Source organism: Ylistrum balloti, unplaced genomic scaffold (genome assembly GCF_031769215.1).
Source record: "Ylistrum balloti isolate Yb309-2 unplaced genomic scaffold, AGI_CSIRO_Ybal_v1 Utg369772, whole genome shotgun sequence".
Classification (NCBI taxonomy): Eukaryota; Metazoa; Mollusca; class Bivalvia; order Pectinida; family Pectinidae; genus Ylistrum; species Ylistrum balloti.
In genome coordinates, this window is record NW_026781965.1 from 1,881,977 (window position 1) to 1,954,065 (window position 72,089).

At 35.5% G+C, this 72,089-nt stretch overlaps 3 protein-coding genes across 5 annotated transcripts; all 3 read right to left on the bottom strand.

Moving 5' to 3' along the window:
• Positions 1 to 1,046: 1,046 nt before the first annotated feature.
• On the bottom strand, positions 1,047 to 5,558 carry LOC132543919 (transmembrane protein 220-like). 3 transcript variants are annotated; one of them, XM_060207470.1, is made up of 7 exons: positions 5,520 to 5,558; positions 4,483 to 4,614; positions 4,101 to 4,130; positions 3,778 to 3,838; positions 2,532 to 2,664; positions 1,918 to 1,983; positions 1,047 to 1,447 (listed from the first exon to the last, which is right to left on the bottom strand). In XM_060207470.1, the coding sequence occupies exons 2-7, from the start codon at positions 4,606 to 4,608 to the stop codon at positions 1,294 to 1,296; spliced, it is 570 nt and encodes a 189-aa protein (XP_060063453.1). In that variant the 5' UTR covers positions 4,609 to 4,614; positions 5,520 to 5,558; the 3' UTR covers positions 1,047 to 1,293. The 3 variants fall into 3 exon arrangements, with proteins under 3 accessions (XP_060063453.1, XP_060063454.1, XP_060063455.1); XM_060207471.1 differs by having other exon boundaries at positions 5,541 to 5,556; XM_060207472.1 differs by lacking the exon at positions 5,520 to 5,558 and adding an exon at positions 5,267 to 5,291.
• Positions 5,559 to 10,564: 5,006 nt separating this feature from the next.
• LOC132543977 (uncharacterized) lies at positions 10,565 to 19,356 on the bottom strand. Its single transcript, XM_060207534.1, has 11 exons — positions 19,318 to 19,356; positions 16,874 to 16,937; positions 15,998 to 16,204; positions 15,193 to 15,320; positions 14,647 to 14,779; positions 13,422 to 13,526; positions 12,680 to 12,841; positions 12,363 to 12,479; positions 11,941 to 12,111; positions 11,560 to 11,638; positions 10,565 to 11,351 (listed from the first exon to the last, which is right to left on the bottom strand). Exons 1-11 carry the CDS (start codon positions 19,354 to 19,356, stop codon positions 10,820 to 10,822), a joined length of 1,737 nt encoding a protein of 578 aa, XP_060063517.1. The 3' UTR covers positions 10,565 to 10,819.
• A 1,275-nt stretch (positions 19,357 to 20,631) lies between these two features.
• Positions 20,632 to 50,564, bottom strand: LOC132543937 (uncharacterized). The gene is made up of 12 exons (XM_060207491.1): positions 50,358 to 50,564; positions 29,054 to 29,281; positions 28,776 to 28,894; positions 27,880 to 27,971; positions 27,333 to 27,641; positions 26,571 to 26,801; positions 25,685 to 25,845; positions 25,393 to 25,555; positions 24,201 to 24,277; positions 23,721 to 23,825; positions 22,491 to 22,610; positions 20,632 to 20,736 (listed from the first exon to the last, which is right to left on the bottom strand). Exons 1-12 carry the CDS (start codon positions 50,535 to 50,537, stop codon positions 20,653 to 20,655), a joined length of 1,869 nt encoding a protein of 622 aa, XP_060063474.1. The 5' UTR covers positions 50,538 to 50,564; the 3' UTR covers positions 20,632 to 20,652.
• Positions 50,565 to 72,089: the final 21,525 nt, after the last annotated feature.

Here is a 72,089-nt window from a genome sequence, read left to right on the forward strand (position 1 = left end):
TGTTGTGTTTTTAATCAAGTAATTCTAAAGACAGCATTTTGGAAACTAAAAGAAATTGCTATGAAAGGCCAGTTGCCAGTATACTGTAAAATTATTGATTTTCATAGGGGTTCTCTCCTTCCATGAATCCATTTTATTAGTTGACCTGGCCCAAAGGGCTATTGTCAACTTTTTTCTTCAAACAACTTCTTCTCATGAACAGAAAGGGCTAGAGGCATGATATTTGGTTGGGGGGGAGGGGGATGTTCCTAGGATGAAGTCTGACAAAGTATGAGGAAAGAAATAACATTGACCTTTGTTAAAGGTCTCAGGAGCCAAATTTGTTAACACATTTAAACAATTTATATCTCGTGAACTTAAAGGCCTAGTAGGAGGCAGGATATTTGGCTGGTATGTTCCTAGGATGAATCCTGACAAAGTTTTAAAAAAGAAATTACCTTAAACATGCATCAAGGTCACGGGTCATTAAAACATTCAAACAACTTCTTCTGACTAACCAAGAGGTGCAGAAGCATGGTGTTTGTGTGATAGGTTTCTAGGATGAAGTTCAACCATAGTCCATATTGAAGATCACAGGAGTCAAATTATTTTTAAATCTTTAAAAGATTTCTTCTGTTACACCAATAGTCTGAGAAGCATGATGTTTGGTGGAAAGGTGATTCCAGGTCATAGCCCAACAACTTTTGAGAAAAAAATATCTCGCATTTACTTAAAATCCAGGTCATAACTGTCACTGTTTAGAAGTAAGTATTTGAAGTTCTTTTTGATGCAGACCCATTGGGCCTCTTGTTTTTGTGGGCATACTCGCAATCCACTAATCCATTCAATTTTGTAGGAGTACTCTCAATCAGTGCAATCATATGTCCATGAACTGTTAAAATTGGTTTAAATAGCTTTATTGACAAAAATTCAGGTGTCCATGAAATAATTTTGTGAAAAACCACAAAAAATGCACCCCACAAAAATATATAATTCTATAGTACTATACAGAAGGCAACAAATATCCATGTACTAATGAAGGCACAGAATAATATGAACTAAATACATGTATAATAATATTTATTACTAAAGAACACATAACATGAGAACAACACAGTAAAAACATAAATAATCACACAAAGTATATTGCACATTTATGCAATGCAAGAAATTAAGTCAATGAACTGATGCTGGTGGTATTAGGGATGAAAAGTTAATGTCAGAAACATTATATTGGGACTTTGTGATGTTCAAAACTGCCATAGGAATGTCGTGTAACCAGTTAGTTACCCAGCCTCACTGCTGGAGAAAATTTCACTGTTTGAACATGTTGTTGCAGTGTGCAAGCTTGGTGTGCCAGTCACTGACAAAACAAAGAGACCAAGTAAACAGCGGCAGGAGGGTCAGGGTGACTGTCATCAGCAGTAGGGCGTTCATCAGGCTCTTGTTTGTGACGCTAGCCCCAGGCCTAGAGCAAATAAAACCGATTTCAAGTCACAAATATGTTATCGTCCAAACAGTTCTTCCGAGAAACTTTGGGACTGATGGGAAAAACAAAAAGGCTGACTGGAGTGGTCATCTTCAATTTTGACAAAGCAAATTTGTTAATGTGAAATTCTTAAGGATGATAAGATGGATCTTTCTCCAATTTTTAATATAGTTTCCCCTTGTTTTCTAGTTGTGCAAGTTTGATTTTGGGACTGGTCAGAAAAACAAAAGGGCTGACAAACGACCATCTTGGATTTGCAGTTAAATATCACTATTGCTATTTCTCATAATTATGAGCAAAATAGAGGAATGAGTAGAAAAGAAGGGAAAGAGATCTAAATTTCAGAGTACATATAAAGACCAAACAATGGTGGGCATACTAGGGAATATGGAACCTTAATGAAAATTACTGAAATCATTTAAGTATACAAAAGTATCTGCAAAGCTCACCTGCCAATATTGGTGAATCGGGCTATGCCAAGCCAGGCAATGATTATAAACACCCCGCCCATCTCTCTGTGATGGAAACAGAAAGCATGCGGTAAATCAAAGACATTAACATTTCAACAAAGAGAGACCTTAGCGATCATCTGACAATCAAACCATTCTATAAGTAATCATTACATTTCCCTTGACATGATTCAATCAAATTTGTTGATATTAATTCAAGTTATATCACTGATTATCTCCCTTCTTTGTAATGTAGTGGGTGGACTACCTAGTTTCAGACCAGTTATATCACTAATTATCTGCCCTCTTCATGTTGTAGTGGGTTGACTACCTTGTTTCAGACCAGTTATATCACTAATTACCTGCCCTCTTCATGTTGTAGTGGGTTGACTACCTTGTTTCAGACCAGTTATATCACTAATTACCTGCCCTCTTCATGTTGTAGTGTGTTGACTACCTTGTTTCAGACCAGTTATATCACTAATTACCTGCCCTCTTCATGTTGTAGTGTGTTTGTTACCTTGTTTCAGACCAGTTATATCACTAATTACTTGCCCTCTTCATGTTGTAGTGTGTTTGTTATCTTGTTTCAGACCAGTTATATCACTAATTACCTGCCCTCTTCATGTTGTAGTGGGTTGGCTACCTTGTGACCAACTGCCTCTAAAGTGATGACCACAGCATATACTGCATAAGCACAGGACAGTGTGAAGTCCACTACTGCTAGACTACCCCACACTGTAGTATCTACAACAGGCATACAGAATACAGACCTACAAAGACAACAGCAATGTTTCATGATAATATTTTATGCTAGTTCATGTTTTCAAAATGACTTCACCATTTTTTCACATTTACTACATTAAGTGTAATACTGTAAGTGTTTGACATTAATTCTTTATGTGGCAGGTGTCTGACATTTATTGTTCTAGGTCGCTTTAATTTGCTCAAAGGTCCAAATAAGTAATGCAATTGGTAATCCGATCAGTGTCTGCTATTCCAATGTCATTCAAGCCTTTAGAGACTTCATAAAAATTTGGTAGCAAGTGTTTGATGGGAAACAAGATTGTTAAATAAGGCTGTTATCATTATTATTATAACATTCATAACAGTCCATCAACACATAAAAACCTTTGGACAGCTAATAAATGGAAAGGCTAAAGGATTCTTTTTAACACACTGCAGTGTTTGAATTGAATAAGAAACCTACTTGAGTAACAACTTTAAACAAATTTCAGGTCTAGTGTAATGATATTTTGTCTAAAGCTTCCTTACTTTGCATAACAGCTATTGACATTATATCAACAAAGCTTTGGGCAATGACATGCTAGTAATATCAAATGATAACAAGAGATCCCAGTGGGATCTTGGCGCCCACCATTGTTTGATCTTTATCTGCTTTTTGAAAGTTGGATATTTCCCCTTCTTTTCTCTTCTCTGTTTTTGCTCCTAATGATAAGAAATTTGAACATTTCTTTGCAGAAATAGGGATGATAATCTTAACCTGCCAAATTCAAAATTTATCTTTGTGATCAGTCTCAAAATTGAATGGGCACAACTAGAGACCAAGGGAAACCTACGAGTGAAATTTGAGAGAGATCTGTTGAGTACTTTTGAAGAAATTGCGATAACAAACTTCATTGAAAAATTCCGAAGTGGCTGCCTGTCAGTCAAAAATCAAACAGGCACAACTAGGGACCAAGGGGAACTTATATATGAAATTTGAGAAATATCCATCAGTACTTCTAAAGAAATAACGACAATGAAAATTGTTTACAGATGGACAAGGGATCACTGATGTAGGGAAATTAGATGGTGGGCTAAAAGTTGTGATTTTGAATTGTAAATAAGTTTGCTTACTTGCAATACTTGGTTTGAATGCAGCAGTCAAACTGAGAAGTGCTGGTACAGTATAACCTGGCTGAAATTTTAATATCATTAAATTCATCATAAACAGAATGTATCAATGCAAGGAATGATAAGTAAAAAGATATTCAAAGGTCATTTTGAACATGCACAAACAGTTTTTGAACAGTTCTGAATTCCACCTCTTCATAAAACTTTATTAGTTTTTAAAATTGACAATTGCACATAATTTCATTTTACTTTTCAATAAAAAAGTGTACAAAATCAATCTTAATTACTTTGGTAGAAAATATCTACTTTTATTACAACATACTCACCACCCAAACATACCAATCATCATCATTCAACTGCAATGAAAGAAAGTTCTTTTCATATTTGAAAATACATTTATTTTAATCATTTAGTGAAAGTTACATTAAGTGGAGAGAACAAATGGCACCACTTCCTGCTGAACCATCATGGAATCATCAGACATTAACATTTAGGTAAGCTGATCACTAGTGAATCAGCCATAGAAGCAAACATATGTTACTCTTTTGAAGGAATGCCTTACAGAGAAAAACTTATTTGTTATTTTGCCCACAAAGTAACTCAAAAAGTGCAAAAAAGGATAGATTTACAATAAAATTTCATCATCAGTTTATTGGTGTCCATACAATGCATAATCAATCACAATATATGAGTAAATATAGCACATACGTTGACATAGGCTGCTAAACAGAAGAACACTGTCATGATGATGTTAATCAGTTGCCACACCAGGGTAGACGGAGGGTTGGGATTATCCTGCATTTTGTTGTACTGGATACGGAACTCGGACTGCATAACTACCTAAAATATGCAATAAGGTTATATTTTGTAAATCATTCTAAACACCATGAATCACCATTTTGAAAAAGATTGCATATAACTGATGCACATTGTTTGATGAATTCAATGTAGGTACATGAGCTTCACACTGTGACAGTCTGGAGATACCATCTGTAAAATATATACCTGTTCACTCATAATTTTTTAGTTCCAGAGACAGTGAAAGCAGAATCAAAGATATACATATCCCTCAACCATCTTGTTCTTGTTCCATAAGAGACAAACAAGCCTAGATATTGAGTCTGATAATGTTTCACCATGCCTTTTTTTTTCAAGAAATAGCGATCTTAAATGAATTTCAGTTACATTTTATGTTTGCCATTTTCTTTTTCCTGATCAGTCTTCAAGACAAGCATGCATGTGAGATTTTTAAAAGGTTCATCCAGTCCTACTCAAGTTTGAAAACAGTTGACACTTTCTAATGATGGTAGATTTAAAAAGGAATGTCATGACTTTGTTTATAACGCCACTTGCTACTGTGTCCCTAGTCATTAATTACAGCTAATATAAATAATTGGTGAACTAATTGTATACACCATACATATCTCGGAATAAGTATTGACAGCTGACTAATTCTATTCAGCCACGGCATCGTCATCATATGAATACATACACGTCTTGTCTGTGAATTGAAACATGTTTTGTCCCTGTATGGAAAGAGATTTCTTCGAGTAATCCCTGATGTGATACAGCACCCTCCCCTTTTCTGTTAAACTGAGACAGAGAGAACCTTGCCAAACAGCACGGGTTTGATCTATCATAATTATTCCAATACTAGTGACATTATGTCGACGGGACGCCACATATACTGATGGATGCGTTTTCATTCAATGATACTTGTATACTGGAAATGTGTCCATAAATACCTGAATTAATTGAGAACTCACAGCTGTTATGTCCGACAAAAACGTGGTATGTTTACAAGTAAGTGCGCATGCGCAAATATATGATAAAATACTGACCAGAAAACGGACTGTATATCAGGAATTATCGGTCGCTTGTCAACGGTTAAGCCCGTACGTAATTACTGAATTACGAACTGTTGGTAAAAAAGAAAGGAGGAAAATGCGTTTTTATGTATCGTGTGTGATGGATCCGAAGAAAATTATGAAAATGGCATGCCACCGGACAGGTGTAGATTTTTTGGATTAGAACCATCTCAGCAAGTGATTTAAGTTATTTAAGGATATACATGTACAACAAGTCTTGATTTCTATTTCATAATTGATTTCAGTTGATCAAAGACTTTATGTATTAATATAGTGGAAGGTGATCAACTTTATAACAATAAACTTATAAGTGTTTTCAGTCTGAAATTAATTTAGTATATGATAATTTTTAAGACATCTAATTTACCAACATGCTATTTAGTGTAGTAAATAGTGTCTAATAAAGAGAAAAATAGACAATTATAAAGCACGAGATTTTCATGAGACAGTCAAAATATCGGATCCTCTCGAATGTCCACCTGCTTGTTAAAGAAGGGTAAAGGAGTGAAATAAGATATCTAAATTTTGTAAATAAGATATCTTACCTAATAACTCAGATATACAATTTAATTTTCAATAAAAAGAAATCTGATTCATCAAATCACTTATCATATTTGGGAAGATCATCGGGAATGTAAAGTTAATTATTGATTTCATTCTGGATGTAACACCACATAGAATTAATTGGTAGGGTACATAGGTATATCACGATACATTTGTATGAAAATAAGTCATAACCTATATGTTATACTGTTGAAAAATAAGAAAATAGCTTGAATCTTTTAATAGGAACTGATATTGCAGATTTTGCACGTGGTCAGGTAATGGTATGCGCGGTGAAAATTTCCGGGACTAGTCCAAAGCATTGTGGTTATATGTCCGCGATTTTGTTTTTTGTTCCGTGGTCACGACAAAATATAAAAATTGCAGATTGAAGCCACTTCTCTTTGGATCAGACAGTGATGCACGCTTTTCTCCTTTCAAAGCTAAGCTACGCTAAGTAAGGTGTTGTCCAAATTGCTAAGGAAGTCGATTTTATGCACACGGTTTGTATGTTTTGGCACTAAGGCGAGTAAGACAATGGTTAAATGATGGTGAAATGAAAAGAGACATCAGAATGCTTCAAGGCAGTTTGCCGCTAAGTCAGGTTTCATCAGACTTCGCGGTGTAGTGTGGTGTCAAGAATGTGGAATCACTTTTCAAACTAATTGAAACCTTTCCAGTAAGTAGCTCAAAGGCCACAACGCAACGCCGAGAGCGATTTTTGCTCAGACTGCAGCTTAAGTCTTGGTGGAAATACCATGTCTTCCAAAATGGTGCCGTCACGGCCTGAATTTACAACGATGAAAATTTTAATACACATACCATAGTCTACGCTGGAGTTTTCGGTCCTAACTTCAATTCTTATAGATCACCATATTAGCAAGATACTATTCGACGAACGAATTGTCCAGCCCTCGCAGAGTCGAATCTTAGCGAACAGATGAAGAACATACTGCAGACAACACCCTCTGCAAGAAATGCTCAGCCGTTGAGACTCCGTTAGCTAAAACACCTTTGGTAACTGAGTGAAACGTTATTCCTTCAAACCTAATATGTAATCTCATTCGAGCCATGCGCATATGTTATTGATGCCCTTGGGCATTGCACCCGTTCAAAAAAGTAAATGGCTATTTTGGTGACATTACTTACTAGGATTGACCAAGATTGTAGAAGACGCTTACTCTTCCGGAGCAATTGGTCTTATTATCCTTGTACTTTTTCAGGAGTCTCTGTGTAAATATTTCTTTCGTTCATATTTTGCCTCTGTTTTATCAATTTGAGTTTGGGTAAAGATTTTACGATATGTTGATATTTTCTTTGTTTTCGTGCAATTTAGGATTGTTAGTAAGTAGCTCGTTGTTACCATGTTTAAGGGTAACCCTTTTCTGTGGCTCATTTTTTCGTTTATTGTTACGACTTTCGAAATTTTTGTATGGTGGTGAATTAAATGAACAATGTTTTAAAAAGTTTTAAATCAGGTGAAATATTAATGATCAAATATGTCAACAAATAAAAGTGAATGATATTCTAAGGTAAAATGTGATTAGCCTATATTGTATTTATACGTCATTTGTGTTTCCATGTTTTATATTCATTTACAAACACACCAACGATCTCGAGATGGGTAATTTGTTTTGTATACCGTTGGTTGAACTGTTTCCACCATCTCATGATTATAAGAGGCGACTAAATTGGGAATCATATTATCTTCTCCTATTCCTGAATAACTTACTTTACAATCCATTTCTTGGCAAAACAATGCGATTGATCGGAGATACATCTCTTCGCTTGCAAATGTGCATAGACTCCCATTACATCTCGTATCATATATACTCATTACATCTCGTATCATATATACTCATTACATCTCGTATCATATATACTCATTGCATCTCGTATTATATACACTCATTGCATCTCGTATAATACACTCATTACATCTCGTATAATATACTCATTACATCTCGTATAATATACTCATTACATCTCGTATCATATATACTCATTACATCTCGTATTATATACACTCATTACATCTCGTATCATATATACTCATTACATCTCGTATCATATACACTCATTACATCTCGTATCATATATACTCATTACATCTCGTATCATACACTCATTACATCTTGTATAATACACTCATTACATCACGTATAATATACTCATTACATCTCGTATCATATACACTCATTACATCTCGTATCATATACACTCATTACATCTCGTATCATATACACTCATTACATCTCGTATCATATACACTCATTACATCTCGAATCTCATTACATCTCGTATCATATATACTCATATATCGTATATATACTCATTACATCTCGTATAATATACTCATTATCGTATCATATACTCATTACATCTCGTATCATATATACTATTCGTATAATATACTCATTACATCTCGTATTACATCTCGTATATATATATACTCATATTACATCTCGTATAATATACTCATTACATCTCGTATCATATACACTCATTACATCTCGTATCATATATACTCATTACATCTCGTATAATATACTCATTACATCTCGTATAATATACTCATTACATCTCGTATCATATATACTCATTACATCTCGTATTATATACACTCATTACATCTCGTATAATACACTCATTACATCTCGTATTATATACACTCATTACATCTCGTATCATATATACTCATTACATCTCGTATAATATACTCATTACATCTCGTATAATATACTCATTACATCTCGTATCAAACACACTCATTACATCTCGTATCAAACACACTCATTACATCTCGTATCAAACACACTCATTACATCTCGTATCATACACAATCATTACAACACATATCATATACACTCATTACATCTCGTATCAAACACACTCATTACATCTCGTATCAAACACACTCATTACATCTCGTATCATACACAATCATTACAATTCATATCATATACACTCATTACATCTCGTATCAAACACACTCATTACATCTCGTATCAAACACACTCATTACATCTCGTATTATATACACTCATTGCATCTCGTATAATACACTCATTACATCTCGTATCAAACACACTCATTACATCTCGTATGTATGCACTCATTTCATCTCGTATCGTTATCAGTCAGTATATTTCATACCGTATACATACATTAAATTATTAAGTGTGTACAAGATGAACTCGAGACTGTCAAATGAGAGTGAAATAACTATTGCAAGGAAGTAAAATCACAAGTGACACGCCCAGTTATATGTAGTAACATACACAAACCAATTAATCGACGTTGTCTTAGTTTAATGAATGAAACAGTAAACAATATTTCTATAGCCTTAAATGGTGGCAAGCTCAAGCTCATGTTTTTGGTTAACATGTGTAAAATGTGGAGGATTCTCAGACACCATACACGTTCAATTAAATTAAACGTAAGAATTATGAACATTTTTTCAAGCTGGCAAGCATACTTTATACATTTTCAATATAAAAATCAGTTAACAAAGTCGGCTGTGACATTTTGTCGGTGACTATGCGCTGTCACCTTAAAATATAAACAGTTTATGTGAATATGAGAGAAAATGAACAAAAACAAACAAATAAACAAACAAACAAACAAATGAAAGAAAAGCTGTACCACGTGAGACTCTATTTGCATTATCACGACGACAAACGTAGTCTTTTGCACCAGGATAGGGATGAGTCCCATTATTCCACAATACCCTACATCATCACATGTTTAATTCAAACATGGATGCCCCGAGAGCATTCTCGATATTCCAGGAGTTACGACCACTTTCGCTCTCTGCACTCCTGGAACATGTCAGGACAAAATTGAAGGTTCCATCTGCGACACCTTGTGGACAAGATGAAAAGACTAGTTTGGTCCTTTGATGTACATCAAGCGAATCTCAATGTCGCATAACGGTATATTGTAATGGCTTTGAAGATGGGTGACGCTCCTTTGTAATCTTCAAAAGAAATTTATCAGCCTGTGAATGGTCAGTTTCCCCCCTGAAACCAATCGTTTGCCATGACATGTTCCAGGGGTGCAGAGATTGAAAGTGATCGTAACCACTGGAGTATGGAGGATGCCCTGTATTAAACAGGAAAACAAAGTACACCCAGAAACATGTTAGACAATAATAATGTGCCTCCAGACGAGGCTCAACCCCCTAATCCAAGATAAAATACGATTACGACAAGGAATAAATCGATAGTTAAAGTAAATATAATCACACGGCTATTTTGTGTATTCTAATGAACTCCTCCCGTGGTGATACCATTTTCTATTAATACATATTGTTACAAAGTTTTGGTCACAATAGATATGTTTGGAATGATATGTTAATTTTTAATCATGTAAAATTTCGTAATAGATAAAACAATTATGATTGTAATAATAAAATGCAATATTTGGACATTAAGATGCTAAAATACATTTGTTTGTCAATACATAAAATGAACAGAGGTATGGCGAGGATCATTAAACGAAAGTCAGTTAAAATAAACTAAAATCTGTTAACATGTCTAAAAAAAGGTTCGGTCGTTATAAAGAAAGCTTATATATGATCCGTTGATAATAATATGTAAAATCAATATTAGTCTAACCAGAAACAAATATAACTAGGAATCGGATTGTAACACTGATTCTGCTGTGTCATACTCCATATTCACATCATCATTATTCTTCTTATCTTTGAATGTGTCATAATTGCCTAAACCATTTATAGCGGAAGTGACGTCATACATAAAATCTCCAATATCGTCTTTATTCAAATCCTCTTGAGATTGTAAAACATTGTAATTGTCTTCCTCTGTTTCTGCAGGTATGTGGTCATATGTACTGTCTATTTCTCTTTGTGGCCGCTTAGAGGTCCTTAGCAAATCGTAATGTTCACTGTCCCGTTCTGTTTCAGGAGCATTGTCATCAACTTCCGGTGTATCGCATAGCGCGAAACTTTGGATTCTATCGTAATCGCCACTTCTGGTATTTTTGGTGTCTGTAAGTTCTGTAACCTTATCGTACTCGGGTTGGAATTTAACGTAGTCGTAACTGCCTCTGTGCTCGTGGATCGACTGCTCCATTAGGGGTTTCGCTGGTTCCTCTATATTCTGAGAGTTCGATTTGGGGCTTGACCGACCATGATTTATTTTCCTAAAATATTTCAAATGAAAGAATGCATATATACTGTCATGACATATATAACAGCACGTGCCGTTATGTTAAAGAAGAATGTCGCGTGCAAATACATCAAACACAATAACTCTCAATAAATATCACTTTTCTCGGGTGTATAAATCATTGTGTTAACGTAATGTAAATTCATCAATTGTGTAATGCCCATTTAAAGTTGTGTACTTACCTTCTTCGACATACTAATAAGACGAGTATGATTGTAAACATGACTACTACCACTGCAGCGATAGCCACCAGGATGTACACTGAAATCACATAACACATGTACATTACGATAGCGAATTTTGGTATAGAGGAACTTTTTCAATAAAGTAGACTGTTTTTACATCAATATTGACTATTTTGATGAAAACGTGGTACAGCGAAGTTTATATTTTCATATGGTAGTTGACTTAACCTAAATTGTTAAATTGGGGTTTCTACTTTCTAAAACAGAAATGATAATCTGTACGAAAAATACTTTGCCCGAAAAAAATGAACAACAAAGATAACAAACCAATACCACTATTATATGAGTCTTTAGTTGTGAATTTGCGTGTAGACTTACCTAGCATTCCGTCGCTACTATTGTCCTCGTTTTGGGGTACACCAATTGCAGGTGAGAATGAAGAGTTTTCTTTCATGGTAGGAGTAGGCCAAGGTGGCTGTGATGGCGCCACACGAGGACTTGTAGATGGAGTAGGTATATTTGACGAATCCTGCCTCGGTATGTTGTCACCTTCAACGATATCAACAAAGACATTTACATTTATTACTGCACGCATGATTTTTTAAAAGCTCTGTGCTGTTGTTTATCGTAAAACATTACTTTGCTTTTTCGATGAACTACACTTTATTCCTTTTATAACTGTCATGACTAACCATTTTTTCTGTTGTGCCTTCGTTTCAATTTTTGAAATTTTCATTTTCCTGTATTCATACGTCACCCATATTGTTGTTTTTATAGGAAAAATAAAACATTCAACACACTTTGTGTATTCCAGCACAATCCTGAAAGCTGTTTTGTGCAATTTTCAGAAGAGAAAGAACACTTCACGCTATCACACGTCAGCGATACACAACGGGTGGTCACATCAGGAACTTCTTCTGTAAGTATAGACGTGAATTGTCAGAGTGATTATTGGAAAACTTCCGCAACATTTACAAAGAACAGAAAACGTTGGTGAGATACCTACATTCGTATCTATTTGCAAACGCTGCTAACAAACGTAAAATGTGCTTATCGCTGAAAAGTTATAGAATTATAAAAAAATCAAAACGTAATTTTTGGCCTAGATATATATTACCGTCTGTCCATTTGATAAACCGGTGCTTGATGAAGTTAATCCAGGGTTCTTTGTTGGCCGGAAACGTTTCAGATATCGAAGCTGTAGTAAGCCGGGACTTACTGTCCTGACACCATTTGTTGGCTTCCAGCCAAGACATGGTCCTTGTAGAATTCATATCATCTTCATAAAATATAGAAAACCGATTTGAACGTTTTATATAGTGCTGTGAGGTCGCCAAATCTCGAGCAAATGTAAAAAACATTTGTCTCCGAAATTCCGAAGTTAATTAATCTTTGTTAACGACTGTCGTAGAGCTAATGGAATGAAATCTTCTGTATCAATTGCGACTACTGTATAAATGTGAAATGTGCTTAAATTGTTCTGTGCTGTGTGGTAGGAAGTCAGATATGTTCGATACTTGTGAGTATGCTTGTAGTTTCCTTACTCCGAGCAATAAAGAATTAAACTGAATTTTGTAAATTAGATTCCCATTTTAGAGCGTAAACTTTAGTTACTCAGATCGACAAGAATTAGCATGGCGGTTGTTTTTGATAAAACAGAAAATGCTCACTATACCAGGACATCTGGTCTTATTCTTTCTGGAATTTTTCATAGTTCTATGCGTACATCTGTCTTTTATTCGTTTTTGTTCGAATCACTGTTTTTCTACACTATTTTTCCGTGAAAAATTGTATAGTTTGTTGATTTACTTCTGGACACAATTATATGCAAATCCTAGACGTGGCATTTGTTAACTTACTTTTACAAGCTGCCACTCGCTGATCCTGGCAGCTTATAAATCTGTTATTCCATATTCCACATACAGGTGTAAACGACAGGCGACCGCTTTTCTGTGTGCTGAGAACTACAATAAAACCAATAAACGAATATTGTATTGGTTATTCCTTTTCAAATATTTATCGTATTCTAACCACCGTACAGAAAGCTACTGTCACAGTCGCTTTGGTTTGACTTGCTCAAGAATTGAAATATAGATTGGTAGATAACGGAGGAGTAATACAACCATTTGACCCCCTTTTTATGTTAAATTGATCGTTATCACAAGCTGTAGAGAATAAGCAACGTTGACGTCTGTACCTTAATTGTTATTAATCAGTGTTAGGAGTCACCAGCTTCATTCCAGAGCGTGTACAATATAGACACACAACGGAACAACACGTTGTATGAATATAGTAAGAAATTAATTTATATCAAGTAACTAATGTTCTAGACCTCTGATGCTCGGAAAGAAAAGGCGAAAAAAATCAACCTAATTGGATGTGCAATGACCTCAAAATTAAATAAATTGTTCCTTAGCCTGATAGGAACTCACCAGCAGAGAAATCCTCAAAGCTTCGTTTCACGACTGACTTTTTTATTTTGTGAAAGAATTCTTAGATTAACAAATTCCTTGCTCAATCACTCTGCTTTTTAACTAAGCGATTTTAATGGAACCCTTATATGAACTTAACATCAGTGAATATAATTAATATAATACTGTGAGTAGTTTTCAGCTACTGCTGTCTGTCGCGTTTCCCACAAAATATGCTGCTCAGATTCGTACTGTTCTTCTCGCGAACGTCGAATGCTTGGTAGTATAAATTCTTTAAGCTTAAGAAAAAAACATTACGTGCTACATTTTTTTCTGTTGTGGTTAAACTTTCCTTAACCTATGGAAGATTCATGGAACTTGTGCATCTAAAGCTGAGTCTTGGACACTTCTATATTGTTGTGGTGATGTCTTTGGATAAAATCTTACCTCAAGGTTGTTCTGGGTAATTGTAAATATACTATGTGTAATAGAAGCCAATTAAGGCTTAATCCAGAAAAAAATTCATGAAGTATCATTAAGTAAGTGTAACATGTACCTAACTGTTCAGTGATGTACCCAACTACACCTACATCTTCTACAAGGAAATTCCGTCTCAAACTGACCCCGGCAGAGTTCACTGGGCTATAAACCAAATCAACACACTAACACTTACCCGAGGTAAACTCGTATGTAGACATTGCCTGTTGACCGCCACAAGTTACATCTGAGTCGGCAGAACAGGGAATTTTACAGGCAGACTCATTTGATAATTGTCTGTTACGAGTTGTACAATAGCAAGTATCATTCTGTAAATAGAATACCAAGTTGCTGCTTATCAACAAAATCGTGATTTTAATTCATAAATATTTCAAGAACGGTCTACAGCCTATAATTCATAGATACATGCGTATACACAATAAATAGGATTGAACCAGACGTTAATACTATGTTAAAAGGATAATGGTTGTTACATATGCGAAGAAGCAAACAAATGATGGATTGCTGTCATGGAGATATAGAGGTTTACTACAAAAATATAAAGACCACAATGGAACTGATCGGCACATTTATCTTATCTGATCAGTGTTCATCGTCACTTCTAAAGACAGAATTAACCCACAATTTATGAAAACTTGTACAAATTTCTTAAACAAGTGCAATACCGTGTGATTAGTCCAAATTTGTGAAATATTTATACTAGTGATAAGTTACAACTTACGTGAAGCCCAATGGTATCCCTTGTGTTGTCATTTTGGTATTCATTATTACATTCCTCTATACAGTCTTTCAATGTCATATTTATAGGGGTAAAAACTCGAATAGCTTGATCCGGAAGTTGCTTGCATCCTTCGAAAATACCATTTTAGAATTACTTATGTGCAACGTGACGATATAGACACAACGGTGTTTAGAACTAAGAGGCAGTGATTCTTATCAAATTGTGCAAGGGATTTAACCGCAAATGTTTGTTTTCGCCAGAAACTTAAATTGATGAAGAACTAAATTAATAGAAATAGGTATTGACTGCTGTATATTTTCATGTACAAGTCTGCTATTTCACCTTTACTTTAACATGGAACACCACAACATATGCACTGTAAACCACACTAAACACATTTTTGCACCTAGTTGATCTACTCACGTTAACGCTTGCAACAGTTACACCGAGGATACTTACTTATGCTTTACAGGAAGAAATTATATAAGCATATAATATATTTGTCAAACATACTGCATTTATATTCACGTTTAAATTCAATCTGACAAGTTGTTCTATACTTAAACAGACTTGTTGATCTCCACAAAAGTGATTGAAGCTAGAAAATATTTAATTTTATGTGTTAAGACAACAGGAAAATTATACCATATCATTGAATGGATGATGTATAATAATACATTGAAATAAAAATCGTTTATGCTAAGTTAGAAGAGTAGATAAAAATTAAGTGTACACAACATATATATTTTTCAAATGAATTTCAAGACATGTTCAATGAACTTTGACATTCCTGATTTTTTCACACCTTTATATGAAATTATTGTAGTTGCATAAACGTAAGCCCCTATCCAAAACGTTTCGAACAACGGTATGCCGAGTCCACTCTTTAGGTTACAAGTATCGTCCGAAACATCGTCACATAAGATACTGGAGTTAATGAGTTGACAAGACGCTCTGGTAGTTTCCCAACTTCCAGATCCAGACTTGACTATCAGGCACCGAACTAATTCTCCTAACAAATAAATAAATAAATAAATAAATAAATAAATGACACCTACCTATATGATTTAATCAAATAGAAGAAAACATAGATCAGGTAACATGTATCTTTTATTTCATTTGTCTCTTTATTTCATTTCAGAATATTTCATTTTCATGGTTTTGCTATCACAAGGAATTGAGCAACAGGCATAGCACATGGAAGGCCTATCCCTTTTCTCTTTTCCCTATGAATGCAATATGAATTTATCTATAACAAATCGCAGTATTTCCATCATTTTTGTCTTCCTTTCACCACAGACTGCAACAGGATGGGCAACTTAAAGGCTTAGAAAATTACACAGTTTTGAACAAAGATTTATGTATTTATGCGTGTTATCAGCACGTGTTATCCCCCTTAGAGGACCAAATGTATAGTAAAACTTGTGTAAAATGTGAAAGTAGAACAAACAATATGGGATAGGCATACAACCCTCATATAAATGAGATGTAGGAACTATAAGTGTTTTATTGTTCTATTTTACAACCGTGTTCGTTTCACCATTACCGACAAAATTTACCTGTAAATATTCTCAAATAGCAATTCGTTCTTAAACAATAACGTAAAAAATGTGCATGTGCAGTAAATATGACCAAGTACATTATCACTGCAACACAAGTAGCAGCATGCCGCTTTACTTACCTGAAGATATCAGTATGAGGAGACAGTAAACACCAGATATCGCCATGTTTTCCTGAAGAACCAACTGGGAGCGGTGTTAATCCCGTACCTCCTCAAACAAAGACCCTATAGTAAATCGAATGACTCTGATTTTCCGATAGTTCATAAAAGTCCTAAGTAGGTCAACGCATATCATATAACACTGCTGTATTTTCTTCCTGGTAAACACAACAAATAGAGTTACCCGCCCGTATACAAGCCTTCTGCTCATATGGTTGGGATACTTTTGTAACGGACGACAAATGCCTCCGGTCAATTCATCTACCGTAGGGATTTAATTTACATTCTATATGATAAAGGCTTTTGTCTAATAAAACACGAAATAAATGACATTTTCAAATGCTAGTCTGCAAAAAATATAGCACAGATTTTCCTTTGACAAAAAAGCTGGGTATAACATTGATTTAACTGGAATAAGCTTAATTTCGAATTGTTTTGATTTTTTTTTCATGAGGAGATATTACTTATGACAGATTTAAAGCGTTTTCTCTATAGTGTAATTTACATCTCGAAATCTTGTCGTTTCTTTTCGAAGTGAATGGTCCTCGTTTCTGAATAAGGACCTTTCACGATTGTGACCTCAATACATATTATCAGTTATCTGACATTTTATATTAAATTTCACGATATGTCAGTTATGTGTGCAAGTATGTTTTTGAGCGCAACACTGCAATGCACGAGCTTTCCTGATGTAAATAGATGATCAGTCTATGAGGATTTGCTCTGTAAATATATATTAAACTTAATACATAAAGGAAAGGTCATAGCTCGATAGAACAACGCTACCTTAGTAACTAATTTTCATTAAGTTCCATCGATTTCCAAAATAGTGTATTATTTGCAAACGAAAGTACAAATGTATAGCTTATCATTGAAAAAAATACAATATTATAAGGATAAGATATGCGTGATTGTAGCAGTGAATGGACTTAGTTTAACTAGCATTCATATACCGGACCTGTACATGAAAATTATGGCTTACAAACGAATGTTTGTACAGCATACTTGATTATTTCTCCATCAAGTATTGCTCACGTTTGAAGAGAGATTGAAAATATCAACACTTTCTTGTTGCTTAATTCAGCGTGTATTTTGAACCAACACAGATTAATGGGACACATTTTATGTGGCGTTTTGTACTGTTTATCACAACAACAAAATAGACCTGTAAACGATCTGTAAGTTTAGCTCAGAAATAGATCAAATTATTAAAGCAAAATATCAACGAGGAAATGATTGAACGTCGGTCAGACTGTATTTATTGTCACTGTGAATGCAGTATTGGTGACTAATAAGGACGTCATAATTATTTATCTGGCATCAAGATTGCATTCACAAGGACAATTAAAATACAATCTGACATACTTTCAATAGTTATATTTATATGTCGGATGTTATTTAAAACATTATTAATTTGTTTTTCCCAGTGTATGGGCACATAAAAGAAACTTTCTGAACACCATAATCAGCTAAATGACTAACGTAAACTATAATGCGTGTTATTATCGGAGGCGACGTGCATGGCGTTGACGTAACGTTGGTCAACATGGCACCGAGATGATATTATTGTTTTGTGATCCAGTGAATACAATCTAGATCAATGAGATGTCAATCACGCAAAATGTAGATGTAAGGAGAACACAGTATGGATATTAATATATTGCCCTGGAAGGATGTAAAAACAGTGAGTATTTGTAAAACCTCCCAATGCCTTTAATGGTTACTGGGTTTCATTTTTGATGTTTCATGTCACGTATACGACTTATTACAGTTATGGCAAATAGAATAAAAACCATCTCGACTTCACTCAATTGAAACGAGAGCCTTCTTTTGGCATCAAATAGACATTCATTAACATTTATTTGTCTCTGTTGGTTATTATTGGTAATTATGTCGTCTTTAAACAAAGAGTTTTTTATGAGATAATATTGCTTCGTTCTATAGCAAAAATTGTAGACTGCTTACCATTATATAAATAATACCTTCTTAAAAATTCTGTGTTCATAAGGAGTTAATTTTGTCTTCATGTATACAAGTGACCTAAACAATCTCAAACGCATAAATAATTGCCATTCTTGACAAAGAAAGCTTGAACATGAATCATGTTCTGAATAATCATGAGATATCAAAGAATAACAGACATATTTAAAACGTATCAAATGTATTTAATTTCTTAAACAATATGCATTAGGTAGCCATTACGCCCATTAAACTTTATTATGTTGGTACATTTCCAAAACAAATTATAACATCAAATCAATATAAATGCAGGTAAAGGAGTGGTCTTAAGGATGTACATATAAATATATATAAATCAGAACTTACTTATATACATATATTAATCTAAAAACTCCATTCAGAAAATAGATGTTAAGTTAAGTGATGTTTAACCATTTACAACTCACGTATTCACTCAATGTTCGGTTTGGATGTACACCATCCATTACACTGTGGATACACACGACTAATTTAACTGCAAGTTGAATAGCAATAAGTATTAAATATATGCCCGGTTGTATTATCAAAGCACACAGAATATATATCACCATGGAGCAACCTTTATGCCAGGGAATCTAATTTCACCAAGGTAACCATAGGTAACCATAAGTAATCTGATGACAGGACAATAGATGACTGCACAAAACGCACCTTTCAATAGAAATTCAGAATTTTATATACAGTAGGAAGCCAAATAATTAACGAAACTGTTAATGTTTATGCTTCAAGGATTCGTCAGTGATACAGCAGATCTTAAGTGTTAAGGCGACTTAGAAATTTGAAACGGCCAAAACAGATAATAAAATATAAATGGGGAGACGCCTATTATCAATTCCTTAAGTTTCATAATTGAAAGAAAAAGGTACATATGTATGAATCAAAACGTGGCATGTATGCTACATACATCAAATAACTTCTAACTTAAACTTGATCTACCACTGTATTAATGGTGTAAGATCGAGTTGCAGTACTCAGCCTAATTACTCCTTATAATAAACTTTAATTTCCTATAAAATAAACTCACACTGCTAATCCAATATCAAAACTACAACGAATACACACAAATATGTTTTGCTACAGATAAAAACTATAAACAACAATCTACCAGTATACATATAAATATGTATGAATATCACACAGACACCAACAATTCGTGTCGAGGTATATTTTTCAAATGTTCATTGCGGATATTTTTTATTTAGATTTTGCTATCGTTGCACATCGCATTGGCGTATTTAAGCTTTACTGAGCATTGGTTTTCCACCTTAGTCACGTTACCACAAAATTCAATGCATTGTGTTCATTTTCATCATATTTGTATGATATCTGGATTATTTATATACAATCAGTTTGTAAACGAGCATTTGTCACATTCTTCTACGTAAAAATGCTTTATAATATATATGACGTTACATTAATTCATTATATCTTTGTACCATGCGTACAGATGTATGTCTTAATCTTCTGGAATGTATTTAGCTTTACTTAAGTTGTCAGCCACAAACAATGTGACAGTTTGCTGACACAGGTTCCGTCTTGCCTAAATTGTTCTCAGAGTTATTCTGCTGTTCTGCTGGCACCCGGTTAGGTTGTCTCAAGATTGTTATGATGATCAATCATTCGTTACTGGCTTCATGTTCACAAAACGAGTCCATCGATATATGCATTGTTACCACATCCAGATTATAAGGTAACCCGGAATGTTCGGGAGCATTGCCGCATGGAGTTAAAGTAATATTCTTTCACTGGTATATGCAGGTGACTTGACGCTGTCTACCACAGCTCAGAGAAGCACATGCCATCTCCCGTATGTCTCGGTTGTTCATCTACATCAATTATAACGTGTGATATAAGAAACTCACTATAATAAGAACAGCTAAAGTTATAATATATACTACAGCTTTAATAGTCTTTTAAGATCAGTAATAAATGTGAACTTATCATGGTGTGTGACTTATATGAAGGAGATTACTTGATACTACATGATGGAGATGACTTACAAATACAGGACGGATGTGACTTACCACTAGATAATGGAGGTAACCTATCACTATAGGATGGATGTGACTTGCCACTAGATAATGGCGGTAACCTATAACTACAGGATCGATGTGACTTACCACTAGATAATGGAGGTAACCAAACACTATAGGATGGATGTGACTTACCACTAGATAATGGCGGTAACCTATAACTACAGGATCGATGTGACTTACCACTAGATAATGGAGGTAACCAAACACTACAGGATGGATGTGACTTACCACTAGATAATGGAGGTAACCTATCACTATAGGATGGATGTGATTTACCACTAGATAATGGAGGTAACCAAACACTACAGGATGGATGTGACTTACCACTAGATAATGGAGGTAACCTATCACTATAGGATGGATGTGACTTACCACTAGATAATTGCGGTAACCTATAACTACAGGATCGATGTGACTTACCACTAGATAATGGAGGTAACCTATCACTATAGGATGGATGTGACTTACCACTAGATAATTGCGGTAACCTATAACTACAGGATCGATGTGACTTACCACTAGATAATGGAGGTAACCAAACACTACAGGATGGATGTGACTTATCACTAGATAATGGAGGTAACCTATCACTATAGGATGGATGTGATTTACCACTAGATAATGGAGGTAACCAAACACTACAGGATGGATGTGACTTACCACTAGATAATGGAGGTAACCAAACACTACAGGATGGATGTGACTTACCACTAGATAATGGAGGTAACCTATCACTATAGGATGGATGTGATTTACCACTAGATAATGGAGGTAACCAAACACTACAGGATGGATGTGACTTACCACTAGATAATGGAGGTAACCTATCACTATAGGATGGATGTGACTTACCACTAGATAATTGCGGTAACCTATAACTACAGGATCGATGTGACTTACCACTAGATAATGGAGGTAACCTATCACTATAGGATGGATGTGACTTACCACTAGATAATTGCGGTAACCTATAACTACAGGATCGATGTGACTTACCACTAGATAATGGAGGTAACCAAACACTACAGGATGGATGTGACTTATCACTAGATAATGGAGGTAACCTATCACTATAGGATGGATGTGACTTACCACTAGATAATGGAGGTAACCAAACACTACAGGATGGATGTGACTTACCACTAGATAATGGAGGTAACCTATCACTATAGGATGGATGTGACTTACCACTAGATAATTGCGGTAACCTATAACTACAGGATCGATGTGACTTACCACTAGATAATGGAGGTAACTAAACACTACAGGATGGATGTGACTTACCACTAGATAATGGAGGTAACCTATAACTACAGGATCGATGTGACTTACCAATAGATAATGGAGGTAACCTTTCACTATAGGATTGATGTGACTTACCACTTGATAATGGAGGTGACCTATCACTACAGGATGGATGTGACTTACCACTAGATGATGGCGGTGACTTTCTACTTAATGAAGGAGGTGACTCACAACTACTTGAAAGAGGCGAGTTACCTCAAGATTATGATGGCCTACTTCTATATGATGGGGTGACTTACCACTAGATGGTGGTTACACAGGGACCTGTCGTACGGAGTTCGACATCCAGTTTCTCTTTCAGTGGTTACGTCTGTGCCCTCAGCATTCCAGTCGTACACTATGTTGTAGATAGGTCGGTCCTATAACCAACATTACACAAACATTTGTCACGCTAGTTTTAACTGAATGTTTACAAACCTGATGGAGAGACTGCTTCCGTGAATTGCACATTACCTGTGTTCAATCATTTTAAAACTTTCAAATGCTTTCTGAACCGTGTAATTTTACTTTCTTTTCGAATTTACACGTAAAGACAGGTTTTCGGAAGGTAAGCGTTTACACGTTTCAAATAATTTAAAGCAGAGAAACCATGACGATAAAACAATGTCCATTACGATATTTAATTTGCTCACTGATATCGTATACATAAACGTTCTTTTCAGTACATTCTAAACCACCCTGTATATTGCATGTGATTGTCAACAGGATGTGTAACTGGAGATCACACAGATGTTTGGCTCCTAGGCATTCTCAACAAAATCGTATAAGTTGATGTATCACGTACACCTACAAGCCAGCATGATATCAGGTCGATTAGACAAAATTTCACTCGGCAACCTTTAAATTACTCCAAACAAATTCCTAATTCGGTTTGAAATCACAACCACTATGATACATAACTTTGATCATGTGTTATAGCGCTGTGATATTTTGTCTCTGTTTTTGTTTTATTTATTTAATTTTAGGATCAGATGATATCTAGTCTACTAACACATCAATAAATAACACAATCGTTTGAAGAGTGTACCTACAACAAGAGCAGACACAGATGTTAAGCTCCCAGGTAGTGATGGTAAAATCTTAATCTAGTGCGCCATACATACATCTAACACAAATCTATTAATTCTAGCACGACCAAAGTCGTGGAAACCTTCATTATCCTTTAACTTAATTCACAAAGTATCCGTTTGGTGAAAAACGAAACAAAACAAAACAAAAACCGAGAAAATCTAGGTCACTCAGCATTTTAATCCGAGTTCCTAATGTAACAATTTGCTTTTCTTCCAATATTTCATGATACTAAAACATTTTTCCTGTTATCATCTGGAGGATATTTTCTTGCACCAGGAACCTCATGATTAAACAGTGTTAAATAGCAATTAACATATAAACGGCTCTCAAGGTATATTTTATATGTTAGTAGGTACTCAACGTACAGGTTAACTATACTGACTCACAGTATACCTTACCATGCCTATCTTTCCGAAGTTAGTGAAACAGAAGGCTGGTCCTGGGTACTCTATGTCGCAGCGAATAACATATTTGGCCCACTTCTCCAGTCTCTTACTCCATTGCTGGTGAAATCGATTGGAGACAGAATTATAACATTATTGTCGATTCCTTCTAAACGTTGCTCAGTATTTCCTATAATTACATTTAGTGGTAAATAGACCACACTAGTTAACTATTTACTGAAATTATTGTGAGGATATATCTTTGGGACATTACAATATAATTAAAAATAACGTTGCTATGAAACATGATTCATGTCTTCATTGTCATGGTAATACGAAAGATATATATATCATTCATAATTACAGGAAATAAATAGACGGTTCAGCTTCTAGACTATTTTTTTGCATGATAAATCGTGCAACAGTGAATAAGCCATTGTGTACTGATTTAAGTGATTATTTATTTACTTATTTGTTTATTTATTTATTATTTACCAGTTTAGATATCCCCGATGTCCGAATGTTGTTGTGTATCTGTAGAAGGTAGTACTGGTCATTGTCAGACAATTCACCTATAACACATACTTGTATAATAACATTGTATTCTACCACTGTAGGTATTTCTACAGAATCACGTTGTCAGTCAAAAAATATTACAAAAATTTCCTGTTTCATGACAAAATGATACATATTAATTGCATATATTTGCAGAAAATAACTCTTCATACAAAATTCTAAACGCTATCACCTGTATATTGTTTTATAAATGAATGACGGTGTTTAAAAAGTGTAAGGAAGGGAGGTAAATCTTGTTTAAAATAATGAAGGGAGGGGGAGTAACTTGTATGAGCTTACAAAAAAAAATAGTTGAATTGTAGTCTGTAAGTAATTATGATATAAACATGTACCGTTGATGAAATAATATCAAAATAAAGCACAACGTTCATATGTTATGTAACTAACACGAAAAACAAGCCATGCTGTTGGTAGGCAATAATGAAAAGCTATGCATGCAATATGAATAAAGCAACACCCACAACATGCTTCGAGTGGTTATGTAGACATGCCAAAGCGGATAAAAACTAAGCCAAGCGTATCACAAAGTAAATAGGTAAGCATTCTATCTACAGCTATACTATGTAAACCTCCTTACCTCACGACATTGGCATCCCTCCCTACTGCCAATTGTTGTCTGCCTTATAATTTGACGCACGTTTTAATCAATTAATGTTTGTTTCTTGTTATGTGTACTTGTGGATCTTTCAGATTTAGGCTGTATCCCACATGAATGGTGAGTTACATCACCAACACAATGAGTCATTTTGTACAGTAGATTTATCACAAATTATCTATTGAAACATTTGTTATATATATATATATAAAATCAGCGGTAGCTGTTCTCCAAACCAGCTTCAAAGAGCAGTGTTTTAAAATGATTTATTACGAATAATACAACTGTCGCGTCATTATTCATTTTAATGAACTGATTTTAAGTGAAGTATATCAGAACCACCCACGGAGTTTTGTTTTGTTTTTTGTTTAGTTTTGTTGTTTTTTTTCTTTTTCCTTTTTTCTTTCTTGTTTTTCTTTTGTTTATAAAATTATGGACTTCAATAAAAATTGGATAATGAACTTAAATGTTATTATTTTGTGTGCTATTTTTTACATTTATTTTTTTATTCCTTGCCTTTCTCGTTGAGTTCTTGTTGTCGTTCTCTTTGCAGACGTTGTGCTGTCAATGCTAGATGCTGTTTTCGGATTTCCAGAATTTTTGCATGCAGTTCACGTTCTAAATTACGCAGTCGTCTCTCCTCTGCATACGGATCAAATGGTGTGATGTTGTTGGTCACCTCATTGTCATTCTCGGATAAAATTTCTGTCGTATCTTCCGTCAACGAATCATTACCGTTCTCTGATAGAGTTTCTGTGTTATCCTCAATAAAGAATCCTTTTTCGTTCTCATTTAGGATTTCTGTCACATCCTGCATTAATTCCTCACCGCCATCCTCTGTTGTATCCTCACTACCATCCTCCGTTGTATCCTCACTACCATCCTCCGTCAAATCTTCAGTAATATTTACAGCCACTAAACTCAATACGTCGTCGCCGACTACTTCAGTCATAACAGCTAGAAAATAAGCTTCCCTATTATAGGTTTTGTAAAGACGTCTTAATGCGTGATCAAAGAACAAGCAGAAACTTTTTAAAACAATGGTAAGTATACATTTACCAGTAGGTGCTCTTGTTAAACTACAGAATATGTGTATACACCTTCTAAAGTACCAAAAACTTTTTATACAAGACAAACTATGTTATAACAGCAGAGATATTGACAACACACCACATGCAAACAAAATCAAAAGGAACTTGTGAAGCTTTACACAAGCTCTATACTGAAACAATAGACTAGAATTGCCTTACTACCTCCCGATCTATTGATTAGATTATCTGAATGAAAAAAAGAGAAATGTTTGTTGATGGTTAATAACAAATGTTGTACTACACATATTTATAGTACTTTTTTTTTAATTTTGATATTACATGATTTATCTTTCAACAAATACCTTTAACAGTTAAACATTACCAAATCAGCTCCGATTTTTTAAAGATTTTCCCCCATTTCTGACTACGTATATTTTTATCTCAAATATTGTGTTTAAATGTGATAAAGCAATACATGTGATAACAAGACAGACACGCACATGTGAAGCAACAACACAAACAATCGACTATACTACATCTGTGTACGTACGGTAGACGCCCATCACTACATGCTGGCTAATCTATATACTAGCGCTGTGTTATATCTAAAGTCTGAATAGTATTATTATCCACGGTGTATAGCTGTTTACATCAACAACTTGCCTCCACTTCGAAGTTCTATCGGACCCTGACCCTGTCCTTGTCGTCGCCGCAAATCTTCATTTTGTTGTCGTCGCTTTCGCTCCTCCTCCTGTCGACGTCGTTCCTGCTCTTGTCGTTCCCGCCTCCGTTCATACTGTCGCCGTCGTTCCTCTTCCCGCTGACGTTGTCGACGTCGTCTGCGCTCGGCGGCGTACGGGTCGTAACTACTGTAGCGGGTAGCCTGACGCCTAACTGTTATGGACCGAGTGTTATTATCACAAACAACAAATAATATACATATTATATTTAACAGGCATGCCATTAATTGTTAACAATTAACAAAAAATCATAATCACACTTCACTCTAAACGTTTGGCACGGCCCTTCGTCAGCATAGTTAGAATTACATGATCACCGATGAAGGGTTTGACTGACAAGTTTAGAACATGAGTGACTAGTTTTAGTATTAATATTATCACGATTCCTGCAGGAACAATGTTTGTAAACAAAATATATATCATTCGCAATTATTCGTAATCGTTGTTATCATGCATGCTAGAAAATACTTCAATTAAGGTTAGAAACATGGACAATAACAATAGGTCGTGACGTCAGAAAACGTATACAGCTCATGCCGTTCTAAATTACTCAACATTAGTCGTCATTGTATTATATTGTATTATGTTAAGAGCAATAAAATTTCACAAACAGATTATTATCATGTCACATCTATCATTTGCATATCTCAACGCACGGAACATACAAAGTGTTCATATCACATACCCCTTGATGACCTCAGTTCCTGTAACCTGTCTCTACGAGAAATGCTGGACAGCCCGGATGTAGGACCTCGGTAGGTACGTGTTTCTGTCCTGCCTCTCCTCAGCTCCGCCTTGTCCCCAAGGCTCTCATCAACGGGTCGGTCAGCGATGGTTTGAGATACAAGATTATCAACCTTATTCTCTTCCAGCGTGTCGGGTTTTTGAGATATCGGCCCACTTTCTTTGATGACGTGGTTCATTGTCGACGTTCTGCTATTGTCGTACTCATCACCAAATTCTATCACCAAGTTAGGCAACGGTATTATCGGGGCTGAAACGAATAGATGAATTGACATGCGTGCTACCGAATATGGTTCCCTGAATATATGTACATATATATGTCTAAAATGATGAAGAATTAACAACATCAACAAGAGCGTTTCGATTTATCAAAATATTCTGAAAAAAATATGTTTGCAATATCCATTAACCTGTTGTTCTTGTGACTTGCAGCACCCATTTTGGCATGAATATCAAGTTCGTATTTCAGAAAGGAATGTAGAACTTACGGGAGCATAAACCTCGTCTGCAATTGTATCCGTTTCTACAGTACGTGCAAGGGGCTCCATGCATGTACGGTTCCGTTCGGGACACATCTATGCTGTATGGAAAACAGACAAATTACGAGTGATATCAACAAACTACCAAGTAAGAATGTTGATCAGCACTAATAAATGAAGGGAGTAAGACGTCACTAACGACAACAACGTTGATCTTCAGTATTTATACATATTAGAAATACATGGAAACTGTTATAACATACATAAATCAAGAATGGTAAATGGTTAAAGGTTTACACATATCAGAAGTACAATAACTCAGTAATAAAATAGGGCATGACTGCAAACAACAAAGGAATCGTACCTTTATACAGCGTTCTTAATGCACAATGAGGAAGTTTACAACAACGTCGACGTGCATATCCTAAATATATAGTACAGCCTAGTTTCTAGAAAAGCATTGTAAAATGTTTTTCCTACATCAAAGATAAAATGAGCTAGACATGATTAAGAGGACCACATCAAACTTATGAAATTATTATTGTTATTATTACTATCTTAACGGCCCGTCAACACATAAAATGTCATTAGGACCATCACCTGGTGAAACACACAGCGATCCAAAAGGAAATAACATCAAACATACTAAAAGGTAAAAGACAAATACTAAAAATCTTAAATAGTTATATTATCACAAAAGATTAAAACGGGAAGTCATATTCTATGACATAGACCAACATCTTTCAGATAACCTAGAATTATATAAATCTCAACAGTTTCACAAAGTTATGGAAACATAGGTAACAGAAAATATGGAATGAGTCTCAAAAGCGCAGCAGGCGGGACCATGTTAAGCCAAGCGTAAATACCATGAATATATATTGTCATCAAAACATAATACATACAATGGTGTGTAGAAGCATGCGACCAAGTTGACATTGCGTTGCTGTTGAGACCTGCCAGTCCTGAGAACCGGACACGTGGTAACTGCACATCCCACACTCTCAACATTTGCCGTCACCATCTGTATCAATGACAGGGAATAACGTTACATAGTAAGATACCACCACAACATCTCAACAAATACATTACTGGACGTTTATGTTATATAATAAAACACTTCTTTTGGATCATAACAGAATTCTTTTTACCAGTTTTGAAAAGACGAATTATTATATTATACCTTAAGGTAGTCACATGACCTGGTATGTACACAACTCCTTTGTGCATCGAAGGTTGTCTTTTCTTTCGACCACACTCCAAGCGCGTCCATGGTAACTTCGTTGGTAGGTTCTCTAATGTCATGGTTGTTGTAGAATATATTCTCACCATACCCATCGTTCCTTGGGCGATCATAGTTGCACATTCGACCCCATCGTCTGGCTGCACGAGCAGCTTCTCTATCCCAACTCTGAAATGACACCAATAACACAACGCACTGAGAAACCTGGCCTGATACTACAGTAGTAAGTAAGGCGCTGTATTGGTAAGGGAGGTGAAATCGATTTAACAAGTCAAGTTAATATTTTGCAAAAACAGATAAACATTTTTTACAATATTTTCCTTCGGGGCAAGAAGTTATATTTATTTCATTGTAGATATCCTACAATAACGACTGAGAACATGATGACTGTCTATAAGAATCTGATACAATATATACCACATTTTAATACTAGTATTCTACTACTTTGAAGAAGTTGCACCAAGTGCACACTATAGAAATATGTTTGTGTACATTTGCAATGCAACGGTGATCTATCGAGCAATCACGTATGGACTAATCAATAAATCAATAAATACACACCTTTTAACGACTTTAGGATTAAATGTAAGAGTTAAGTCACACAATGGAATTTATGATCCGTTCCATAAAAAAACTCACAACTATGTATGGGTCAATAAGGTATGTATAATCACAACAGTATCATCCACACCTGGTACTGACATAACTATACAAATATAACGCTAACATATGACCCATTACTGACATAATACCGAAACACAGTGATCACGTAACACTTATCATTCTTGTCTCACACAATACCTGAACAAGGTATTTGTGGTATGTTGAAAGTCTACACACTACATGTACTGATAAGTCAGTACCATTATTTCATGTGAACACTACAGACATGTAATGATGCCAATCACTAACCACGTAAGACCATATACATGTATATTTATCAACAACCCCGCGGAAGCTCAATTTCATCACGAACTCAGATTTAACGCAATGATTATATCTATATTTCTATATATGAAATAAAATATAACGCCATTTAATCAACAGATGTCATTCAAAGAAAACAGGAAATGCGAGTTTTCTGGTCTATAGCTCTTGGTTGTGTCATCATAAATGTCACATTATAGGACATTTATGTCCTGTATTTTGTATTCTTTATCTACATTAAACTGGATGTATCTATGTAACCTACAAATGAACATATAATGGTTGTCACGTAACAATATATATTTTACATTAGATATTACTTTATACATTAATAATATTTTCTATATAGGAAACTTTACCACTTTATCATATATATATTGTATAAAAACAAAACATTACATACATGTAGAATAACATATGAATTCGTGCAGGATAGCCACCTAGGTTGTATAAATATCAATAAAAGCACGAAAGAAAAAGAGAGACGACTGCAGTTTTTCCTCGTTAACGAAGCTTTTAGGGATGCTGTAGAAATGTATTTTTAGGAAAATGCCACATTTGTCTTCTATATATATATATAACCCAGTGTTAACATGTAATTGAAAATAAATTCATATGCAAGGAGAGAAAGGGAGATAAGAGTGAAAAAAAAACCTTAAACTTAATATTTATTACAAGAAATTACAAAGATTCCCAGTATTCATCAATCACGCACGACAACAACATTATTTTACATTTCAGGTTACAAAGTCTTCCAATTACACTTTCAGATATATTGATGACATATTGTCTTAAGTAACAAGATATCTATTTACCATGTCCCTGAGTATACTCAGGAGAATTAGACATCACGGACATGTCAGACTGGTGTCTACATCAGCTGCTTACCTAGATATTTTCTATAATGCAACCAACAGCTTTCTTTCAAACTCTATGATAAGCGTGATGATTTCATTATCTACTGTGAATTTTCAATTTCTGAATAGACACATTCCTGCATCGCTAACGTATGATGCTAACATGTCACAGTTGATCGATATTCAATGGTCTATTCCTAATATTACGTTTTGTGACAACATACATTCTAGTTTGGATTATGATTCTGTTCACATGTTGGTATTTTCTGTCTCGCACTACCTAACAATATTTCACGTTATATATCTGTCTCGAATATACGACAACTTGTACAAAAATATTTCACAGTATTTGATTGGTTGAACGACTTTAACAATATCTTACCGCCATTACTCATCTACACTTTTCAATATGTAATCACTTTTATATTATACCATATCTACCTTAATGTTGATGTGGTAAATAACTCACAGAAAGATCATTTATGCAAGTGACACGCGATACGGAACGCCTATTTTGTACTTGGTGCAGACCCTATTTCTTCATTAACATAATGCATAATGTGTGGAATTCTCATTTATCTGAATGGACAAAAACTTTGCATAACTATGGAAATGAAAGTATTAATATGTCATGCACCATACCACACATATGCATCTCTTTTCTCTTCAATAGAATTTATGAGCTTAAGTTTTGTTTATGCAGGTATGTAGTTGTTATTTATAACATCTGCATTTACAAAGACGGAAATGCTGATGTTTGCTTTATTTTCTCTTTTCTTCGAAAATAGGTTACTTTCATTTTAGGTACAAGATATCATAAGATATCGACGATTTTACAAAACATATACAAATGAATAACACATATAATAAAATAGAACTAGATACGTTAGAGCCAAGTGATGACCTAAACAGCACCATATAGCTTTTCTGGGGGCTTTGTGGTGTACAGCATTCATTAGTGCTGTTTTAATGATATTATATCTGATAATATAATGTGCATTTGTCGAACACTATAGTGATTGTTTATATCGATGATTAGATATACTGTGGTTTTTTTTTTACCAAAAACTTAAATCAAAAAGATATATTTTTCACGAAAATAGTTATTTCAATGGTTATCGAGTACTGAAATCAAGTTGTTTTCTCTCTCAACAAGACAGTTCATGATTTATTACATAATACTTTATCTTAATACGAAACAGAATGCCTTATTTAAATCGTACCTAACAACCGTGACTGAATAAACATAAGCTGGGATGGCTTTGACATGACTGTCCTGTATAGGAAGTGGTGTACAGATGTCTTTCAATTATCCCAAAAAATGTGTCCACGTTGCTAGCTGTTCTTCATGCCTCATTGAGGTTGGTCACAACACAGTTATAATCAGGCAATGACTAGGGACCATGGTATGCATTCATTAAGGCAAGTTGTATGTATAAGGAAATATAATCCCATTAACAGTATGTATATATAGATATATCCTTAATGGAGACAACATGCACACATGAATGATAGCAGCATTTTAGAAAAAAAAGATAACCTTACCAGTTAACGTTTTCTTTGGTTTAAGTCTAGGTTCCAGTCTTATATTTTACATTGATTTCGACAGTTTGTTTTTATTTTTCTCGGTTGTCTCCTACCATATCCTTACTAACTAGTACTAAAAGACGAAACAGTTGTATGATATACTTTAATATTAAAATTGCTGTACACATTATCTAATTCTTGATGTTTTCATATTATTCAATTATTATGAAACCTGAATAAATTTTGAAATTGTGTTATTCACTTATATTGAAATCTTAATTAAACTTGAAATAGTTCCGTACGGAATTTAAATTCATTCGGCCAAGAATATACTTACAAACCTAGGTTAGGAAATTTTCTTGTGCATTGTCATCGGAAATCTAATATGGGCATTTTTTTTTTTTTTTTTTTTTAATTAAAATTTTTCTTTTAAAAATTCTAAAGGATATTTACTTATCGATAAAGATATTCATGCAGACAGCGTTGCTTTAATATGAACAAACAGACCACATGTTCTTGTGTAGCACTTATCTCTGAAATTGATGACACGATTAATGATTCTAACGGTATTGCCTTAAGAAATTCCAACTCCATTTTTCATTTGCTAAAAGGCGTTTTAAATCAACATTCGTCTAGACATATTTTCCTGCAGATTTTAGACCGATATCAAAGCAACAAAAGTTGCCTATTCCCATAAACCAGTAACCAGTTCCGCTCAGACAACAGGCAAAGTTTACATTAAAATCTATCTTGTATATCAAACCTCGGGCTAAATAGATGTGCATTCTCCATGTTTTATAATGCATATTGTGCGTTGTCATCTTGATATCAGATTTAATGTTGATGGATATTAAAAAATCATATAAACGTTTAGATAAATGGTACAGAAAATGTTGTCGGCAAGAATTTCGTCACAAAATTTCATCTTTATGTAAATATAGAGAAAAAAACGAAATGTCCAGAAATAAACGAAACATTATTACATACATCTCGTATTCAATCTTATTTTTGATTGTTGAATAAACAGAGGAAATGGCGTGACGGAAATGTCAGTTTAAACTGCATAACTAATATGTTTACTTAACTAACAACCGGGCAACTCTTTGCTGGTTACCGTCCGTCAATAGAACATGGTCAGAGTATCTACAGTTCTCTGGTGTTGGCGATGGGAGACAGGGATAAACTACAATACAGTATTGATATATAACTCAACATACATGCTTGTTAAACATGTGGCGTGTTCATGAAAGAATAAGTCTTGTTCCAGATGATGAACACTCTGGTGCACATATTCCTAAATGAGGAAGGAATACTACGTGAATTTAATTTAAAATATGTTTTCTCTGCACAAATTCTCTTATATATTTGTTTCTTAAACCAAGTATGATATACACTTTATACATCAGCACTGTACTTGTACCCAAACAGCTAAATAAGTTTATAATTCTAAACCTGGTAACAAATGAGTTCTCATATGGGCGGAAGTGGGGGCTAAATATGTTTATAATTTTAAACCTGGTAACAAATGAGTTCTCATTTGGGCGGAAGTGGGGGCTAAATAAGTTTATAGTTCTAAACCTGGTAACAAATGAGTTCTCATTTGGGCGGGAGTGGGGGCTAAATAAGTTTATAATGCTTAACCTGGTAACAAATGAGTTCTCATTTGGGCGGAAGTGGGGGCTAAATAAGTTTATTATTCTAAACCTGGTAACAAATGAGTTCTCATTTGGTCGGAAGTGGGGGCTATACATGTTTATAATGCTTAACCTGGTAACAAATGAGTTCTCATTTGGGCGGAAGTGGGGGTTATATATGTTTATGATGCTAAAACTGGTAACAAATGGCTTCTCATGGAGTGGAGAGTTGCTATATATGTTTAGAAGCAAAACCGAAAAGAAATCTGATTATAACTCCCCTTCTTTGTCGGTAAATTACCCCTTGTAATATGTCCAATGGGAGTTAAGTGAACATGACATGAATGTGCTACACATCAAAGAGGACGCTACATATAATACCAGATCTAACAATCCCACACAAGGCGGGGAAACTGGTCAAGTCTGCACCCTCGGTTTCATCTGTATAACTAATTATTGGAGCACAAGTATAAATTGGTTATGTCAACATGGTCGAGCATGTCACATATTGTGTGGACAGGAGATGTGACGTAATGGATATGTTCCACTCTAGTTATATGAATAGAGTATTTTTGATTCAACCCTTTGTAAATATTTGACGTTATTATAAACCAACGTGATATATTGACATTACTAATTCGACTACCGTAAACCATTTTTATAATCCTTTATACTAAGTCGTTTTAAAGACTGAGTTTGTGGTATTGGCAGTCTTTCAAACGGTCAAAGTCTTGAATATAATCATAAGCTAGAATATCGACACACGGAAATGTGTTATAACTGGCAAACGGACTAGTTAAAGGCACCTTTGTAACAGGTAGTGCTGTTATTTAAGCAGGATGTTGTATTGAATCAAACGACTGCAGAATACTGCAGACAACTTTGACACCTGAGCAACCTTGATCGACAGGTTGGTCTACCTTGCGGTCTGAGAAACAGTACGTTTACACTGTTTCGACAGTGACATGGGTTGGTGTACATAAAACGTTTCTTGTTTGCTGTTTAACCTCATAGCCTTATTACAGTTCAATATCTCTCAACTTTGTTGACCTTACAATCATACAATATTATGTAATGTTATCATATATAGCATTTCTCCACAATATAACACTTGACAAATACATCGGTTGGCATCGTAAACCTCAATCTGACAATCAGCCCGAGACACATATCATGTCCATGCATCAGCGAGCGTGTGACACTCAACAAAACATAAACCAGAGTAGTTATTCGAGTATTTATCACAACAGAAAAAAAGTGGTGTTAGATGTAAACTGCATTTAAATGCCATCATACCCGCTAATTCTTGCTATCTATTAAACCCTATTATTAACCAGCGAAACCTTCCTGTTTTAAATAGAACATTCCTATTACAGTTAATTGATACGGATATTCTTATCAATCACTATCTGTCTGTCATAAATCTCTGCTATCATTACTTCTAATTTGATGTCTTGTCTTTAAATAACAAAACATTTTTTGACCATGACAATCGTATATACCCAACACAATTGTAAATCAAAGACACGACAGACTCTCCAACATCAGCCGTTTATCTCGTTCTTTTACTACAACGAAATCAGTATGGACAGCTTTCCACCAAGCTATATGATAAACGTGATGATTTCATTTTCCCTATTGTGAATTTTCTATTTCTGGATAGCAAGATCCCTTTATCCCCAACCTATGGAGATTACATGTCGCATTTAAAACGATATTTAAGAGCCTGTTGAAATTGTCACGATTTTCGTGTATTTGAGTTTGGATTATGATTCTGTTCAGATGTTTTTTTTCACTTGTTGTCTTCTGTATTTTAGTAATTCAGTAATTCTAAGGACTAGCGCTGTTAAAATCAGGAGTGATAACAAGAAAATCAAAAGGAAATCATAACAATTTTGTTACATTTGAAAAGGGATACGTATTTATCCATTAGTTCGTGAACATTCAATATCGAACACTTGCGTCAATAACGAAAATTCTTGTGATTTTGTAGCCGTTAAAATTACTCCGTGTTTCTCAACTACCGGATTCTGTGTCGTACACATCTATCCTTCAATATTTTGAAGGAAGAAATTTAACTTTAAAAGTATAATTTGAGCAATTAAAGCGAATATTACATAAAATCAAACGAACAATAAATCAACAAGCTAAACGACAAAAAAACACTTCCAGGTAATGTTCCCGATAAAAAAAAAATCTCATTTCTAAAAACTGAGGGTAATAGTATTTTAATACATTGTATCTGGCTTTTCAAGTGTCTTTTACATGGCAAGGAAATAATTTCTTAAAACTAGGATTGCAAGACCGTGGGTCATTTGCTGAATGATATTTCCATTTAACCGTCAACATCGGTATGAATAGAGAAACAAACTTTTTCTAATATGATTGTTACCTCTGACATATATCTATCGTCAATGATCTGTAGTCAGGGTTAAGAACACGATATCCTACTTTTTTCAGTTTTTGAAATTACATCATTCAAGTTAGATCAGTAATGTACGAGGTCTGATTCATAGTCGTGAGCCTCATATTTGTGGGTTTGACATTTGGCGGATATTTGCATTATTTTTCAACATAATCCCCTTCATTGTATATAACTTTTGCTATAACAATTTCATAGAATTTATTGACCATTTGTGAAGTTGCAACAGTAACAGTGACAGGCCTTCCAGGACGGGCGTCTTCCCCATGACTCTGCCTGCCACGCTTGAATTCCGCCATCCACCTTTTCACTGTAGCATATGAAGTGGTAGTGTTGCTACCATACCAGTATGGATATTCTCTGGTGCTTGACCTTTCTCATGCAAATATTGAATCACTGCTCTTTCAGCGATTTTGTCCATTTTTCAAAAGTCTCTTGCCTTGGTTACATTAGAGTGCTACCTGTTCGGTATAAATTGACTAAATGTCACCAGACTTCGGGTACACAGTCTTCTAAAGGACATCTCTGCTTAACTTCTTCAATACAGGACTCACAGCCTATCAATCAGACCTCGAATTTCTTGAAACATGAATAAAAACTTAGTCTCGTTTTATCGTATATATATGAATATCATTTGTCGATATTTCTACCAACACAGGGGAAAGTAATATTATATATACATAGTGAAAGATGGCCATTATTATCGTGGATTCACAAGAAACACGACGCGGTAAACATTTACGTTTACCTAACAAAGAATCCCCCTCGCTCACCTTGGTAGTTAACATGGTTACGCAATACCAGCGGGAATGATTATCGCTCCGTCATTGTTACGGACAAACCGCACGTACTGAAAACCGGTTATCACAGATCTAGTGGACATCTAAGTAATAATCAAACAGGCATTAAAATCGAATTGAAAACATTTAAGGTAATGTCAAGGGTATTTCAAGCTGATCATTAACGTCTCGTAACCCCTCGTTATCATCGGGATACTGGATAAGGATGTTTCAAGGATATTTCTCACCAAGACTAACGATCATTCGGTGGTACGCCTCTTCATGGGTTGGTCTTCATTAATGTCCATACCCTGCAGGTGTATCGTAACAAAATTGGTATATTTGGTTGTTAGAAACTGCTACTGGGGTCCCTCAAATATCCGTAAATCAAATGTTTCGCCTTCTTATCATCGGAAACCAAAGAGTTCGAACTAGAGCAACTATTTTAATCAATCTAAACCAATTAAAACGCATGTAATATGGCATTTCTTAACACAATCTCTTACGGTGTGTTATTCTTGGCTCCAGACGCCGAGACTTAGTACTTGTTATGTCTAGAAATGCACAACAACTTAATGGTAGATGGAATCCGAATGCATGGAGTAATGAGTTCATGTCAAAAGACAAACCGTGTTGCATGTGTCTCAAGATTAGCTCTTTTTTAAAAGTACATATAAAAGGTTTTAATTAGATCTGATCTTCTTACTTTGTGTTAAGAAACAAGTACGTACTGGGAGTACCGTTTGTAGACGCCCAATATGGTTCATTCACAAAGCAATCTTAATGCAGTAGTTTGTTTGATGGTACGAATACAACGTTATTGGTTTTTTTAACCTATCAAAATTTGTTCATTTACACAAAAGGCATCATATCAAATTTAATTCTACCTGTAAAGTATGAAATCCGCCCACACAAAATAACCTAGTTAAATTCCTACACGAATAAGTGATTTAATTAAAATGTGAAATAATAAGTTTCTTGTATTTAAATAGCAGTCCAAAACTCAAAACAATGTCCGGATTTTCTCATAGTCAAACGACGGGACTCTACTGGTTGTAGGTAACTATCAATTCCGTGTTGCGAGCGTTTGATAGGAAAGTCAGATGTTATAGGCAGATAACGGTGACGTATGGTTTCTACAGGTACAAGGAAACAGAATCATAGCATATTTAATATACAGCCAATGCAGACCACCAGAAGAACACACTTTAAGAAGATAAACAATATGAGGTCTATATACGATTCTGCGTTGTGATGCCAGTGGAAACTATTGATATAGAATTACGATATTCTTATCATTAATTTGAGAGGCCTTAATGTAGCCGTGGAAAACAACGGTAGAGAGAACATACAGAGCACTAGAATTTCAGTTCACATGTACCATTGTATAATCTGAATCTTAATCCTATAGTTTGTATCCAGTCAAGCCGTTAAAGGTTGTCGATAGTTTGATGATTCAGGCCGGAACCTAACGTAGAAAAAGTGTGGACTGGAAATGGCTAGTCCTGGTTTGCATTCTATAATTATATGTAAAAATGTTCACATATCAACAAATAAAGTTTACCAAATGTTTTGGAATGCACTTAGCATGATTTTTAAAAATGATATTTAGGTCATTTAATACAACTACAGCATTACATAAAGGTGCGAATATTTCTTCTACAGCATTATCAAAACACTACTTAACTGTGATTCTAATAGTGCAGTCACCACGTACACCTAGCCCCCACCCTCGGGGTCAGAACGTGCACCTAACCCCAGTCCTCGGGGTCATGTGTATTGGAAATTTGATACAATGCAGTTAAAGATCTCTTCGGTAGCTTTCGGTGTTTCTTGATAACCGTCGTACTTTAGTGAGAAACAAGTCGTGATTGTCAGGCGTTTAATACCATTGACGACAAGTAAAACGAACTTTTTTTGTAAAACATTAATAATATCTCAATTGGGTCTTAAGATTGTATTCGACATGAAATATTTGCCAAAAATAGCACCTCCATCTTAGCTACCACCCTAAAACTATGAGCATCATAATCAAATACCAGGGACTAAAAACAGTGTTCGACATGGATCGTGCTTCAACATGTGTGTTATACTGGAGTTTGACAAAATAGTATGTCGTATAGTAGGCAGTTTTTATGTTAGAAGTAAAATGGTCTCGGTCAGCGCCAGAAAAAAAAATCCCGGAAAACCCGCTTGGGTCTTTTACAGAACAAACTATAGAATCTAACAGTTTTGAATGGGAAAGTTATCTAATGACAGATGTATATCAAAGCATCTTTGACACCCTCTGACTGAATGGACTTCGGTCATGGTGTACATCTAGAAAAGCGTTATCCTTCACGCAATACATTTACATTTAGTAAAAAGCTATTTTTGTAGATAAGAAACATATCAAGTTAGATATTAAATACCCTAGTTGAAGCTTTCCCTGCTTTGTCAAACAAGCCCGTAACGTTATCGGGAAAAGGCCACTTAATTAACATTTACATTCGCTCCCGAGGCAACCTCGCCAACCCCGGTGGCAATTATTGCCTTAAAAGTTGACAAAAAGGGAAGCAAAAACTAAAACGGCCTTGCAAAACCAATTTAAACAGTACTTTTAACATAGCTGTGTTTCTAAAGAAACCTCATTATACACAGGTGCTGGCTATAGATTCTCTGAAATTAGATGTCGCGGGCAAGAATGCAATCTTATGATGTTGAAGACATTATTTAACAATTTCCTTCTTAAATATGTCTTAGAAGAAATCCATGGACAGTTGCCTGCTCTTGATATTTCATGAATATGTTTACAATTCAAACGGATAATTGTCGATTGTAAACCCCATGCACATGTGATATCTTGATATCTGGTAAGAATTCAGACAGATACATGAACATCCTGTAAGAATTCAGCGAGATACCGAGACATCCGGTAAGAATTCAGCGAGATACCGAGACATCCGGTAAGAATTCAGCGAGATACCGAGACATCCGGTAAGAATTCAGCGAGATACCGAGACATCCTGTAATAATTCAGACAGATACATGAACATCCTGTAAGAATTCAGCGAGATACCGAGACATCCGGTAAGTATCCAGCAAGATACCCGGACATCCGGTAAGAATTCAGCGAGATACCCGAACATCCGTTAAGAATTCAGCGAGTTACCGGACATCCGGTAAGTATCCAGCGAGATACCCGGACATCCGGTAAGTATCCAGCGAGATACCCGGACGTCCGGTAACGATGTACAAAGATAGATTCTTTCTAATTAATCCAAATTAATCATGTCGTGTTCTTAATGTATTAAAAGATGGCAAACGTTTACACAATTGCATAGATACGTTCAAACGCTCTGTAAAATGCACTGGGGTAAGTAGTTTGACATAAACCTCCAACCATTTGATTTTAATTCACGTTATAGTACAGTTGGTATATAAAAGCGCTGTCTGAAATCACATATTTAAAAAAGTTGAAATAAAAATTAACATATTTAAGGCGTCGGTCACACTACGTTGGCGCGAGGGGTCAAGATTGGCGTCGGCCGTACCTCATGGTCGCAGCAGGATAGCCATGGTATTTGAATGGATGTGAATTCAATGAAGGATCTAACCCAAATGTTACCAGATTATACCACATTATCATCGAATGATTGACATTCAGCTTCATTCATAAAAATATTACTACTTGACAATTCGGTAAGTACATATCTAAGGATAATTATGTACATCAGAAAGAGCCCGAGAAAAAAAAAGTTTTCATTAATGTCTTCATTGTTGTCTATATCATCGTCAAATGAAGAATCGTTTTTTCTATTCGAATGTTTTAAAATATTTAGAAAATATGAAATAACCTTTGTGTTGAGGGTTTGATAAAGATGTTTGAGTGATTGATTTGGTTGATGTAGTCGTGTTTTATCCGTGTATAACACTGATAATGATATCCCTTAACATTTAGAATCTAAGTATACTGTAGGAGTCGTAATTCTATTTAACTGGTCCAGGTGTGTAAGTCAGTGGATGGGACAAAATATCAGGGGCATTTGCCAACTGGTCAAACATGAAAATTTAGGTTCATGTCCTTCAGTCTTGGGACCAGTTCCAGAGAATCAGAAAGTATACCCAGAGTTGTAACAATTTATCTTATTCAAATGAAACATCTATACCAATGTATGTATGAATGATCTTTATACTGGTAAACGCGTGTTGACATCAGTTCATTGGCAACAATACAGAATGATTTATTTGGAAGCAGAAATAAAGTTCCCGAGAAGTTACTTTTGGTACGTATAGACAGAATACTGAGGTAGCCATCGAGGGAGAGTTCGGATTATCATTCAGGTGAAAATTAAATTGATCCTAGTTCAAGTTACTGCCACAAATTTTCAATCTATTTATTTATTTTATCAATGCCACGATACACAAGTATAATAGTAGAGCTGTTTTGAACATTTAAACAAAATAAGTGTCTCATAGAAAGCACTTAGTTAAAACTGCTTCTGTCAGAATTTATCAGAAAACATAATTTTAAATATATTAAACAGTAAATAATTTCTTGGAACTTGAACTTTTCAAGTGGAGTGTAAGAAGGCTAGGTTAGATTTCTAAATTCACACAAGACTCCTAGAAGGACAAAATCTGAGGATGGAGTTTTATCCGTTATTCGGTTAACGTCATTTGCTACCAACTCCGTAAAAGACAAGATGATCTTGACATTTCAGCTGCAGTCTCAATATAAATCAACATCACTGTGTGTAACGTTGCGCCATATTATACAGTGAGATCATTGCTCAGACCGGTTGTAAATCCGTGATATCTGCTGGCATCCCTGTATTTTATATAAACGTGACTTACGGGTTAAGAAACATATAAAGCATATTTATGTACTGTGACATGACATATATATTTGAAAACAGTGATTAAATAAAGACATTAATTAAATAATTTCTTCTCGGAACTATTTTGTTGTCATGTCGTCGATGCGATCCGAGTGGAGCCACCTACTGCTTCGGGTATGATATAGCTTCCCGTTTTTCTAACGATATGTGATTTTCTTTGCGCTGTTTTATTAAAATATGCTGTCGATTTTTATATTTTTTATTTCCTATGTGTACACTGAAGTGTGTTAGTAAATGGTGTAGTGACTAACGTAAATACACTTTGACGCACGTGCAGAAAATTAACAGCAATCAGTAATTATTAACTTAATAAGTATTTTTATATACAGTTCTTTAGCCTACACAATCCAACACGTACGAGATAGTTTTGTTGCTGTATCATGGCAAATTGACAGAAATTCTCTCTCAATGTACACATTGGTAATAGATTAATCACCAATCTGGCATACCGAGGTCCGACGTGACCTTACGTCGTGTTAGCTGGGAACAGGATCAGCAGTAAAACAGGAGCTAGGGTTGGGAAATCAAGGTACCGCATATATAGTAGGATGAAAACGATATCGGAGAAATATGAAAGACTGTGCCCACGAGGAGAACGATGGGCAGTAGACTGAATTGTAAAATTGAAATATATTTTATGCATGTCAACTCTCCGATGTGTATTACACGAGGAATGAACAAAACTCACTCTGAACATGAATCGTCACCTGGATGTGTGTGGGGGTGGGGTGTTTGGGAGGGGGATAAGACGGTGTAAGATGGTTATTTATCAGTTCTTTACAGTCACATACCAGACAAGACACTACTATAAAACGGAGACACATTATTAGAGATCTGCATCTGCATTACCCTGTGAAAAATTTTTTCCTCAGATTTACCACCATCCTAGATATTACAGGGGTTTCAATTACTTTCGCTCTCTGCACCCCTGGAACTCGTCATGGCAAAATTGAAGGTTACATGTGCGACACATTATGACCATGACGAAAAGACTAATTTGATCCTTTGATGAACATCAAACGAATCTCGAGGTCGCATTACGGTATATTATTATGGCTTTGAAATTGGGTATCGCTCCTTTGTAATCGTCAAACGGAACGTATTAGCCTGTGATTGGTCCGTTATTTTCTCCTGGAACCAATCAAATTACTTCGCATGTGCCTTCAATGATGTGTTCGGGGGTGCAGAGAATACTCCTTGAGTATCATTCACCACAAAAATCAGCAACCGCTTAAACATGTGACATTAAATGGTTACTCTGACGTCATAGTGACAGGAGCATTATTCTCGCTTTTATCATCTGGTGTACGTACATGTTTAATGAATACTAAATAAACACTAATTGAAATATAAGGTATTTGAACATTCGTTTGTTGTCTGTCCAAATAAAGAGAAAATATAAGTTTGGCTGCTGCAGGAGGGGGCGTATATTACACCTGTCCTTGGACCTTCACTTTGTGCGCATTTACACATACCTGTCCATTTTTTTACAAGGAGGTCAAGGCCACCATTAATCACCTGCCCTCCTTGATGATTACGTTAACGACCATTAAGAGCGACAGGTCAACATTACTGACGAGGCCTGGCGCTGTTTTTTATCGCTCCATTCAATTATCTTTTAAAAGGGCTTACCACAAGGACATTAACAGACACCAGGCGGAAAGAAAAAAATCCTTTTTAACTTTGAAATTAATGTGTAAGTATATAAGATTTACACTTGGTGTAAAGATGCAACATTGCATGTGTGTAAATTGCCTTTGTTGTCGATCAAATACTATTCAACCAAGATTTTAAGTATTGATTTTCGACAATTAACATGGTTCTTATTTGATAAAACCTCATCAAAGGAAAGGGAACTTTTTTCTTAACGTGTAGAGCTTCAGTGAACAAAAGGTTATACTGCGTAATCAATAAACTTACGTGAATGGAGAGTTTGTAAGTTGTTATTTCGTGGCAGGTTTTGTAATCTCCATTCGGAGCTGAGTTATAATTGTAAGTTGACTATGAAATGATTTATTACAAAACTTTTGCTTCAAATCTCTTTACAGAACGAGGAAGATAAGTAAACTGAAATTCTAAAGGGAATACACTTCGGACATATTGTCTTGAAAAGGAACCTAACATTTCTGTATTTAGCCAAAAGTTTGTACACCTTGGTGTAGAGGACATATAATGTTCTAGATCATTCCGTGTATTTCTATTATAAGGAAAACGAAGGCAACAGATGTTAAACTTCTACTATACAAACTTCTTTAGGCCGTAGGCTCTGCTTGCTGGAAATAATCTGATGATTATCTGCTTCAACTTTGAATGGAGTTATGTCCCTTTGATGAGCAATGTTATTTAGCACACGCTGAAAACCTTATTTTATTACGATATAAAATGAAAATTGCATAATTTTTTCAAGTTTATTCAAACCATTACATTACATTTCACATATGTTGTTAATAAAATCTTGAAAGACAATATTTAACGGAAGTTAGGAATTATAAAGTTGGTGATTTGAAAAAGTTCTTCTTTTGTATAACTCCAAAAGGGACGTAGACTCTACAACTTTACATAAGTAGGTGTGAGCGTTAATAACATGAATGTAGCATCCTAAGCTGTTATACCTCTGAATTCGCTCTAAATACAGAAAGCATACTATGTGTGTTTTATATATGCTTTCATACTCGGACACATTTTATGGATTTTTTTCACGAGTTTATTTATAAGTTATTATCCTCAGTAGACAGTTTTTGATTATCCACTTGGTAAAAATCAATAACATGAGAAAAGTGTTTAATTAAGGTAGTAAGAACGGAAAATATCACCTATGATAAAAACAATAGGACTTGCCTGATTTCAATTTTAGTTCTATCGTAGGGCTTTCGACTGATCCAAGTCTGAACAAAATCAAACAGTATTCCCATACTTGTAATGAGCAGTGACGAGAATATTATCACGTTATTACTATGAAGTTGCGCTTTTCGTCTTATTAATGATAATTTACATCAAATATAATGATAAGGATATAGATAAATTCACATTTCATTTAAAGAAATGAAGTATTACATAATGGTAACTGTATACCACAAAATGATAAATTCTCATTACACAATGACAGATGTATGATATAAAATGACAAATGAACATCACACATGACAAATTCATTTTATCTTATGTCAAATGCACGTCATTTAATTAAAAGTTAAAAATTCACGTGAAGTAATGATAAATTTACATCACATACCGATTAATACACACAGCGTTAAAACAAATTAATATCACATAATGATACAAACAAGTCGTGTTATATGGCAGATCTGATGTTCCATACATACAAGTGGATCAAAGTGATGGTGATTTGAACTGCACCTAGGCATGTTACTTTTGGAATGTTTAATACATCTAGTAGGACAAAGTATTTTTGTTCTATATACATTACACAACACAATGTAAATACCGACCAGCTGTCGTCTTATTGAGTTAATCAGAATGTGATGAGAGATGAATTATTTCCCGTTAAAGATCGGTATTTAAATCAACTTAGTATGTCATAATTAAGCCTCTTTCTTCTTCGTTTAAACTCCATCAACGGTTTTTCTATAATTTGTTTCAAAGAGTTAGAGTTGTATTTTAAAATTTGTCCGATACATTAAATGACATTAAATGTAAATTAGTTGCCGGTGACCGCGTCGTCTGGCCCAAGCTCAGCTGATTCTTATGTCAATATTGATATACCAGTTGTATTTAACCATGATAAATAACCCGGTACCTTTTTTAACGCTATATATCAGCATTCTGTTGTTGTAGGATATGCATCATGTCATCTCGTATGTAGATGCGCTTAGAGATGAATCTGTTCCTCACACACATACAAAACGTTTAGAATTATAACGCCAAGTAACCAGCATTATAACCATGATCATATCAAAGCTTGTTATGAATGAAAAATCTGTTTAAAAACAACAAAGGTTAAACCTCAGATTTTTCCGTCTAAAACACTTTCGCCATGTTTCGTTCATCTTCTTTTGTAGGAAAAAAAGTCTGAGCACGACTACAAAGATAGATGTGAATACACAATGTATTTATTTCAACATGTTGACGAACATGTTTTGAGTATGTAAGTATCCTACCCTTACCTCACATATAAACATGCCCTTTTAACATCACGTTTATGCTAATGGAAAACCACAACCCGGAGTTAACTTATATAGCAATAAACCCAAAACGCCAAGTTTATTTCCAATTAGAAACTAAATTTGAAAAACGTAGTCTGTGTAGTATGATGTACCCTGTACGTTCTGTTGTATGATACACCCTGTACGTTCTGTAGTATGATACACCCTGTACGTTCTGCAGTATGATACACCCTGTACGTTCTGTAGTATGATACACCCTGTACGTTCTGTAGTATGATGTACCCTGTAAGTCTGTAGTATGATATACCCTGTACGTTCTTTAGTATGATACACCCTGTACGTTCTGTAGTATGATGTACCCTGTAAGTCTGTAGTATGATATACGCTGTACGTTCTGTAGTATGATACACCCTGTGCGTTCTGTAGTGTGATATACCCTGTACGTTCTGTAGTATGATACACCCTGTACGTTCTGCAGTATGATACACCCTGTACGTTCTGTAGTATGATACACCCTGTACGTTCTGTAGTATGATGTACCCTGTAAGTCTGTAGTATGATATACTCTGTACGTTCTTTAGTATGATACACCCTGTACGTTCTGTAGTATGATGTACCCTGTAAGTCTGTAGTATGATATACGCTGTACGTTCTGTAGTATGATACACCCTGTGCGTTCTGTAGTGTGATATACCCTGTACGTTCTGTAGTATGATACACCCTGTACGTTCTGAAGTATGATACACCCTGTACGTTCTGTAGTATGATACACCCTGTACGTTGTGTAGTATGATATACCCTGTACGTTGTGTAGTATGATACACCTTGTGCGTTCAGTAGTATGATATATCTGTACGTTGTGTAGTATGATACACCCTGTACGTTCTGTAGTATGATATACCCTGTACGTTCTGTAGTATGATACACCCTGTACGTTCTGTAGTATGATATATCTGTACGTTCTGTAGTATGATACACCCTGTACGTTCTGTAGTATGATATACCCTGTACGTTCTGCAGTATGATACACCTTGTACGTTCTGTAGTATGATACACCCTGTACGTTCTGTAGTATGATACACCCTGTACGTTCTGTAGTATGATACACCCTGTACGTTCTGTAGTATGATGTACCCTGTAAGTCTGTAGTATGATATACCCTGTACGTTCTGTAGTGTGATACACCCTGTACGTTCTGTAGTATGATACACCCTGTACGTTCTGTAGTATGATACACCCTGTACGTTCTGTAGTATGATGTACCCTGTAAGTCTGTAGTATGATATACCCTGTACGTTCTGTAGTATGATACACCCTGTACGTTCTTTAGTATGATACACCCTGTACGTTCTGTAGTATGATGTACTCTGTACGTTCTGCAGTATGATACACCTTGTACGTTCTGTAGTATGATACACCCTGTACGTTCTTTAGTATGATATACCCTGTATGTTCTGTAGTATGATGTACCCTGTACGTTGTGTAGTGTGATATACCCTATACGTTCTGTAGTATGATACACCCTGTACGTTCTGTAGTATGATGTACCCTGTACGTTCTGTACGTTCTGTAGTATGATATACACCGTACGTTCTGTAGTATGATATACACTGTACGTTCTTTAGTATGATCTACCCTGTACGTTCTGTAGTATGATATACCCTGTACGTTCTGTAGTGTTATATACCCTGTACGTTCTGTAGTATGATACACCCAGTACGTTCTGTACGTTCTGTATTATGATATACCCTGTACGTTCTGTAGTATGATACACCCTGTACGTTCTGTAGTATGATACACCCTGTACGTTCTGTAGTATGATACACCCTGTACGTTCTGTAGTATGATACACCCTGTACGTTCTGTAGTATGATGCACCCTGTACGTTCTGTAGTATGATACACCCTGTGCGTTCTGTAGTATGATGTACACTGTATGTTCTGTAGTATGATACACCCTGTACGTTTTGTAGTATGATATACACTGTACGTTCTGTAGTATGATACACTTTGTACGTTCTGTAGAATGATACACCCTGTACGTTGTGTAGTATGATATATCTGTACGTTCTGTAGGATGATCTGCACTGTACGTTCTGTAGTTTGATCTGCCCTGTACGTTATGTAGTATGATGTACCCTGTAAGTCTGTAGTATGATATACCCTGTACGTTCTGTAGTATGATACACCCTGTACGTTCTGTAGTATGATATACCCTGTACGTTCTGTAGTATGATACACCCTGTACGTTCTGTAGTATGATATACCCTGTACGTTCTGTAGTGTGATATACCCTGTACGTTCTGTAGTATGATACACCCTGTACGTTCTATAGTGTGATATACCCTGTACGTTGTGTAGTATGATACACCCTGTACGTTGTGTAGTATGATACACCCTGTACGTTCTGTAGCATGATATACCCTGTACGTTCTGTAGTATGATACACCCTGTACGTTCTGTAGTATGATACACCCTGTACGTTCTGTAGTATGATATACGTTATGTAGTATGATACACCCTGTACGTTCTGTAGTATGATATATCTGTACGTTCTGTAGGATTATCTGCCCTGTACGTTCTGTAGTATGATCTGCCCTGTACGTTATGTAGTATGATACACCCTGTACATTCTGTGGTATGATATACCCTGTGCGTTCTGTGGTATGATACACCCTGTTCGTTCTGTAGTATGTTACACCCTGTACGTTCTGTAGTATGATACACCCTGTACGTTCTTTAGTATGAAACACCCTGTGCGTTCTGTAGTATGATGTACTCTGTAAGTCTGTAGTATGATATACCCTGTACGTTCTGTAGTATGATACACCCTGTACGTTCTGTAGTATGATACACCCTGTACGTTCTTTAGGATGATCTGCCCTGTACGTTCTTTAGTATGATCTGCCCTGTGCGTTAGGTAGTATGATACACCCTGTACATTCTGTGGTATGATACACCCTGTACTTTCTGTAGTATGATACACCCTGTGCGTTCTGTGGTATGATACACTCTGTACGTTCTGTAGTATGATACACCCTGTACGTTCTGTAGTATGATACACCCTGTACGTTCTGTAGTATGATACACCCTGTACGTTCTGTAGTATGATGTACACTGTACGTTCTGTAGTGTGATACACCCTGTACGTTCTGTAGTATGATACACCCTGTACGTTCTGAAGTATGATACACCCTGTACGTTCTGTAGTATGATACACCCTGTACTTTCTGTGGTATGATACACCCTGTACGTTGTGTAGTATGATACACCCTGTACGTTCTGTAGTATGATACACCCTGTACGTTCTGTAGTATGATGTACACTGTACGTTCTGTAGTATGATACACCCTGTACGTTATTTAGTATGATATACCCTGTATGTTCTGTAGTATGATGTACCCTGTATGTTCTGTAGTATGATACACCCTGTATGTTCTGTGGTATGATACACCCTGTATGTTCTGTAGTAACTCTGTATGTTTTGTAGAAAGATATTTCATGCACGTTCTATATTATAGTTTTTTACGAATGTTGTACTTTGTACGTTCTTTTGTACGATTTCCCTGTAATATGATTCTCCTTGACGTTTTTGGTGTGATGTGGCCTCTATGTTTTACGATTCTACGTTCTTGTATTATGTTATCACAATACTCCAAATGCTAATTTATATAGGGAAATCCGGTCATGATTGTTATCGTCTTGAAACTTAGTAAATCTAAGCAAAATGCACGTTTTCCTATTTTCGAGGAAGGCATTGATAACTTTCTAAAAAAAAAAATCAAACTCTGAAATCTTTCAAACGTTAATTTGTATTGCTATATCACCTCGATAAGACATATTAAAGGGTAAGCCAACGAGCTGGAGATTACAAGTGACTGAATGTTAGCTTTATTTTCTGTTTACAATTTGTGTCACTGTATGCTGACTGATCAGGAACGAGTACTGTATTTATTATTTATTCATAATATATTACAGGTTTTAAATAGGTAAAACAAAACCCTTTTATTTACATTACATACTGCCCCCTCCAACCACCACCTCACTCTACTCTTATCACGTGACATAAGTAAATACGGATGTTTGATAACTTACCAATTCCTGCATGTTTGAGGCGTGCACCTCCCGTCTCAGCTCGTTGTGATAGTTAATAAGCATAGCGCGGTCAGCATGGGTCAATTTGACAGTCCGGCCAGTTCCTCTCAATCCCTCACAAGTACCCCAAAGGGTTACTAAGGCTACGATCACCAGTATTAAATGCATATTACAATGCATATAAACGTGTATGCACGAACTTCACTTTGAAAACGGAATTGCCTTACAGACAACACTTGTGAATCTGTTCCCTGAGGTCGACCGCACAGCGGTACGAAATTCTACTTATTTTCCCGCGCTGGACCAAGCACACATTTGGACGCTGAGTAATTAATTCATAACTGATTGACTATTGATAAATAGAACGTTGTATCACAGTAATAGTGTTAATCCAGGTAACATAGCTTTCGGTGTACAGGTATGTCGAACAGGTAAGTGGTACAGGTGAGCTATACACAGGTAACAGACAGATACACAAACTATAGAGTTGATCCCAACGATAACCTGACTTGGCTAGCAGCTATGAGTGCGGGCCAATGTTATAAACTCCACGACGGACCAATGGTGAAATATCCACTCATGCACTTGTTTCAGTGTAGGTATATATACTTTAGTTGTGACCCGTTGCTATTTTGACGTGCAAGCTGGTGAGAGTATGGTCGTGCATCTGTCCACAGCTGTTTGATTGGTCCAAACAGAGGTGACCTCTAGTGGCTGTCATTTGCCTGCAAATATAGTCATTTACGTAACTTGCTTGAAAGTTAGCGGTGTCAAAAATGCGAATATCTTCGACGCTGCAGCAACATCACATTTGTGTCTGGGTATACATTTGGAAATCATGCTAATGTTTTCCACCCTGACAACAGGAAAATTGTCTATGGGACGTTTAACTCTCCCAGAAACGATTACAAACGCTTACGTCTAGAGTCTGTACTGTAGGCAAACTATAGAAATTCAAACGTTGTATAGTTTAAACATTGTCTAGTCTAAATATTGTCTAGTCTGAACATTGTCTGGTCTGAATATTGTTTAGCACGAACATTGTATAGTCTGAACATTGTCTAGTCTGAACATTGTTTAGCATGAACATTGTATAGTCTGGACATTGTCTAGTATGAATATTGTCTAGTCTGAACATTGTCTGGTCTGAATATTGATTAGTCTGAACATTGTCTAGTCTGAACATTGTTTAGCATGAACATTGTATGATATAAAAACTTGGTATAATCTGAACACTGTATAAAACATTTGAAGTCGACAAAGTCTTTATTGTGAACGTTGTGTGGTCTGAACTTAGTTTTAGCCTGAACATTGTATAGACGGAACATTTCATTGTCTGAACGTTGTAAGTTTGAACATTGTTTAGTTTGAACTTCGTATAATCTGAAAGTTGTTAAGTCTTAACTTTGTACAATCTGAACATAATATAGTATAAAGATTTCAAAATCTGAACATTTTGTAATCTGAATATAGTTAAGTTTGAATTCCCTATAGTCTGAATATTTTATTGTCTGCACATTTTACTTTTTTCTACTTTAAACTTTCTAGGTATATATATAAAAAAAAGTCCGAAATCATATATATTGAATATTGTGTGGTCTGTCAATTGAATAGCGTGTTTAGCGCTAAAACTCTGATGACGCATGAAGTGCATGAAAGTCTGATAGCGTCCGTAGCGCCTGAAAGTCTTATAGCGCCCGTAGCGCCAGATAGTCTGATAGCGTTCGTAGCGCCTGACAGTCTGATAGCGCCTGATAGTCTGATAGCGTCCGTAGAGCCTAACAGTCTGATAGCGTCCGTAGCGCCAGACAGTCTGATGGCGCTTGTAGCATCTGACAGTCTGATAACGTCCGTAGCGCCTGGTAGTCTGATAGCGTCCGTAGCGCCTGACAGTCTGATAGCGTCCGTAGCGCCTAACAGTCTGATAGCGTCCGTAGCGCCAGAGAGTCTGTTGGCGCTTATAGCACCTGACAGTCTGATAGCGTCCGTAGCGCCTGATAGTCTGATAGCGCTTGTAGCACCTGACAGTCTGATAGCGTCCGTAGCGCCTGATAGTCTGATAACGTCCGTAGCGCCTGACAGTCTGATAGCGTCCGTAGCGCCTGACAGTCTGATAGCGTCCGTAGCGCCTGATAGTCTGATAGCGCTTGTAGCACCTGACAGTCTGATAGCGTCCGTAACGCCTGACAGTCTGATAGTGCCTGACAGTCTGATAGCGTCCGTAGCGCCTAACAGTCTGATAGCGTCCGTAGCGCCAGACAGTCTGTTGGCGCTTGTAGCACCTGACAGTCTGACAGCGTCCGTAGCGCCTGATAGTCTGGTAGCGCTTGTAGCACCTGACAGTCTGATAGCGTCCGTAGCGCCTGACAGTCTGATAGCGTCCATAGCGCCTGATGATCTGAAAGCGTCCGTAGCGCCTAATATAGTCTGATAACGTCCGTAGCGCCTGATAGTCTGATAACGTCCGTAGCGCCTGAAAGTCATATAGTATTTGTAGCGTAAGGAATGTATTAAATTGTTTGGTCTATCACATATATTGTACATATCATTTCAACCGGTGGACCAGTTGGAATTACTTTCTCAATGTTATGCCTCGCCAATAGTTGGAGTGATGGTCTGAGATTTTGCACGTGCACATTCATAACGCGCGTTACCTGTAGGAATCATTCAGGCGACACAGGAAGTGGCAGACAGACGTTAAAATTATTATTCTGTTTTTTTTTTTTTTGTTTTTTTTTTAATAAAATGTGTGGATTTAATAATAATATCCTCTTAAAATAGTTTACGGGAAATAATATTCAGTATTTGATCAGTTAATCAATGGTTATGCAGTTTTTTTTGCAGGTATATATATAATATATAAGCATTTTTGTCCATTAAGCGTAGTTTTGTTTGAAAATGATTTGTTTTATTTAATATATCAATCGGAGTGAAATGTATTTTATGTATTTGTTGTTTATCCGACAGGATAATTGAATAGAGAAATATTATATCAATATTAAAATTTTCAGGAATTCTAAGTTTCGTATTGGTGGAGAAATACAGTTTAAGAATCGTGTACACGTCATCATTTAGATAAATTTATGCTAGTGTTTAATAGTCTCAGATCTGGAAAGTGACTTCTGAGCGGAGAACTACTTGGGTCGTTGTCTTTTCGTATTATCTTAAACAATTTCTCTTCCTTAACACTGCCTCAATTTGGCTTTACAGTCGAGAGTTCTAGGAAGTGAGAAAGGCTCAGAGTCCTGTTCGTGTCCATGACCTTCCTTAGTCGTACAATTGTACTTCCTTTTCCCTGCCTATTGCTGAAACGTTTTATGTGATACACACGGTCTGGTCAGCCACTCTTACCGTTCGTAGACTGCGCAGGGAATCCCGCGAGACATAGATATACACGTTATTGGAACTTTTTTTATACATCTGACAAGGATTACACCGTTATGCAAAGTTTCTTAATTGATGAATATCACTTGAAAGAACTCTGGAAGTTTAGGAAAATTTCGTTGACTGGAGGTTTGTCTTAACTTCAACATTCAGCTTCCGGTGCCTCGCTGACATGTAGGGAACGCTCCAAACAAAGGATGCATGAATATTTAAAATTCATCCGACTACCTGGAAATATCTGGGGCTTTAACGATGACGTAATTTTTACGTGGGTGGAGTGTCAGAGCATTGTATTTAGTTGTTGTGGTAACTTAAACAGGAGAGTGTACCTTTTTTGAAGTTGTTTGGCCTAAGATATCATTTGTTGATGAGCAGAAACTCTATACCCAAAAAACAACACCAGATTACAACAAAGACGTGTCTTGTGTCATGAATACTGCAGTGGGAAATTATGAAATTCGACCTAATAAAGACGAAAAATTTTTTTATTTTTATTGCCTAGATGACGGGCAATTATGTTTACGTTTAAAGGTGAAGAAAGAACCATAAATATTATAGATGATATCAGAATTTTGACGCAAATTGTCATCAAATATATATATATGAACGTGAATCATAATCTTGAAATGGAATTCAAAATCTCGGTAAACGTTGTTTTAACAGATGTTAAAAATTCTGTCTTTACAACACATAATAATAACATCACATTGCACCTTGTCTTCGGATGATAATGCGTATCTTGTGACAACGTATCTATACATGAATCTTGTCGATAAAGAGTGGCTTATGTAATTTTGATTGTCCACATAAGATATCAGATTGTAGAAGGTTAACACCGTTGTGTATTTTATATAGGACATTGAGATACCTTGATTTATACATGCTGGTTATATACAACATTACTAGTCATGCTATTTAGAAGTCAGACCACTTGTCAGTCTGTGACGTCATCTTCAAACCGTCTCCTATAGGTACTCATAGTTTAAGAGAAACAACACTCAAAAAAAGTTTATCGTGTTTTACAAATGATGATACCGAATATGGATCAAAATGTAAGAGACTGGGTGGATTTCACATTCGGATAATACAAATCCATAGAATTTAAAATAGAACAGACATCAAATGACTGTCTTAAAGCATTGCGTGAATACCTGGGACTAAAACGAAGTACATCAATGTATACTCGTATATTTGCATGTCATTAGAAAGCTAACGTAGGAGTTATTTGATATGTCTCTGTAGTATTTCTGGTATAAGGATCCGAACTCTTGTCAGTTAATCTACCTGTAAATAACATACACATTTCCACGGACTATTATACCTACCTCCACACTTAACATGCAAGAAAAGACAGATGGTTTCCCTTATAAAGTTATATATATTGTTTAGATTTCTTTCGAACATCATATAATTGGATCCCTTATAATAGAAAATTTTCGTTCCACATGTACATAGAAAATACATGATCAGTGGCTTAAAATATAAACCGTATTTCGTCTTTCTGTCCCGATGTAGAAGCTAGTCGTCGACAGCTAAAAGCGCGATGGCTAGAACTCATTGGTGGTCAACGCCGTTCAATCGCGATAGCTAGAACTCATTGGTGGTCAACGCCGTTCAATCGCGATAGCTAGAACTTATTAGTGGTCAACGCCGTTCAATCGCAACAACTAGAACTCATTGGTAGTCAACGCCGTTCAATCGCAACAGCTAGGACTCATTGGTGGTCAACGCCGTTCAATCGCAACAACTAGAAATCATTGGTGGCCAACGCCGTTCAATCGCAACAACTAGAAATCATTGGTGGTCAACGCCGTCCAATCGCAATAGCTAGAACGCATCAGTGGTCAACGCCGTTCAATCGCAATAGCTAGAACACATTGTTTGCCAATGCTGTTCAATCGCAATAGCTAGAACACATTGGTGCCCAATCCCGTTCAAACACAACAGATAAGATACGTGTGTTGTCTTCCCCCTTCAGTCGCGACAGCTGAGAAACACTGATTGCCAACGTCGTTCATGCGCGGCAGATAAAGTATTGGTTGTCAACGTCGTTTACGCTTAATATCTAAGAGACAACACCGTGATGGGTACCGATCGTTGTGGACACAGTTCACACATGGTAACGACAATGCTATGAAGGCGTGAAAATAGCTAATATGTAGATAGCAGTCCAATAGTAAGCTTCACGTAATAGGTACAATGTAAGTGATTTAAGTGATAATGTTACTCTAGTCTACAATTATATAGCGACATTAAATTAGAAATATTATGGGTGAGTGAAACCAGTGACCAGTGTCTCCTCCTATCGGAAGATACTAATAGTACTAATCCGTGCACTTGTGTGTCAATCCAACACTTCGATTTGGCACCAAAGCAACATTTAGAGCCTCCAGGAAACATAGGCTTTATTCTTTCCTGAAAACAAAACATATCAGGTAACCCAAAATAGCCATAACGTTTACCAGAAGATGTAAGGTAATCGGAAACACGCTGTCACGAAATTATATACGATATATATTTTAAAGCAGATCAAGCCAAGGATTCCACTGGGATATTATCTAATAAAGAAAATATGTATCCATATTGTTTTGTCTTTATACAGATCGTATCAATCCTGTATAATTTGCCCCCTGTAACGATAACACCTGCTGTTCCTTTTTTGTCTTCTTAAGTCTCCAAGAAAATAATCATTTGCTATATTTAGCTTTACTATTTCTAATTATAAAATTTGTATTGAATGGTGAATGCATGTATCATTTGTACAACTCTTTGAAATTGCAGGTGGTAGACTCTGCTGGTGGACTTTGGTCCCCGATGTTTGCTGTAAACTGCATGTCACGTTTTAATTCATGCCAATAGTTGCACAGTTCAGAATATACACATGTACTCGAGGTTCTTTGGAAATCACCCAATGTTGATAATTATTAAATTAATTTAATTGTAGGGTAAGTACACCTCTACGTCTATAGTTTAACATTCATTTCAAAATGTTTTTTATTTCTCTCGGCCAGTTTCGGCTATCAACATCATTAAAATGATGCAAGAACTGTATGATAAAGTTTACTTAATCATTTGGCAAGATTGAATCAAATTAAAACTTTGTATTAACAACCATTTGAAAAGCTAAGATAAATATACTGAACTTGTAATCGTAAGATTGTTCGAAATTCTGGCTGGCAATAAATTCATTGTCTCTGATGACATTGTTTTCTAACAGACTTTTGGCAATACTTTGTCATTTTTGGGCTGACTTGTCTTTACTTTCATACAGGTATGATTTTATCACAGAGCTTATTAAAAAAAGGTAGCAAAGGCTTGACCAAGTCTTTCTTTTTCACTTAGAGATATATCCAAGTTTATCAACAAAAACCATCGGATTCATTCACCAGAACTGGAAGTCCACGACAATATGCTCATTTCTAACAACCGTTTTCCTCAGTGTTTACCCACAGCGCATTCATTGAGGACAGGCAGTTTTACACAACACTTTATGATAAACGTGATGACTGTAAGTTTCCTGTGTGAATTTCCTGTTTCTAAATGGTATTCTGCCCGCTTCACCTACTACGGTGTTCACGTTCAGAATTTGATTCCACATTCTAGAGCTTGTTTATGACACAAAGGTTTAGATGAAATATGACGAAAGATAACGGATACATTTATAGTATAGTACGTGATGCAGTTTGATGAAAACTATAAGGGAGTTTTATGGTCATCATGTTGTACGGTGATGTGTTCGATTCTCGCTAGAATGTCTGATGTTTTCGTTGTTATATACATGGTACCTAGTTCCCATTTGAAAATGTCATATCGCTTTTTGACTTAGATTCATATGGCAGATGTCATCAGTGAAGCAGAAGTACCTTCCCCTACCGTCACATCTACAATATTGTAAAGCAAAACCAAAAACACTCAGCGTAAATGTGGTTTTGAATGGGTATCACTAAAAAGCAAGAAAAAGGCAAATACATAATCTTACAAGACTCCGGATTTTACATGTTGACGTGTTTTACAAGAGGACCGGGTTTGTGTTTTTATCTTGTGTAGTATACAGACATGTCTGTCGGGTTTGTTTGCACACTGTTCTTTACACAGTCGTCCCGTATCGGCGGGGTTAGACGCTATGTAAATGATCGGAAAAGAAAGTTCACCTAAATTGGTATCACTAGGTCATTAGGACAAATCTTAAACACTCATGGTTACTGTATAGGTAATTGGTAAGTACAGGTAACCACTCTACTTACGTAAAACACTTGTAAGTATTAAATCCTGATTGTTTTTCCTCTTCACGCAAAAAGTCAAGTATAGCTGTCTTCAATAAACATAGATATGGCATTTTTAGACATGCTACCGATGCATAAATACAGAAATGGTCTATGGCTGTTATCCCATGGCTGTTTTGAAAAGTACTTTGTGACTTTTCTTGGGCATGTGCTTGTACATAGTTGCCAAATTTTTGATAAAATAAATCGTTTGACCTAAGTGTTGTTTAAAATCCACTTGCCATGCAGGTGCATATATTTCTGTACGTACAATCAATATCTGCAGTGAGAGGGTTTTGAATGGTGTCTCTTTATGCCGCCTCTCAGCGTGCTTAGTGAATAGCATGTCAGAAAAGTACTTAAATCAATACATGTGGGGACAGTGTTAACATCTTTCTCATGTTTAACATGTTTAAGTATCGAGGTAACAGCCATATCTAAAGATATTCAAACTTAACACGGTAAAAAAATCGAGTAGAATTACAATCTGTGATTGTTATGAACCGCTCAGGAATGTACAGAATGTGTTGTATATACTTTCCTTGGCGTGTCTTCCTAACCCAGACAGCAATATCCGTAATCTCTGTGATTAGAAACCTTATTCTCAATAACAATGGCTGCCAACCAACAGGCCAAAGCAATATCGTGACCTATTCAGTATCTGTTCACATACGATGAACCAAGTAGGTGACAGATACAAAATGTTTGGATCCTTTCGAGAACTACTGATTTAATACAATAGACGCAGACATTTGGCCTGTCTCTGGAGATATTAGGTTTACATCCTACCATCATTACACTCTAAACTGGAATCAGTACCTCCCGTCACAAAAAGTAATTTTTTTTTCTATCAACAGGACGAGTCATCTGTGATGAAGTTTAACCTAATTCTCGATAAAGACTAAATCTTTTAAAATATTTCATATCTAAGGTGACATTCAGGTGTGGATGATAAAGGTTTACATATCACCTCTGTGTATTGTAGATAGATATCCTAATTCGAGGTCAAGAAATTTAAGTTTTTGCGCTAGAACTTCCAAAAGTCTGGATAAGAGTATTATCATTTCTCTAATTAAATAAGATACGACTGGCTAATTTTTTATAAAAAACTTTTTCTGATAGCTTAACGCTTCAAGTGTTTTGATTAACTAAATAGATCGCGCCATCATCAACGATTCATTAGATTGTTGCCAATATAGATGATGTGTCCATGGTTAAACTACACAAGGTTATTTTGATCGGTGATGTTTTTGAAATTAAAGCCCGTGCGAGTCGTAGTCACTATTAACATTTACCTTCAATGTGATTAAGTATGTCTTGGCTACACTATAAGTGATTAGATTCATAAAGGTCTTTCTGCAGCTACCCCATTCATGAAACAAGAGATGGTCAAACTAACACAAGAATGCGGGGTAGTGCTTACCTAATCGATCGGTACAAACACACCTCACTCTGAGTTTGCGATTCTCGAATGGAAAAAATAACATCAATTATGTAGATTTCCCATAGTCACATTACTGAAATCAAACGGTCGTACTTTTTTTTCCCTGACGCCAACATTCCTCTGTGTATATCGTAATCAGGGGAGATAACCATCTACAACATTCTTGACCCTGTTCATATTAAACCCGCAATGGGGTATATGCCAATGTCGACAACACTAATGCTTGATGTTTTAAGCTTAAGTAATCTGAATCCCATATAATTCCAGGTATGTCAGTGAATGTACAGAAGTGAATTCTACTGCACTTTAGGTTAATCCTGACTTGGTGACCCAGAGTCGATGTAAATTTATAACGGGCGCCATTGGTCAACGTCAAAGATTAATGAAGGCATAATCGGATTGTTATCTAGTAAATTTGTTCAATTAATATTGTTTATGTATGTTAATGCGCAATACTCTGGAGCGTTTATCAGTGAGCGCGTCAGTCTAGTCGATTGTTATGTCATAATATGGACTGAATGACTAGCTGCCTCTGTTTTATGTTGTCCTCCACATTTTGATATTTAAATCTGTGAAAATGTATCTTTTCTGAGTCATGTGATAAAACATATCTTAATTTAGATTTTAATTAATCTGAGAAGAGTTCACAAAAATGAAACCTTCTAAGACTCGTTTAAAAATATCATATGAAATGAAAACTGGTAAAGGTCCTAAACACGTGCGCAGTCAATTTTGATATACGTCATCAAAACTTGACATTAAGTATATGCAAACGGCCATGTCGGTCGTATGTCACTGACGATTGAAAATGCAACGGTTCTGTACTAAAATAACACTTTTCGTACTAAATGACGAACACGGTATCACTGAAAATAGTTTCGAGATATGATGGATATTATCATTTCATTGCAAAAGGTGACCTTGTTGCGATCTTTCATGTAGCCCCCCAGTCAGTTTCCTTGTGCGATAGAAGTTAAGAATGCTTTTGACGATCGTTAGTATAGACAGAGATCCCATTGTGACAACCCTGGTTCCCATGTTGAGAACGTGATATTACATGAATTTGAAAAAAATACTTAGTGAGTGTCGTCGGTGAAGCAGAAATCGTCAAAGTACTCTTAGTGAACCATGACGTTTCTTATTTTGTCTTGTAAGGGTTTTCGTATAAAACTCGTGGATCACCAATGCTTTTTCATGCTTCAGCATCAATGCAACTGTTCCATACGATTAAGCGTTGACGACACATTATTCTTTATAAAGTTGGCACTTCTTTTGCATTTGTTTACCAAAATATTTCAAACCTGCAGTTTTTACCCATAAATCCTCCGCACCAAAATAGTTACATTGGTATCTAACTAATTAATTTACGCCGTGCATAGTTGCAGCGATCCGACTTACTGCGGCTTAGCCTCGACATGACCCAAATCCAGCAGCATGCTTATCGGGGTCGAATTACGAATTCATCATCCCCCGCAAGTGTTCTTGGCTCTGATACTTCTGTTACGCAACTGATTGATATATACAATATTAATGAGCTATGAGATAGACGATTGTGAAACACGTACCTGACCCAGTTAGACTAAGTCAATAGATACTAACTGTGCCAATTTACAATGTCGTTAGTTTTTTATTCAAAATGGAAGAGTCCGTTTACCTCAGAAGGTTGACTATTGTTTGGCGGGATTATCGCCACGTGAACTACCAAGTTCATTTTGAGTCAAGGATTCCGCGTAGTAGCCAGTAGAAACCTCACTGAACAACATACAGGATGCGCGCTGTTAAGCAGCATGGTAAAGTATCTTATCTAGTGATACAATCACAACAGTATGAAACAATCCGTGATTACGATGACTTATAAATCAGTGTTAAGGAAATATGTAACATCACACTCCCTTTTTAATTTTGCCGACAAAATACCAGAATGTGTCTTCTGGATAAATACAGAGAGAATAGTTATGCTATCCAAAATCGCTAAACGTACGTAAACTGAGACTATACAGAACTGATATGTCGTAACGACGTCGGCAGTTCTATGTGTTACAGGATTACGTTTTAACCGAATGAAATTAATTGAAAAGTATGAATACACTATCATGTTATAATTGTACTTCATGTTCTACCAATCTATGGTTATGTATGCATCCCTTTCAATCCTAATATGGTATCGACCGTTTTTGATGTGCTCATTACAAGTCAAACATCCCCAAAGTTCGTAGATCGCTTCCTCTTACGGATATATGAAACTCATCTTTGACCGGATATAGGCCATGATTTAATATAGAACAAATTTCAACGTAGCCTTTTGTCGTTTTATGTACTTTACTTTGAACAACTGAATTGCAGAGTTTGATCTGACGTTCTGTAGATTTTTCCATCACGTTTTGTGACAGCGTAGTTGAGGTCGAGATTAGTCAATTATTTCAATGGTTTTACGTTGCTAGGGTACTTCACTAGAGTATGACTCTTGAAGTTTACGGCAGAAATCAACAAAAAATTGTATGCAGTATCACCACAAAGCGGAAATTTGATATTCAGGAATTCTGACTTGAAACCCCAAAATATTACCGTCTGTTTCTTGATTTCTTGGACAAATGACACCTGGTTGGAATTTACAAAACAAAAAAATGAAAAAGATGTCTTATGAAACAATTCCTTAACGTTTCTCTATCAAAGCATAAAGCCTCAATAAAAAGCACAATTTCAGAACATTCTCAAAATGTGGATTTTAAATATATTTTTTTTTCGAAATTTCCATTATTCGGTTGCTATAGAGATTTTCGTCCATCGACTCAAATTGAAAATTAGTATTTTAATATGTTTTTTGCTTTTTATCCCAGTATCATTCTATTGCATTTCAATAAAAATAAATAGTTGGAAACAAAGATTGCCTCGGAAATAACCTAGAATTCATGAAAAAAAATAAGAAAAATAGAAATGTTAAATTTCAAATTGTGGGCGCAGTATAGGGGGCATACATCCTGAAATATGATATCGTTAGAAGTAAAATTTAGATACCTCAAAGTTGATACAATCATAGCCATATTGTCAATACAGACACCCAAAGTAATGTTTAAAGGAAACACGATATGTTAATATCAAATAAAAATATTTGTCATCTGATTTTGAACATTTCACTTGTTTCCATGTGACTTCCTCTACCCAGACTGTTCCTTTTAATTACGTGAACACCTATCGACAGATAAGTGGTTTGACAAGGCCTCAATTGGTAGACCAATACGTTCCTCGAAAGACCAGGGGTAACATACGATCGTAACCTTATATCAGGACTGGGTAAACCTTCGACCAGCTTTTATAACATTAATTTGTTAAGGTAACAATTATGTTTACTTTTTCTAAATCACGTGTAAGGTTTTTATTTCATACAAGTTGAACGGCTTATCCTAATCCGATAAAGTGCCCGAGACTTCCCATTCTGTCAATCACGACAGCCGGGTAGTAGCGGCTTGAAGTAACAGCTGTGTTACTGTGATAAGATTTCAACATACCCTATTTGGAACTTGTCACATAACGATAATGTTTTCTAAAGTAATTAAAGGCGGTTAAGAATTGTTCATATTGGAGTAGATTAACCTTTTCACGCACCAGCTCCTGGAGAACACCTGGATACTTATGTCTATAGTGTACCTCAGGTATTTGTGTCAAGTATTAGGTTACTCCATGTTTAAATTCTGCGAGAGACTTATTAAACAATATCCGTATTATTATTGACCCTGTGTTAACCCCTGCGTCATACTAGACATGGTGTAGAATCAGTCAGGAATTTGAATTTCCATTTTCCCCCTGTATACAGACCAAAAGAATAGATATTTATATAACTGATAAAATCACATACAAATACTATATGTATTAGTGCTTACAAAGTCTTGATGTCTGAACTTCTATGTGGTTTTAATCAATGTTAGTGTAGTATTCAGGTGCATTAAACAACAATGGAAAAGTGTGTACTATTACGAATAAGCATTTTTTTTCCTGGTCACACGAAATAAGTTAAGCGGAATATATTTTCAGTATATAAAAGAAGCAACAAAAAACAAAAAAACAAAAACAAAAACCATCTTTTTGCTTTATTGATGGATATGCTTATTAATTACGATATTATTATTCAAGCTCTATGCCTAATATTCGATTAGATTTCGTATACATTAACACGGATTAAATCTATTGACGTTACTTTAGATAGGTACACAATGCGGTGTTAAATATTTAATTATTTTAGTTATTAATAGGGATAATGACAATTAATAGTTATTGACAATTGTTAATTATATGAAATTAATTATTTAAACATAATTCAGTCATTTATGCTTACTCAGCCCGAATACGTACTAGGAGTAATGTGATTGCATCCTTTTAATAGGTTTTGTCTGTCCATCCTGGTAGACAGATACTGGTCAGTCTCAGTTAAATTCAGGGTATCATTGACTTTTACTTCTATTGACATTTGCAAGAGAATCAAGAAAGAAAAAATTACGAGAATAGAAGGTAGAATGTTAGCTTGCGGGCTGGGTGGACTGTTGCGAGTCCACGGTGATCTGACTACTGTCGTTAGTTATATCAGTTTTGCCTTTTAACTCCAGGGCGATGAAAAAGTAAACTATGTCAGCTTAATCATGTGTCTATTATTCTACATTTAAAATCACTTCTTAACATACATCTCAAAAATAAATAACACGTGTTCTGTGAAGAAATTTACATTAAGTAATTTTTTGTTTTACTGAATGAAACAAGACGCAAAAATAGTTTACAAGTAGCCGTCTTGCCCTTAAGCAAAACTGAATTTGGGCCACCAAGCCGAGGTCAACGTCTTCTTTTGTACATGGTCAGAGTTCTGAATTGTGAACGTAATAAATATATCTATATAAATAGTAACTGTAAACAAGTGTCTGTTTAAGTGGACTGCCTCAGTTTAGTAATATGAACGCCATCGGCTCCCAACAATAAACGGTGATGACAGTTTGAGGAAAAAGTGAAGTTTACAAGGTATTCCTACATGTAATTATGATGCATGTAACTTTTTCGGTAAAAAATCTAGGTTTTAATGGTTACAGCTATCAGTATATTAAAATCCATCCACACAAATCTCGGAACCAGTAGTCAGAAGTCCGTGACAGACATTTATATACTATTAAAAAGATCACGACCATATATAAGGACCTGTCGTATGTGACGCAATATTTACTGCTTTTCACATCAAAAGGTCCGAGGGTGTCCGAAGCCAATTAGTTGTCACCGACATGTCACTTGTAACAAATGAGTTGCTGGCACCCAATCGTAGTCCCGTGTCGCTGCCAGCGTGCTGATGTAGATAACACAGAAATGACTTTATCTGTTGGAAAAAAACAAGTTACACACTCAGGGCAATATAGTTTAAAAGGCTGTAATCATGTTCGTGTTAAAACAAGTATTTCATTGTGTTGATTCAGTAAAGTTGTTCATCAAAAGTTTATAGATACATAGTCTGGCTACTGTAATCTAAGGATTACAAGATTTTGAAAGAAATTGCACACACACATGTTTATATATATATAACTTTGATTTTACGATGCAAAAGTTTTACATTGTTAAACACGAATTCTACATCATTATTATCGCAAGGTAAATGAAACAATATAGTTTTTTTTTTGGATAAAATATTAACTCTCATAATTCTTCATTCACAACATTTCCATAATATTGGTGATTATTTTCTACAGAAGGAATTTCTAATCAGGAAATTAATGTCACAGAAAAAAATGGCCAGGCGTAATGGTCAGCCCTTTTAATTGGTGGACACCATTGGCAGATGGGAAAGATAGAATCGGTACACCGAGAATTACATGACATGCTACTATATCCACAACCATACAATACAATACAATACAATACAATACAATACAATACAATACAATACAATACAATACAATACAATATAGTACAATACAATACAATACAATACAATACAATACAATACAATACAATACAATACAACACAATACAATACAATACAATACAACACAATACAATACAATACAATACAATACAATACAACACAATACAATACAATACAATACAGTACAATAAAATACAATACAATACAACACAATACAACACAATACAACACAATACAATACAATATAATACAATACAATGCAATACAATATAATAACAATACAATACAATACAGCACAACTCAACACAACTCAACACAGCACAACACAACACAACACAACAAATACAATACAATATAGTACAATACAATACAATACAATTCAACACAACTCAGCACAACACAACACAACACACCAATATAATACATACAATGCAATACAACACAACACAGCAACAGCTCAACAAGCACAACACAACATAACTCAACACAACTCAGCTCAACACAACACAACACAGCACAGCACAACACAACACACCTCAACTCAACACAACACAGCACAGCACAACACAACATAACTCAACACAACTCAGCTCAACACAACACAACACAACACAGCACAACACAACACACCTCAACTCAACACAACACAACACAGCACAACACAACATAACACAACTCAACTCAACACAACACAACACAACACAGCACAACACAACTCAACACACCTTAACTCAACAACTCATCACAGCACAACACAACTCCATTCAACACTACACAATTCTATACAATGCAATACAAAACAATGTTTTGATAGTGTCACATTAACATGTACATATAAGATACATACTTAAACTAAACATCTCTTTAGCGTGACCGCCGTGAGATACCCCGATATGATACCGTAGCATTTAACATACAAAACTTTTTCTTTTTGTGTTTTCAGTATCATCTTTATATCTAGATGAAAGGAGATCACCAGTTTTCGCTAAATATATATGCATCTTTTGAAATAAGATATAATACTTTCTACATGTTCTGAATTTCCTAGTGAAATATGAATTAATGGATTAATACAACACCATATCACACACGTGTTTTTACGTTCATGTAGGCGTCGTGTTAATAGAAGTCGCCATATGATATACTGAATGATGGAAATTGATCTGTTTAATGTTAACATTGGCATTCCTAATCACACGCTCGACTGGTCGCAAGAACAAAGGAATTATTTGTCGGTGAGGAAACTAAATACTGATGATAACTCTAATTTATATAACTACGCATGAATCGTGAAACATTAAAAAGATTGCAATGAAATCATTTCCATTATAAAGTCTGGTGGCTTCTGTCATCATTAAAAGTATACAAAATAAAATAATAACTACATTTTTAAGTGTTTATTGTGAGTAAACTAGTAATACATACAACCATTGTCATTTTATTTACGTCTGTAAGGAACAAACCTAGCTCACAATATCTAGCTATGAATGTTATCAGCTACATCTACTTATATTCATAATGCATATTGTGGTGAAGACATAATAATAACACACAATATAGTTGAAATAAACCTTTCTCTAATAACTTTCTGTCTGTTTCAGTATACCTTAATACATTAACATTATCTTAATTGTTTTAACCTCGTGGTGTTATAAACCCTACCATCTGTATAATTAATTACTCTCTTACTCTTGGTGGATTTTTTTAAAAAAAGAAGTACAGATCTATATAAAAATGTTGTTATAAAGTTGAATGTTGATAATACAAATATTTATCCTGAAGCTGCGCCGCCATTGTCGGAATTCACCTACCTCTTATATTTTTACTGTACTCGGCAGTTGTGTTTAGCACGTGCCTTAATTCGACAGTATTACTTTGTAATTTACTTAAATATTTCATTTAAAAATAAATAACAGTTTAGATAAGCTATCTTATTTGTATTAACAAACAGGTTATTTGATGTGTGGGACTATATATCCGCGAGGATTATGTTATTTTGACGTGCGTTATCAGGCACAACTCATTGTAACAACAAATGAACAGCCCTAACACCATAAAATTCGATAGTCGTAATTTTCAACAAATGTTGCAGGATAAATAAAATCCATGGTTAGTGTCGCCCTCGACACAATACATTTTATATATTAAGACACTGACCATGTATTCTATATATATATATATATATATATATCAGATTTCAGTTGGCATTCATATTCACTATGAATGCAAACGACTCTAACCATTCGGTGTGACTTGATTGTAAGACTGTTATGGCTGGAAACAAAAAAACTAAATGACATTTTTAAAAATGTCATTAGTTTCCCAGTTGTCGTTAATTACTTAACAAACAAAATATATCGGGAAACTATTGCATATGTCAGAAGACGGATCCATAATTATGTCTTCCTAACTGATGTTTACATTTGTTCAGAAGACGGATGAAAGTGTCTACTTTAGTATCACTCAATCAATTAAAAAAATAACGATAGATAATTGAAATCCTTGCATATCTTTCGTCTAGTGTATTATTTGAACTACAAACCAATTACTCTCTTTATATATCACATATGACAAGCTGTTTTAAATGTGGAATCGATACACACGATATTTGCTATGTTGAATATCTCTGACTGGTGTAGATTTCATCGAACCTTTCAGACAAACGATGTTCAGGTATATTGTCTTTCATTATTGAAAGATTATCTGAAATCTTAAGCTGAGGCCAATGATAACTAATATAATTATCGCTCAAGCAAGCGAACTGGCGACATGTTGAGCCGCTATCCTGCTCTATCTAGACCTGGACAGGTATGCCTAACACCCTTCAGCACATTCCTTATTGTAATGTATATCAGTAAGCTTATAGTCTTTTCGACAAATTGTCGTCGTAAATAAATCGTACATAGATTATCACACGTAATAATTCATATTTTATATGTATCATGTGACCTTTCTAGATATACATGTCTTATTGTCACGAAAGATTAAAACTTACATATGTGCTAGGTTGTCTCGAAAAATCTAAAGGAAGACCGAGCCGAATACTAACAGCTTCCATTATCTTAAATTCGAAAACACGTGACAATGCAGGGATTTCTGCCAATGTATTTAATGTAAGGGAATGAAAAATGGCGCTGAAAGGACACCATGAGTGTTCGCTATCACACACATCTAGTCTAAAATAACTTACGACTAGTTTTCACTCCGACATATACCCAGTATACAGTATATAACTTACCACCAGTATTCACTCTGACATATACCCAGTATATAACTTACCACCATTATTCACTCTGACATATACCCAGTATATAACTTACAACCAGTATTCACTCTGACATATACCCAGTATATAACTTACCACCAGTATTCACTCTGACATATACCCAGTATATAACTTACCACCAGTATTCACTCTGACATATACCCAGTATATAACTTACCACCAGTATTCACTCTGACATATACCCAGTATATAACTTACCACCAGTATTCACTCTGACATATACCCAGTATATAACTTACCACCAGTATTCACTCTGACGTATACTCAGTATACAGTATATAACTTACCACCAGTATTCACTCTGACATATACCCAGTATATAACTTACCACCATTATTCACTCTGACATATACAGTATTTCTGACATATACCCAGTATATAACTTACCACCAGTATTCACTCTGACATATACCCAGTATATAACTTACCACCAGTATTCACTCTGACATATACCCAGTATATAACTTACCACCAGTATTCACTCTGACATATACCCAGTATATAACTTACCACCAGTATTCACTCTGACATATACCCAGTATATAACTTACCACCAGTATTCACTCTGACATTACAGTATTCACTCTGACATATACCTACCAGTATATAACTTACCACCAGTATTCACTCTGACATATACATATACCCAGAATATAACTTACTACCAGTATTCACTCTGACACATACCCAGTATACAGTATATAACTTACCACCAGTATTCACTCTGACATATACCTAGTATACAGTATATAACTTACCATCAGTATTCCCTCTGACATATACCTAGTATATAACTTACCATCATAACTTAACATATACCCAGTATATAACTTACCACCAGTATTCACTCTGACACATACCCAGTATACAGTTTATAACTTACCACCAGTATTCACTCTGACATATACCCAGTATATAACTTACCACCAGTATTCACTCTGACATATACCCAGTATATAACTTACCACCAGTATTCACTCTGACATATACCCAGTATATAACTTACCACCAGTATTCACTCTGACATATACCCAGTATATAACTTACCACCAGTATTCACTCTGACATATACCCAGTATATAACTTACCACCAGTATTCACTCTACATATACCAGTATATAACTTACTCTGACATATACCCAGTATATAACTTACCACCAGTATTCACTCTGACATATACCCGGTATATAACTTACCACCAGTATTCACTCTGACATATACCCAGTATATAACTTACCACCAGTATTCACTCTGACATATACCCAGTATATAAATTACCACCAGTATTCACACTGACATATACAGTATATAACTTACCACCAGTATTCACTCTGACATATACCCAGTATATAACTTACCACCAGTATTCACTCTGACATATACCCAGTATATAACTTACCACCAGTATAACTTCAGTACTCTGACATATACCCAGTATATAACTTACCACCAGTATTCACTCTGACATATACCCAGTATATAACTTACCACCAGTATTCACTCTGACATATACCCAGTATATAACTTACCACCAGTATTCACTCTGACATATACCCAGTATATAACTTGCCACCATTATTCACTCTGACATATACCCAGTGTATAACTTACCACCAGTATTCACTCTAACATATACCCAGTATATAACTTACCACCAGTATTCACTCTGACATATACATATACTCTGACATATACCCAGTATATAACTTACCACCAGTATTCACTCTGACATATACCCAGTATATATAACTTACCACCAGTATTCACTCTCAGTATATAACTTGTATACATATACCAGTATTCACTCTGACATATACCCAGTATATAACTTACCACCGGTATTCCCTCTGACATATACCCAGTATATAACTTACCACCAGTATTCACTCTGACATATACCCAGTATATAACTTACCACCAGTATTCACTCTGACATATACCCAGTATATAACTTACCACCAGTATTCACTCTGACATATACCCAGTATATAACTTACCACCAGTATTCTTCTGACATATACTCTACTCTGACATATACCATTCACTCTAGACATATACCAGTATTCACTCTGACATATACCCAGTATATAACTTACCACCAGTATTCACTCTGACATATACCCAGTATATAACTTACCACCAGTATTCACTCTGACATATACACAGTATATAACTTACCACCAGTATTCACTCTGACATATACCCAGTATATAACTTACCACCAGTATTCACTCTGACATATACCCAGTATATAACTTACCACCAGTATTCACTCTGACATATACCCAGTATATAACTTACCACCAGTATTCACTCTGACGTATACCCAGTATACAGTATATAACTTACAACCAGTATTCACTCTGGCATATACCCACTATATAACTTACCACCAGTATTCACTCTGACATATACCCAGTATATAACTTACCACCAGTATTCACTCTGACATATACCCAGTATATAACTTACCACCAGTATTCTCTCTGACATATACCTAGTATACAGTATATAACTTACCATCAGTATTCACTCTGACATATACCCAGTGTATAACTTACCACCAGTATTCTCTCCTACATATACCCAGTATACAGTATATAACTTACCACCAGTATTTACTCCGACATATACCCAGTATACAGTATATAACTTACCACCAGTATTCACTCTGACATATACCCAGTATATAACTTACCATTAGTATTCACTCTGACATATACCCAGTATATAATTTACCACCAGTATTCCCTCTGACATATACCCAGTATATAACTTACCATCAGTATTCACTCTGACATATACCTAGTATATAACTTACCACCAGTATTCTCTCCGACATATACCTAGTATATAACTTACCACCAGTATTCACTCTGACATATACCCAGTATATAACTTACCACCAGTATTTACTCCGACATATACACAGTATACAGTATATAACTTACCACCAGTATTCACTCTGACATATACCCAGTATATAACTTACCACCAGTATTCACTCTGACATATACCCAGTATATAACTTACCACCAGTATTCACTCTGGCATATACCCAGAATATAACTTACCACCAATATTCACTCTGACATATACCCAGTATATAACTTACCACCAGTATTCACTCTGACATATACCCAGTATATAACTTACCACCAGTATTCACTCTGACATATACCCAGTATATAACTTACCACCAATATTCACTCTGACATATACACAGTATATAACGTACCACCAGTATTCACTCTGATATATACCCAGTATATAACTTACCACCAGTATTCACTCTGACATATACCCAGTATATAACTTACCACCAGTATTCACTCTGACATATACCCAGTATATAACTTACCACCAGTATTCACTCTGACATATACACAGTATATAACTTACCACCAGTATTCACTCTGACATATACCCAGTATATCAACTTACCACCAGTATTCCCTCTGATATA

Excerpts from the sequence above, each read along its gene's own strand:
- LOC132543919 (XM_060207470.1), bottom strand. The coding sequence starts at position 4,608 with ATGCAGTCCGAGTTCCGTATCCAGTACAACAAAATGCAGGATAATCCC. Across the intron at positions 4,131-4,482 it reads GTTTAGCAGCCTATGTCAAC|TTGAATGATGATGATTGGTA; the intron begins GTATGTGCTATA and ends CTTTCATTGCAG. Across the intron at positions 1,448-1,917 it reads CGATTCACCAATATTGGCAG|GCCTGGGGCTAGCGTCACAA; the intron begins GTGAGCTTTGCA and ends TATTTGCTCTAG.
- LOC132543977 (XM_060207534.1), bottom strand. The coding sequence starts at position 19,356 with ATGGATGGTGTACATCCAAACCGAACATTGAGTGAATAC. Across the intron at positions 16,938-19,317 it reads ACCGAACATTGAGTGAATAC|TTGGTTCTTCAGGAAAACAT; the intron begins GTGAGTTGTAAA and ends CACCGCTCCCAG. Across the intron at positions 16,205-16,873 it reads CCTCATACTGATATCTTCAG|GAGAATTAGTTCGGTGCCTG; the intron begins GTAAGTAAAGCG and ends TTTATTTGTTAG.
- LOC132543937 (XM_060207491.1), bottom strand. The coding sequence starts at position 50,537 with ATGCATTGTAATATGCATTTAATACTGGTGATCGTAGCCTTAGTAACC. Across the intron at positions 25,846-26,570 it reads GATAGAACTTCGAAGTGGAG|CTTATTTTCTAGCTGTTATG; the intron begins GCAAGTTGTTGA and ends ATAATAGGGAAG. Across the intron at positions 24,278-25,392 it reads ACAAGAACTCAACGAGAAAG|GTGAATTGTCTGACAATGAC; the intron begins GCAAGGAATAAA and ends TATGTGTTATAG.